This window comes from Canis aureus, chromosome 8, assembly GCF_053574225.1.
Source record: "Canis aureus isolate CA01 chromosome 8, VMU_Caureus_v.1.0, whole genome shotgun sequence".
NCBI lineage: Eukaryota > Metazoa > Chordata > Mammalia > Carnivora > Canidae > Canis > Canis aureus.
The window spans coordinates 27,000,965-27,061,912 of record NC_135618.1 but is presented as its reverse complement, the minus strand read 5'-3'; the positions used below and the strand labels follow the sequence as shown (position 1 = coordinate 27,061,912).

The following is a 60,948-nucleotide window of genomic DNA, read 5'->3' as shown; positions in this document are numbered from 1 at the left end:
ATAAGCACAAAATAGAAATTCTAAATGATGAGGGAACATTATGGCATAGTTTGACAAACTTTTCTTTGTGAGTGTAACACTCTTTCTTCTAAACAATTATGAATATAATCAGTTCTGATTCATTCTTAATTCCTCAGCTGTTTTCCCATAAGCCAAGTTATTATCCATTCACACTCTGTCTAAAGTAAAAAAATCAAAATGTTCCAATTTTGATGAAGAAATCTAATCTTTATTTCTATGATGTTAGCACAATATACTCACACAATAGCTTTAATCTGTACTTAACAAAATACATTATAGCACTTTACAAACTTTATCAGTTTGGAAAACATTGCATAACATTTTATTAAACACGATACTTTATATATATTATATATATTTTTTCATAATTTTATTTACTTTAAAAAGATAATTACTCTCTTTATTCAATACTTGGTTTTCTCAGTAAAGCACAGCCTAACACAGGAAGAAGTGCTCTCATTAGCAAATCAGATAAATAGAACACTAAGAAGAGATACCACCTGTTAGTCTCATTTGTTTTAAATTAAGGTACCAGTGGAATGTAAACAAATATTTTTTTGTAATTTTTTTTTACAAAAGATGTATTATCAAATATACATGCAGAGGTCTGAGTTCTAGCGACTATCATTATATTTCCTTAACAATGTGATACAATTGGTTCAGTCATTAAAAACTGTAGCCTTTGGCACTTTGAGTAGAAAAAGAATATATCAATATTTATGTAAAGAAAAAAAAACCCTTCAATGACTAGAGAAGTACTTTAAAATCTTTTGTTAAGAAATAGGAAAGATTAGGAAACATCTTACTGCACCTGAAATGCTGCAGCTTTTTTTTTTTTTTCTTCAGAGTACTAAAACCAGTCCACCTTTCTCTCTATGCAATGGCAAAAGCCAGTAGGAGTGTGGTGACGGTGGTAGTAGCGAGAAGTGGGGAAGGCAATGTTTTACTCCCACTCCCCTCTCTGAGAAGGAAATTGCCAGAAGGGATATAGTTGAATCATATTTTATTGCCAGAGTTTTCAATTCTGCTGGTTTCAGCTAAATCCCTAATGCTTTAGGAGGTTGGTGACTCTAGAAAGCTTTGCCCTTTTCCTGTAGAAGTTGATAATGATGTGATAGTCTTTATCTCTAAACAACTCCTTCTGTTCTCATTGAAAATGAAACAGATCAAATCAACCAGCTTTGTTGTTACCTTTTATCCCCTTGGCAATCATCGAGTGTATATTAGAATTCCTAAGAAATGGTGTAAAAAAAGGTTTGATACTAAATTCCAAGAACCAAATATTTCTCCATACTTAAATTTTTAAGTTGGAAAAACCTCCAAATGTTTTGGTTTTATCTTCTTCTTATTGATAATATTGGTTTCCTTTGATTTAGGCTGAAGGCTTTATTCAGGATAGGTAGCAAAACTGTTGTTTGCATATTAAGCACTAAAACTGTGCCTACTTAGAGATTTTGAAGAAATACATTCTTAATTTATACTGTGAGATACTTTCAAATATCAATTTGCATTTTTTTTCAGATTCTTCCAGTTGATGTCCAATTAATAAAAATATCTGAAGGAAGAAGGTAAAACCCAACTACTATTGCTCTACTATTTACTGGTTATTAGGATATAAAAATTAATAATCTGGAACAAAATGAAGTTTTTGGATTACTTGTTAAGATAGCAACCGAAGCCAGCTGGTTGGAGACATCCAAGCGTAGACGCAACCAATATTGCTGGCAATGTAACTCACAATGTCAAGTGTTGGTTCAGATTTCTTGTTTATAAATTCACAGCGATGTATTTTGCTCAAGGAATGTCAACTGTTATTCTTGATTTAAAAATAGAAAAACATACCCATAACACCAAAAGAAGTTTTTAATTAATAAATAAAGGAGGAACCATAAAATGCAAAATATGATCACAATTTCAAAAGACTCCAAAACAATGTATTTTTAAAATTATGCAAATTTACTCACTAAGAACCATTAATAGTACCTATACCTAAATAAAAAGTAAGCAGCAAAAAAAAAAAAACCAATGTAGAAATGTATTAGTTATTCCCTCTCACTTAAAATATTTCTACACAATTCTTGTTGTTGAAGAAAGTATAATTTTGAAGAAATGCACAAAACCTTTTCATTTTTTGACTGTGACAGAGCCACTACAGAGAAGCTGCGGGGTGTCCTATTCTAACACAAAGCAGCCAGCATCTTCTTAATACAGTAGCATTTCTTTGACAAGGAATTGCACACCACTATTTCACAGCTAAATAGAATTTGAGAGTTTACATGGTATATGTACTATAATAATCAGCACCACCCTTACTGAGCTTTAGGTGCAGATTCTGCAAAATGAATATATAATACTGCATGGCCTTTGCTGTAGGGAAACATGTGTTCTGGATTCCCACAGCCAATTATAAAGAAAAATCCCTAAAGTTGGCACATTCAGGAAGTAAAATAGTATACACTGAAGGAAACCGCTTTCTTCTGATACTGCCTTCTGCAAACCTTTTGAGTTTGAAGACAGGTCTTAAGATTCTTCACATTATCACATTAATTAGGTTCTTGCATTGTGCTTTTCCCTCCCCTTGATGTGAAATCTACAAGCTTGAATGTAATAGTTCTCAAGAGTCATTGAGTTCCGGGCTGATGGTAGATGACCCAGTTTGATGAGAAGTCTTCTCAATCTGCTGGAACAGAGCACAGATAGAATCAACACGTGGTCTTTTGGGGATCACTCAAGTGATTGAACACCATCATTCAATCTTTGTAAGCCCGTGTTGGGGAGGTTCCCTTGTAGAAGATATTTCTAGTGTTTTCAGGGCTGTTACTTCTTTCAGGGATTAAGATGATGTTGCCCTTTCTCCGCAGGGTAGAGTCGCGGGAGGAAGAGATGGACAGCGTCTCTGAGCCAATTTCGCTGCCCTCTACTGGGGTGACGCGGATGGTGGTGATTCCGTGGTGGTGATGCTCATTGTTATCTATGTTGCTTCTCTTGCGGTCTCCAGAACCAAAACTGTCTTTCAGGGACTCACAGCTTTCTGAGTCCCTGTTGAGATCGTTGAGCTCATAAGTTTGGCGAAGGCTGCCCTTTTCAGGGGCTTTCCATTTCCAGGAGCCACTACCCTCACCTTCAGTGGACGGGATCTGTATGATGGGCCTGTTGTTCTCTGGGTGAGCCTCAACCCTTACGATCCCACTGGGTTCGTGGTCTGTCAAGGTTTTGTAGCGGATGGAGCCAGTGCAGGAGACCGTGCTACCTTCAGTGTTCTTGGGGCTGCTTTGGAGGACGCCCTGCTGCTTGGACATAGCTATTACTTGCATGATTCGGGGCTGGCTGTTGCTTCTGTTACAGGCCACAGTCTTCTCGGCAGCCTTCAGCCACTTGGCTCGAGCAGAGCTGCTTTTGGGAGAGGTGCTTATGTTTTCCTGGGTCTCCTCGGGGATGTGCACTAACTGTGAGGACCCAGGGCGGGACTGAATGGATACTCTTGGTCCTCCAGGCATGCTATTGTTACACCCGGGGACAGTGCCAGGCTGGATCTTGAGGTACTGATTGCTGGGAGCATGGTGGTCGCCATTCACTCCCACTCTGGAGGGCTCTGAGCTTGACCTCATTTCTATGGATCTGGGTGGTGACTGTCCAGGCTCAGTCTCTATAACTTGCAGGGACAACTTCCGACTTTCATTCTTATTCTTCCACTGGGTGAGAAGCTGCTTTGATCGAGCAGAATCCATAGAGGCATGAATGGTGGCATTTCTTCTGACAGGGTCTTCCACAGATGGGGTGTTGGCTCTGGGCAGGGTATTGCTAAAGGTAACCATGTTTTCCTTCCCCATGGGGCTCCGTGGAGTGATGATTTCTACGTCAGCATTTGCCCTTTTGAGGTTTGTCAATGAGCTAGCATCTCTGTGGTTTCGGTTGAGGATGCCTTCTGTGTGAGCAATTCCATCACTGCTGCTACCATTTTTGGCAGATAAAACTCGAGTGGGGTCTTGGTTGAGGTCTGTCAGGGATCTGAGGGCGTCTCTGTGCTGAAACATACTCTCTTCGCTAGGCAGAAAGTTCCCCACAGCATACAGGCCCTAGTGTTTAAGAGAAACAATGAACACCATGCACTAGAAGATGTGATCACTAAACATTTGTCTTAGAGGACCCACTGAAGCATATAAATAAGGTAGGTGCTCTCTCCATACCATTGACTAATACAAATAACAAAAAACCCAAACTACAATTACTCAGGACATAATTTATTTAAGTTATATCATAAATCCTTGAACTAACTGTTCAGAAATAAGGAGCCCATTATTTTTTATTAGTTGGACTTTCTGTCCTTTCTCCATCCCACTGGATGTTTGGGTGAAGCTCATCCTCTGTATATTTTGAGAAAAAAGGACAGACAATGAGAGAAATAAGGACATTCTTCTGCTTTTCAAGGCAATTCATTTTTCTGGATTTAGGAACCTCTTGTCGAGTGACACCCTGAATAGCTTAACTGATTTATTTTACCCTCCATTTTCAATCACACCTTATGATGGAAAGCAGGAGAGGTGTGAAAAATATAAAACAGTGAATCATTCATAAAACATGCCATCATGTTTTGCAGTGAGGTCAGGGACGAATGTTGTTAAAACTCAGATCAAACACAGCCCTGCGTATTCAGCGTTGTACAGAGTGTTCTCAAAAGAGAGGGCAGATATTATGACTAGTTTGGAGAACCTACATTCTTTCCTTTAACTTGGTCTTAAGTTTGGAAGTAATATTTGATTAATTCAGTGCTGATCAATTCAGTGTTTTAGTACCCTAAACTTGAGCTACATTTTATTTAATCTTATCTTCATACTCAACCTACTAATTTTTTATTATTTTAGATTTGGGGGATAAAAATTTGGATATGGCAACATTTGGAGTCAGAATTTTTATACAGAGAAGACTAAATCTCTGTTGGATCTTCAATTTATGAGGTGCTTATTTAGACATGAGCAAGCAGCAGATAGCTATTTGGGTACTAATTTCCATAGATGGTAGACACTTTTCAAATTAAACCTAAGAATCCCAATGATTTAACATTTTATAGAGTGCTGAACAATTTACAATAGCATTGGCTTAGAATTGAAGAATTTCCAATTTCAGGGCATAGGGTACAAACAGAAATGAAATAAGTCAAGCTTCTGCCTCTCCAACTACTTTAATTCTTGGTTCAAATTTTCTTCTAAATAGTATCCATATATGCTCTCACTGCCAGAGTTCTCAGGAAGTGCAGCCCCTACCTAATGCTCTATTAATAATTTTATTTAAAGTTGTAGGTTCAGGAAAATTGTCCACGAGACCGTAAGTAACCTCTGCCCATATTGTTCAACATGCAGTGCCCAGCACTGTGCTTAATATAGTTGCTCCATCCTTGCTATGATATGAAATAACTAGTATTCTTCTCATTTTATAAGTGAAGAAACAGGGTTCTGAGAGATTAGGTAACTCAGCCAAATGTGAGGTATTTGAGATTCAAGCCCAAATCCTTCCGAGTATGGAGCCCAGGCTAATTCCAGGACACGATGAAATCACATCCATGCAAAGGCAATGCATGAACTTGAGAGAGGCAGTTCTCAGTCTTCCTTGCTTATTCTGCGACACACATTGCCAGTCAACACTCCCATGGGAAACCCAAGCTTACGCGCAGTCCCTGGCATGCTAACTTTACTTTGATCACTTTCTCCTCCACTGAAGAAAGCATATGCATAAGTGTGAGATTTGAAGTGACAATCCTGACCATGCTAGTTTAAAAAAATGAAAAATAGTCGCTTGCTTCAGTGTTTTTACTACTTTGGTCATCATTCTGTTTCTCCACTATATTTTTGTCATCATTGTCTATTTCTCCACTACTGATTGCCCTTTTGAGCTCCAGATGCAACTCTTCAACTGCCTATTGATATTTATTTATTTATTTATTTATTTATTGTCTATTGATCTTTAAATTGAGGTAACAAACCCTTTGCCTCCACCAACCTGCTTCCTCCATCATGTTCTTGGTCCACTAATGAAGTCACCATCTGCCCAGTCTTCCGAGCTAGAAACCTGGCCATTACCTCTTACTCCTCCTGTCCCTCACCTTCCACTTATACTTGACTCTCTCCTACATCTTTTTGCATGTGCAGTTTCTTCCGCTTGGATGGCCTTCCTCCTTTCCTTGCTCTAAGAAAAAATTTCTTATTCCTTAAAAACCACATCACTTCTAGGAAGGCTTCTCTAACTTCCTTCTTCAGTTTGCTATTCCCAAAGCATTTTGTTCACTAAATGAACAAAATATATCATTTAGCATATTGCAACTATTTAAATTTATTATCAGTCTTTACACAGAAAACTCCTCAAGGCTATACCTTATTTCTCACTGTTCTGATGCTGAGTATAGTACCTGGCACAGATCAGATATTGAATGAGTGAATGAATGAATGCATGAACAAATGCATGAAATGGGCAATTTCAGTTTTCTTATGCTGAGAATATTTTTTCTGAAGGAAGATCAGGCTTGAAAATAGAGTACTGCTATACTAAGAATTCAGTATTAGTTGGTGCTAACATATCCCGGTGCTACATTTGTGTTCTTGGGCAAGTTATATAAACTTCCACCAAACCTTTAGTTTCACTTATATTTACTTTCCTCATCTATAAAATTATAGTAGCAAAAATAGTCCTTGACCCTTTCAGGTGTGTGTGTGTAAAAATGCAATAATCCTAAAGTTGCAGTTTCTGGTCCATGGTATGGGTTTAAAAAAATTATTTTGCTGAAAGCAGGATATGTGTTTTGGCACAGGATGGAGATGCACTCAGAGATTTTCTCATGACTATAAACTACATTGCAAGAAAATTATTACAGTGCAAAAATGTTCAATGCATGTTTTCCACTTAAACTGTGGTTTATCAAATAAGAATAGTAAATTGTTTACCAAGTACAGAGCAATTCCTCCTCCTATTAGAAAGCCACAGTAGACATCAACTGGGTGGTTCTTATATTGAGTTATCCGTGTGAGCCCACAGATGATCCCGCAGATAATAAAGGTGAAGACCAAGAGAGGTTTGAGAAGCTTAGAGGAATCTGTTAATGTGGAATTGAAGTACATCTGAAAAATGAAAGAAATCTGGTATGTTAGAATGGTCATTTTACTATTAAATTATAATCAAATTAAAAAGTTGACTCAAAGTCTAACTGGTACACTTGACATTAATTTTACTCTTCCATTCCCCTTGCCATGGTTATGTTCTATACCTGAAAAAGAGGAAATATATAGCAAAATTCATCAAATAAAAAACAGATCTCATTTAATTACATGGAAGTTTGAAAGACAAATTGAAGCAGTAGAATTAGCCAGATAACTGTTTAGTTGCTGTGCTATTTTTCACATAATTTCAACCCACTTTTCTTACATAAGATCTGATGGACTATTGTATTAATCAGACGTGATGACAATTCATTGTATATCATTTATCACATTTAGACTGACTTTGAACTCCTTGTTACATAAATACTGAAAGGAAAGCACATATGTATGTGTGTGTATGTGTGTGCTTAACAATTCTTTTGGTTTGGGCATTTATAACATTCATGTAGTTCACAATACCCTGCCATGAGGTATATTACATGGAAGGTATACCAGGCTGAGTAAATACGAAGACTGTGTAGAAAATTTCTTTTACTATAATACCGTGTACAGTATCATCCAATTTCTGCTTTCAATGCAATTGTGTTGAAGGATTGCTGTACTCAAGTTTACTGTTCAGTGATTGCACAGCTATATAATCTAATTAGTCACTTGGAGACAACAGTCCTTTCTGATTTTCCCCAGGACACAGACCAATGAAAAAGAGCCAGTGACTTACCGAAACATACACAGCTGCAAAGGCGGCAAGGGTCGCATGTTGAGAAGGGAATGATTTTCTGCCAAAGGAAGACAGTCAAATTATGCCTCCTATTTCAGATCCACTGCTAACAATCCTCTCAAGAACACTGGATGGTTAAAATGTTCAACTTAAAAGCCTCAAGGCAATAAGTGATAACTTTAATTTCTGTTTAGTTTTCTGGAGAAAGATCTGAGTGATAAAATAAACACTGCTAATCACCATTAGAATTAAATAGTAGAAATGTGCTTTTCAATAGAAAGTGCCAACTTGAAGGGGATCACTTTGTTACACCATTGGAATGATGGTTGGAAGTAGAAGTGGATTGGAAAACATTATCATTGTTCTTTGGTATTCGAATTATATCAGTTTAAAGTAAATCATAAAACCTAGGATTTTAAAGCTCTGAAGCTTTTCCTATGCTCCTAAATATACGGTTTCATTTACATAAGACTTTAAAAGACAACATTGTTTTCTCACAGCAATGGGTCTAAATGTATTTTTTACACTCAAGAAAACACAAGAAGTCCAATTTTAACAAAATGTTTCTTTGTATGTTCTACTTTCACATAATTATCATCTCAAGACTCACAGAGCATCTTATTTAGTTAAATGATTTAAGAAGCAAGGTAGGAGAGGTGGAACACAGGATATGGAAGAGACACTGAAAAGGACAGGCGAAAGAAAAAAACCCAAATATTTCTTTTAATGGTTAAAAAAAAAGGTTAAAAAAGATAAAACTCAGTTATATTAATGTTTTCCTAATTATTTGGTACCCAAGAAAAAGGATTACCACTTAACACAGACAAGATATGTAAAAAGACTGAGAAAGAATAGAGGACATAGGTCTTAAAGGTAGCTTCAAAATTATTGAATGGACCATGAGAACTTGAATGTGTATAATTACATAATATCAGGTCTGCTTCTTCAAGGGTACTTACTTATTTTCGACTCAAAACAATTTTGGGAACTCACTGAATGACAAATGCAATTCTTATAGCAATCACTTATTGCCCTTCGTCCTTCTGTAATTTATTTCTTTTGAACTTCCAAAACATTATCTCTTGCCAAAAAAGTTTAACTTTTACTTTACTGACTGAAAAAAACTTAATGCATTGGTATTTTCTTGAATTTCTCTGTCTTTTATTTTCTAAAATGCAAGGTTAGAAGCTATACTGATCTTCTGGGTTTATGCAAAGAAGATGTATGTAGAAAACTCTACCAGAAAGAAAATTCACATGATTTTTAAAAAATAAAGCACATAGTGGAGATAAGATATTGATGCTTAGTTTTCCACTTAAGGAATGCGTGTTGACTATAAGTCATGACTAATTGTAAACATCCTAAAAGAAACTAATTGTGATATCCTAAAACCATAAGTAGTAGATCAGAAAACGTGAAAGGATCTGATGATATGAAGATTAGTGGCAAGAATATGAGGCTGAAATTTGTGAGACAGAAGGATTTGGAATGAGCCACCAAAGAGTTTCTATGGTATAACTAAGGGAATCACTGAATTAAAAACACAGAAAAGAAAAAAGCAAACCAAAATCATTATGACTGACAAATGTAAGCCTAAAACAATTCGCCACGCTATTCATGTACAATGAAAACACTGACACAGGAAGTTTCAAAATCTCAATTTCTAACCTGCCACTGTTGATAACTGTAAGGTCAGATCCTGAGCAAATATCTTCTACAATATAGGAATTTTCTTTACAAGACACATTCAGAGAGGTGTAGTTCGGCTTGCACACGGTCAGAAAGTATGGTGCCTGATACCCTGTGGAGAGCTGTATGATATCTGTAATGAGAGCCGTAGAGCACAGTCCAAACACATGAACACCTATAAGCAAAAGGAAAAGAAATTGTGATCAAGTTAGTGCTTCATGCTGATGCTGTGCCGTCACCAACCATGTTTATTATACATTTCCGTGGTTACCTGCAAATCTGTTGAGATCATTTTCTCTGAGTTTATTTAGAGAATATTAGTATAGGAGATTTCTAAACCTTTAAACCAGATACTCATTGCCAAAATAAGGGCAGTGAGTGTCTCCAAGGTAGTCATTTGAGGTACTTTCATCACTTTGGTAAAAATAGGACCCATTCTTAATATTATTACCATAGGTCGCTTGTCACACACCTGGGACATGTAAAGGTGACCAATTGTGTGATTTGAGAAGGATTAAATATGGGCAATGAAGGAAAATTCAAAATTACTTAAAATTGCTTAGCATGTCTGAGCTTTCAGGGCTCTTTCCCCAGTACTTCCTGACTCCAGCCTCAGTTGCCAAACCCTGCAGAACTGGTTCCAACTCACTACAAGCTGCAGTCATACCAGGAATACTCATTAAAACAGCGAAGAGGGCAGGTGGGTCCTGTCATGGAAATAATCATCATCTATTGGGTACAGGGCTATGGAAGACTTCCTGCATATTTGGAATTCAGAGATGATGTTCTCGTATCTCCCTGTGCAAATTCTTTCTTTTGTCTCCTGGGGGCCAGTCTCAAAACATAAACCCACAAACTCTGATGCAGGTTGTACACTCAAACTCCATTCCTGCTCCAAGTCCCTTGCGTGGGAGCTAAGTTCTGCTCACATACACATAATCTGAACTTGCCAGCTTCCTTTACATTGTCTTGACACTCTGAATTCACTCTGACTTGACAGTCTGGATTCTGACTCATGATTTGCTCATAGAAATCAATGCAAGAGGCAGCTGAGAAATTCATCAGTAGAATCCTCCAGACCACATTTGCTGGCCTGCCCATTACCCTGGTTTCCACTTTCCTTTTCTGCTTATCCCCACCTAGCAACTACTCTCCCAATTTCTTCTCCATCCTCTCACCTGGGATTCAAGACATAGGACCTTCATTTCTATATTTTGATTCCTAGCAGCATGTAAGGTCTTGGAGAGGAGTATGCTTTAGTGGGGAAACCCATCCATGACAATCTCCAGACCCACGGAGAATGGAGTTGCTGACTCTGGGACACTGTTCTCTAGGGTAGGATGGACCATCCTTACAGGCACGAGGCTTTTCACAGCCTTGGGGAAGTTTTTGTCTGAGATCAGCTATATGTCCTAAAGATTTCTTTCCTTGCCTCAGTTTGTGCTAAGGGGTCTGTTCTTGGATTACCACATCCAAGAACCTTGCTTAGCAGAACAGAGTCTAATGCATAATTTTTAGACCAGACTTTTCCTCTAGCAGGAGAGAAGGTTGCATTTAATTACCTTCTAGATAGTAAATGAAATTACCTATTCTTTTTTTTTTTTTTTTTAATCACCTATTCTTTTGAGCTGAGAGGTTACAGGTGAAGTAGTTTTTTACTGACTTCCTGGGAATGAATGTAAAACATTCATACTGATGTCATATACTGTGTTTTGACTTCTCAATTCAGCTAAAAAAGCCAAAAGGCCTGTGATTCTAACATTAAGATGGTCATATGCTAATCAAGAGATGAGAGTTTAGATAACGGTTAGATTCGGATGCTGATTTTCTATAGATCTCATAAAAAATAGGAGTAAAGTTAGAGGCTATAACTAAGGAAAAATAACCACAATTTGGTTCTCTATGGTGACATTTCCATGTGCAGTAACTTCTGGATGAGCAGTCCAAGAGAATTGAAATGGAATCACTGATGTGGCTAAACTAATTTCTGAAGAGTTATCCATTCCTAATGGCCATTAGGACATTGCTGACATTTATTCTCCACTTTCAAAAATGAACACACATCCAGAGAAACCATTTTAAACTAAATTTATGCTTTAACTACAGCTAAGACCAGAAATATACTGAAATGCATGGCGGGTTAGCTCTCAAAACAAGGACTATAGCTGTAAATAACACATTACAGATACAAAGCCCAAATCTTACTGTTTTAACGTTTTTTTGTATAATGTAAAACTCATCATGTACCCGAAATTATACATTTAAATTATAGCTTTAAAGATTTAAAATCTGTAATTAAATATAACATTTCTATTAAAAAAAACATTTCCTTTCTTTGTGGTTCCCCACACCCACCAACAAATCTGACAGCTCTTCTAAGGAAGGAGTTGAAATTGCAGCCTCCGGCATTGATGTTGGGCTCCAGTCCAACCCCATTTCTTCTTTTGGACAGGCAACAGTAGAGAATTCCTTCCCCTACCATAATCTGCAAAGACAGGATAGTGTTCAGAATGGACTCAATGGGTACAAATGAATTCCAAGTTATCTCTTAACACATCATCAGTTCAACAAGGTACAGATGTCTTTTTCTTAAAAGTGTTAGAGATGTGAGCAATGTCTCCTGAGTAGTTGAGGGAGTAGTGAGAAGAAGCAATCAGAACACTGTAGAGAGCACTGGTTGGATCTTCTGGGTACCTATGTACTGGCCAAGGGTGTGATATTATCCTAGCATTTTCATGCTGTTGCAGCACTCAATCTTTGGCCCTTTGCTCAACAACATGCAGGGATGATGCCTAATTGACTAATTGCACGATGACTGACTCTGCCTAACTCTTAGAGTCTTGGCATTTCATCTCTTAAAGCACAAAAACATGATGGCTGGTGAGATCGAGGAGAAATAAAGTAAGCACCAGGGCTACGATTAGGAAATTTTACTAACATATTGTTTCAATAAACCAGTTCAGAATTGAACAGAAAGTTCGACCCATGGAAGCCATGCATGAAGTTAGAAAGGTGTTATCTAATGCCAAGCTGTCCAATAAAAATTTCTGTGATGGTGAAAATATTTCCATCCTGTCCGATAGGGCTGCTACTACCCACATGTGGCTATGGAGCCTTGAACTTTAGCTACTACAACTGAGGAGGTAAATTGTTAATTTCACTTCACTGCATTTAATTCAGTATTTAAAAATTTAAATCAGTTTAGACAACATGGAAATAGCCACATGTGGCTGGCAGCTATTTTGCTGGAGAATGCAGATTACATGAGCATTTAGGTAAGCAGGTCACTACTTCTTAGGTATAAGATTAGAAAATGTGTTTGCAGGGGTCCCTGGGTGGCTCAGTCGGTGGAGCCTCTGACTCTTGATTTTGGCATCAGGTCATGATCACAGGATTGTGAGGCAGGGCTCCAACGCCAGGCTCTGTGCTGGGCACGGAGATTCTAAGATTCTCTCCCTCCCTCTCCCTCTACTTCTCCCCACCCTGTGCTTTCTCTCTCTTTCTTTCAAAAAAAAGGAAGGAAGGAAGAAAGGAAGGAAGGAAGGAAGGAAGGAAGGAAGGAAGGAAGGAAGGAAGGAAAGAAAAAGAAAGAAAGAAAGAAAGAAAGAAAGAAAGAAAGAAAGAAAGAAAGAAAGAAAAAAGAAAATGTTTACAATGGACAATGTCATACTGTAGTATTAGAAGGATTAACATATCAGGTAAAGATTTTAAGATAAAGAAAAGTGTATTTGCTATTGGATTCTAGGACATAGGACATCAAAGAAGGGACCCAATATAGTTAGGCATTATTTCCTTCAGGAAGTTTTCCTTGAAACATCCTACAGCACCCTAAATTGAATTATGTCCCCTTCCTAGCTTCCCTAGCATCTCATCCCTCCTTTTTAGCATAGCTTGGTTAAAGTGCACTTCAACTGTTCATTTGTTTGTCTCTCACTAGACCAAAACCCCCTGAGGGGAGGGACATTTCTCATTTACCTTTAATTCTCACCATCTGACACAATGCCTGGCATCATAGGACTTGTGTTTGTTACCTTCACTTTGGGATTCTGGTTGGCTAATTATCCTGGGCATTCCGGCTGTTAGTTATGGTATATAAGAATAGCAAGATTTGAAATTATGAGTTTTATTTATTTAAAAGTTCAAATATTTAAGATCATTGTGCCTAAGGGATTATTATGAAATGTGATATTGATTGGTAGAAATGTTTGGAGCTGAGAAAAGTCAAGTTTTGGAGACACTGCAGTCTCTTTCAAGGTCATAGTCAAGATAAGGGGCTCAAACAAATTTCCCTAGATAAACTTCCCAGTTCTCATTACTAGCTTAACTTATATTTTATCAAGTATTTAAGATTACAGTTCTTGTAAACTAATGGCAGGAAGTCTTCTGTTTTGAATGTTCAGTCTGCTATACTTAGTTCTGTTGGTATTGTGGTATGTGTGCAATTATAAAGAATCTTAATTTGTATAAAAATAACTTTATTAATGGAACTCTACCAATAACCACACGTGTGAAAATCATGTGGCAAACGTGATAAACATCCTTAATGGAACTCTACCAATAACCACACGTGTGAAAATCACGTGGCAAACGTGATAAACATCCTTAAGATCCATTGTATAGAAATCATCAAAACATGTTTTTTTTTTTTCAAATCATTGAAGAGTGAATTAGCTCTTTATACTTCTTGAAAAATATCATCCTACATTATCATTTTAAGTTAGACCTGGAAACACAATCCGTCCTATATTCAGCATAGAGAGATGTGACGTACTATACACACTCATAGAGTAAGATAATGTTTATCTCAAATTCATCATTTCAAAGAAAATTAACCGCTCACTTCTGAAATGCATTGCTATATGGTTAAAAGATGATTTCATCTTCACTTCCTCAAAAATAATCCTGAGAATAATTTTCCCCTCTCTTCAATTATGTATGTAATGATGCATACTTTGACCAGGAATGCTAAATTATATAAGATTTTATTTGTGTAGTGCCATTAGGGAAATATGTCTTATCATACAACACAATAGCCATTATCTCAAATGACCTTGAGATTTCAGGAGTTTTATTTTAGTTGTTTAATATGCTTAGAACTCATATGTCAAGAGAGTTCTTTAATACTATTTGGCTTGATTATGGATCAAGGTTTCTTGTCATTATTTTGACATCACCCAACTGTCCTCTCTAGGAAATGCATCAATTTTCTCCTCACAGTTCTATTCACTTAACCTTGATCTATATGTCACTGCATGAATTTTCAAAGTGGTTCAATTTTGTCTAACGAAGGAATTCTCCTTAGGGGGAAGGGAGATGCTTCCTGATGTATTTCTAAATGCTTCTGCTTGTTTCCTCATTCTGAATGGCAAGCTGTTGTGCTCAAATATGGTTTCAGAGTTTAGGCTCTGACAAAATTATTTGTTGCTTTTGTCATTTGCAAATAGAAAACAGTCTGTGACAAGCATCTTTTCACAGTATCCTATTTTATCTGTACACAGGCCAAAAAATATTTTTTTTTCTTGTTGAATATCTTGGGTGGGTTTTTGGAAGAGATTCTGAAGTGAGTCTGCTGTGGGGGAGACATGGTGAGAAATAGATTTCTTTTTATTAATCATATGGACATGGCCCTAGCCACCACAGGGAGAACTCACAATCAAAGAAATCTTTCTTGTGAAACCAACAAAAGAAAATGACAAAAAGTATAATATTTATAGTAGTATCTTCAGTGTTTAAATATGCAGTTGAATATCTTTTTTTTAAAGATTTTATTTACTTATTCATGAGAGACACAGAGAGAGACACAGGGACACAGGCAGAGGGAGAAGAAGCAGGCTCCATGCAGGGAGCCCGATGTGGGACTCGATCCCGGGACTCCAGGATCATGTTCTGGCCCGAAGGCAGGTGCTAACCCGCTGAGCCACCCAGGGATCCCAGTTGAATATCTTTTTGGAAACCCTAATACATTTAATATTGTACATTTTGATTGTCATAAAACTAAGAACTATAATCAAAATCCAATAGAATTCTCCCATCAGGTTAGATATATTTATCTTTTAAAAATTAGAGAGGGAGACAAACCTTGAAAGACTCTTAACTTTGGGAAATGAACAAAGGGTTGCGGAAGGGGAGGTGGGTGGGGGGTTTGGGTAACTGGGTGACTGGTACTGAGGAGGGCACTTGATGGGATGAGCACTGGGTGTTATACTATATGTTGGCAAATCGAACTTCAGTAAAAACAAATGAAAAAAATTTGTAATAAAAATGTACTTCCAGGGATGAGAAAGTGTATGTTTTTTTCTATTCATATAGACTTCATGAAGATTTACGATGTCCTATTTTGTTTTCCTGGAGATACAATCTCCAAAGGACTGAACAAAATACTTATTTCATTATCACTTTAAAGTAAATGAAAAGGGAATATTAAGGATGAAATTTTCCATTTTAAGGGCAATTTCAGAGATATAAGAAAATGTATTTCACAGACACGAAAGGAATTTTTACAGTTTCTGGTACAACATCACGAAGACAAGTTATTTTTAAAATATCTCTCCAAGCATTTTTTAAAAAATCTGAAAAGCAAACACAAAGTGATTTATATTTAAATGCCTGTATCAAAAATCAGTTGATCTTCTTTTGTTCATATAAAGATTCTTTTTTTTTTTAATTTTTATTTTTTTAATTTTATTTATTTATGATAGTCACATAGAGAGAGAGAGAGAGAGAGAGAGAGAGAGGCAGAGACATAGGCAGAGGGAGAAGCAGGCTCCATGCCCCGGGAGCCTGACATGGGATTCGATCCAGGGTTTCCAGGATCGCGCCCTGGGCCAAAGGCAGGTGCCAAACCACTGCGCCACCCAGGGATCCCCATATAAAGATTCTTTTAAAGAGACTATTGCTGACATGAGGTCTTTTGTTTTACATGGTCTTCTCTCCAAGTGAATGGATGAGAGCAGGAAATGCCTCTCCTCATAAAAATGGGCTTTAAAAAAGTTTTTTTTTTTAATTTAAATTCAATTTAGTTAACATATAGTGTATTATTAGTCTCAGGTGTAGGATTTAGTGATTCACCAGTTACATGTAACACCCACTGCTCATCACATCAAGTGCCCTCCTTAATGCCTATCAGAGGTGGGCTTTAAAAATCATTTCAAAATGAAGGACTCCTCTTGCTTTCCCTCCTCCACTCACCACCCCATTTTGCAACAGGTTTATCCTAGAATATAGATAAAAAGAAAGCAGAGTATCCTTGATGGTTGACAATGAGAGTCTACTTGTTATTTTTCACTTTCAGGAAAAGAGGAGGAGATTAGAATAGTAACTATGTAGTAAGATTAGAGACAGAATTATGGGTCCAGGACAAGGAGACTATAGACTCTATAAGACCAATGTTGAGAAAATGAATGTTTTGGGATAAGTCCTTAAAGATAGAGGAGAAAATGGAATTGGAAAGAAGTCTGGAAGAAGTATGATATATATCTGGGAGAAAGGTGTGAAAGCAGTATTAGATGTGAGTAAAGTCAGGATTTGGTTTTCCACTGTGTGTTTACCCCAGAGCTACAAACCCAGTGTGGAAGAAAAGAACCACTGACACCCTGGAGTGTCACAGAGCTTTAAGTGATAGGAGGGAATTTAGGGACCCCAGAGTATAAATAGTTTCCTAGTTTGCCTTTTGTTTCATTAGGAGGCATGCAGCCACTCTGGAGGCCCTGTAGAGATCCCTAGATTCAGTGGGTCCTTTGTGGGGGGATTGGCACTGGATTTCCAGGTTCAGATTTGCCCTGTCATTTCTCAGGGCTCAAGAAAGAAAGCTTTGGCCAGAAGCCCCAGAAAACACCCTTAAATTGCATGTTGAATATTTATTAAGGAAATGAAGGAGTCACAGCGGCAGGAACACAGTGTTGAGGCCAAGGTCATTGTTCCCAAGACATGTAACAGTGTTAGCAAAGGGATCAGTGTGAGATAAACGGTTCCAGCAGCAAGTGCTACAATTAGACTCGCTTTCTTAAAAACGTAATAAAATACCCTAGGGAAGAAAGGCTTCTGGATATATGAAGAGAAAATTATTTAAATGATTAAATATCAAATGGTCTTGTATTTAATATCAACACAGTCATGAACATTTGTACAGAATTTTATTTCAAGTATTCTATTATAATAAATTTGGGGATTACACCCCAACTAGGAGAAATGCTTCCTGGTGTAATAGTTTAAAGCATATATTCTTTTTTGCTCTTGTCAGATGACTGATGATATGGATTTTTTAGTAAGTCATTAGAGAAATGATAGGAAAATGCTATTATTCTGAGCAATACTGCACTTTAAATATGTTTTATTAGTTTGAGTCTCAGCTATTTCCAAGCACATCATTAATAGTTCCAGTCACCCTGGGGTTAACTGGAGTTCAAATAACTCATTAATTTACAAAGTATTTTGAGAACTTTTAAGTCTGATAAAGTTCTATGGAATATTAAGTTCTGATTTTTATCTTCTGAGAATATTTTGTATAATTTATTTGGTGTGTAAACATATGCTATAATTATTTAACACAGGGGAAATTTAAAAAAAACAAATTCATAGATACATAAAAGTATAGAATTTGGAAGGTCTATGCACAGATTTTTCTAAAATTGCTGATGTGCTGAACCAGAATTGGCCAATTCATTAGGGAATCTTGTAAAACTTCCATTCAAATACAGCTTTTCATTTAATAACCACTTCCTCTGACATTCATGAGCATGATAAAAGCAAACTAAGGGCTTTTACTGGTAGAAATAAATATTATTAACCTTGAAACATGTTCCTTGTCCTTTATGTAGGATTTTGGGGGCAGAAGAGATGGTAGAAAGGCTTGTCCGGTCTTATTTATTAATGAATTAATGAAAATGCATTTATTCATAATGTGTAAGTTAGCAAACTAAAAATAACTATGTTTTAAATTTAATTTCAGTAGGTTAGGGCATTTCTTTATAGTATATATTTAAAAATGCAAATACTTGTTTTGCATCTAAAGTATTTTATTTTTGTGTGTGCGTGCCTGTGTGCACCAACATGCCAGGAATGTGAATCATGCCCTTTCTACTTTATAATTGTTGATGTTCAGTGCTCATAATCAATAAAAAGTGCTAATCCAGTAAAAAAAATCTAGCTGTGATATCAACATGCCTTGTGAGAAGAAAGTTCTTGGCTATATAATTATTTGTTTTTCCCCTCCAGCTTTCCAGACTTCAGATACCAAATCAACACATTAATTAGGGAGCATATCAGAAATGTCATACTAGCTATTCAAGGAGAATTATGTAGTTACAAACATTTTTGAGAACGATTTATAAAACTGAACATTAGAGACCCATCAAGTTTGTAATTATATAATCTTAACTTTTATTTATTTATTTTTAAAGATTTTATTTATTTATTCATGAGAGACACAGAGAGACAGAGAGGCAGAGACATAGGCAGAGGGAGAAGCAGGCTCCCTGCGAGGAACCCAAGGTGGGACTCGATTCTGGAACCCAGGATCAGGACCTGAGCCGAAGGCAGACACTCAACCGGTGAGCTATCCAGGCGACCCAATCTTAACTTTTATTGCCAGTGATTTTCAACTATTAAGTCACATGTCGTTTTCACAATATCTCAAAGACATGATCTTTCTGTTTCAAGATTTCAAGTTCTACTTTTTGTTTTTAACGCGTTTATTACACAAACATGGTCATTCTTAGTTTTTGTAGACTGACAAACATCATTGGGGGGCAGTTCTTACCGTAATTGCAGGTCCAGCAAAAGCCAAACTCAGCAACATGAGGAATGGAATTGCCTCCTGGGTTGGTTCAATATACGGCATGCTAAGACTCCGGTCATAGCAGCTAAATCCAGAGTGCACGGGTTTGAAGACATCGGTGAGTTCAAGGAAATACAGGCTAACCACCGATGATGCCAATATAGGCAACTGAGAAGGAAGGATGTAGAAGAGCAATTTATTATTGTGCACATGTCACACATAGGATCAGTGCATCTTTAAGTAGAAACAAATGATGATCTCCCCTTCTCTCACCACTCTTCTCCAATCTCAGAGTTAAAACCTTCATAAGCACTACGGCTTCTGCTTTCAGAACATATCTCTAATTCACCGACCTCTGTTACCAGCCTGCTATGAGCCCATGCCGTTGTCCCTCACCCTTGCTCCCGGATCAACCTCCTAACTGGTGTTGTACTTTCACTTTTCCTCCCCCCCCCCCCCCCCCCACCTATCCACTATCCACTCAGCAAACCAAAGGGTCTTTGGAAAATATTTTCAGTCACATCCTTCCCTATCTTAATCATTCTAGTACCTTCCATTCTACTTGAATAATATTCAAATGTCATATCATGGAATATAAAATTCTGCATGGACTGACTCTTGTTTCATCTTTTTTTCTTTTCTTTCTCTTCTCTTCCATCTTCTTGTAGGATATTTATACAACGCCCCAACCGCCTGCCCACCATATCTAGTTGGTTTCCACACTTTTCCTAAAATTCCACGCTTTTCCTAAATAGTCTAATTCACTTCTACCTTCACATTTGCCATTCCTTTTTTTTGTGCTCTTCCTCTGGCTCTTTGTATGACTGGCTTCTTTTCATCATTTAATGATGACTTCCTGTACTTTCTAATGAAGGAAGACTTGATCCATCCTTCCCTCTCTAACCTTCTACCATCTCGCTTTTTTTTTCTTTGTGGTCATTAACTGAAATTCACCTGTTTATTTTTCATCACTCTGTCTCCATCTCCCACTGAGGTACATGAACCATGAAGTGAGTTTTCCAGGGATATTTATTTTTTGCTGAGTTAGGGCATAGTATTGTTTCTGGCACATGATGGGCATGTAGTACATCATTTAATAATTTAATACTGCAATAAATACTTTCAGAATCTGAAAACTTATATCACACATGTATTAAGAATTGTTTAGCTTAAGACTTTGTTACTTGTAGAGGATACAATATTTATTTGACTAAACAGGGCAGATTTTTGATGAAGACATTCTTGACCATCTGTGGTATCTGGTTGTTCAGTTAAAAAAAAAAAAAAAACACCAAATTTAGAAAACAACATTATGCCTCCTCTTCTCAAGAGTCTTTTTGTAATGAGGTGAGAATTAGGTTTATTAGAAAAACTAATTATATAGAGAGATTAATCTGGCATTGTCCTCCTGTTATTCAGATTGATACTTTCCAATAGAACAAAAAGTACACCAAAACACTCACATTTCTCTCATTAGAACCCACGATCATTTGATCACTCAAACATCTGATCATTTCTCCTCACCATTCCCTTTCCTGTAATACACGCATAGGAGCTTTGAGTGTCGACCAGCTTTGCACTGCATGTGTGTGATGGAGATTTTTCATGTAAATCCACTTAAATATATTTTAGTTTTAATTTAACAAATAATGCATATAGCACTTACTATGTACCAGCCAATTTTCTGTTCCGTCTCCTCTAGTAAGTGGCAGATTTTGAGCCCATGGATTGGAGCTCCAAAGTCTTATTTCTTAACCACTATTCTATGCTTTTCTTTTTTTTCAAAAATGATATTAGTTTTAGGATAATGAAATACAACTAGCATCAATTAATGGCGGGAGGGCTGTTTAGCTTAAAGTTCTAATTAAAGGTCTTACTTGCAAATTTTTAATTAAAAATATGTATCAGTTTTTAAATTTTTTTTAATTTTTATTTATTTATGATAGTCACAGAGAGAGAGAGAGACGCAGAGACACAGGCAGAGGGAGAAGCAGGCTCCATGCACCGGGACCCCGACATAGGATTCGATCCCGGGTCTCCAGGATCACGCCCTGGGCCAAAGGCAGGCGCCAAACTGCTGCGCCACACAGGGATCCCCAAAAATATGTATCAGTTTAACATAAATAGACATTATCTTAAAAGTACTGACTCCATGAAGTCAGTAAAAGTCTTCCCTCCATTAATGTGAATGTTAAGTATTTCACTTTTAAACCAGATTTGATGACCCATCTTCTTTCCTCTTTCCCTGATGCCTTTAGTTCATATTTTAGATCTTACAAAGATATTTTGTAAATGGGAATCAGATCTGAGACCCCTAATGCCCACCTAAAAGACGTTTGATCATCTCAGTTTAAGATACTACTGCTCCAGTGAAGTGTTTGATGTCTTCTGCAGAAAAGTGAACAAGACTTAGTCAACATGTCTAATCTGAAAATTAAGCAAATCTTCTCTAGGAAAGACATTATTTGGCATTGAATTTTGTGGATGATTACTTTAGAATTTGCTTAACTGTACCAATGAAGATATAGCCATGAAATGAGAGTTCTAATCCTATAGTGTGCATGTGTCTGTGTGTGTACATGTGAATGTATAAACAGGAAGGGACACTCTGAATTCCACATACTGTAGTCAAACCAATGGGGTCATATGGTTTTCAAGGCAACCAGGGGGTTCTAATATCAGCTCTTCTACTCACTACCACCAATGTGAACTTGGAAATGTTTTCCTTAAGTCTCAGTCTTCTTATCCATGAAATCAGTACATTGACAGTATGTACCCATCATCACAGGTAGTTGAAAGTATGAAAGGAGCCACTACAAGTAATTTCAACAATACTTGGGATGAAGAATAGCTTATAAATGTTAGTATTATTATTGCTATTGCTATAACTATTAGTAATATACTTGTCAAGTGTCCCCTTTTTCATAATTCTTTACATGGTAATTCTTTTTGAGAGTAATTTCCTCATTCTTAATTCCCTAGTTCTTCTTTTCAGGAAATTTTTATATGCTGTTCTTTATAATAGTTATCTGCTATAGGTTAGTTGGAGTCTTTGCTCTGCTTCTCAATGAAAATTTCCTTAAAGTGGGGGCCTAATCTTACTCATTTCTATATTTCCACTAATATACATCAGAGTGACTTCCAAGTACATATGCATGTATGTAAATATAGTAAATTAATTTTTTGAGTGAAAATAATTTCCTTCAGTAATGTGATGCACCTTAGTCATTGCAGACAGCAGTCTTCCTGAAACTGCCCATTTTTCCAGCTACACCATTTTTCTACCCATGTATTAATAGCCTTTACAGTTCTATAGAAACATATTTTAAGACCCTCATCTGTTTTCAGAATAATGGTCATATTTTTCTTCTTTTTGGTACTTCTCTGGCTTTTTTTTAAAAAAAACTTTTATTCTTTGTATTCTACTTCATTTTTTAAATTTTATTTGTTAGACAGGGATATATATATATATTAGATTTTATTTATTTATTCATAGAGATGCAGAGAGAGAGAGAGAGAGAGAGAGGCAGAGACACAGGCAGAGGGAGAAGCAGGCTTCATGCAGAGAGCCTGACGTGGGACTCGATCCAGGGTCTCCAGGATCACACCCTGGGCTGCAGGCAGCGGTAAACCGCTATATATACATATACATATATACATATACATATAAATAAATATATATATATATATATAGAGAGAGAGAGAGAGAGAACACAAGCAGAGGGAGTGTCAGGAAGAGGGAGAAGCAGATTTGCCGCTGAGCAGAGAGCCTGATGTGGGGTTCAGTCCCAAGACCCTGAGATCAGGACCCGAGCTGAAGGTAGCTCGTTAATCTGACTGTGCCACCCAGAACCCTTCAATTTGTTCTTAAGAATGATCTGAGCAAAATATTTATAGTATTTGTGGAAAAAGTAGTTTTATACACTGTTGTCCTATACTATATTTTACTACCAGACAATGTAATGAATTAAATTACAATGCTTCCGAATATTACTCAGCCACCAGAAAGGATGAAGACCTACCATTTACATCAACATGGATGGAACTGGAAGGGTATTATGCTGAGTGAAATTAGTCAGTTGGAGAAAGACAATTATCATATGGGTTCATTAATTTGTGGAATATAAGAAATAGTGAAAGGGACCATAAGGGAAGCAGAGGGAACTGAGTGGGAAAAATTAGAGAGGAAGACAAACTATGAGAGGCTCCTGACTCTGGGAAACAAAGGGCTGCAGAAGGGGAGGTAGTGAGGGGGATGGGGTGACTGGGTGATGGGCACTAAGGAGGGCACGTGATATGATGAGCACTGGTGTTATACTATATGCTGGTAAATTGGATTTAAATTAAAAAAAATTACAATGGTTCCTTCTAACACACTTATCTTCAGAAGTATCATCTTTTGAAATACTCATCAACGAAACTTCCTTTTGAATGGAAGAACTTTAACAGATGGTATGCACTAATTTGGGCACAGATATAGAATTGATATATATACATAATAAAATCACAGACATCTTTCGTTTGCATTTAAAATGAGATTTAAAAAGATATTTTTAAAAATCCATATAGGCAGGCATTAAGAATTTTATTCTCTAGTTATGTTGTAGCCAAGAAAAAAGTGTGAATTTCCTATTTTTATGTAGCAATATAGAGGATGGAAAGAAATTACCTGAAGATTAGGAAAATGGTTTTCAAAAAAAATGAGATTGATTCGTCTAATTATCATCTGCTAAGGAACTTGTGAGTAAAAATAGTAGAAGCAATTCTTGAGAGAAAATTACAACAGTTTTAGAGGACAAGGCAAACAAAAGAAATGTGTTTCAAAAGATTATATTTGCCAGATAATATTGATTTTTTGAGGCCTATTTAAAAAATACAAATCGACAATAGATATCAATTTTAGCAAAACATTTTATGGAATCTATCATGACATTTTATCTAGGTCAGATAACTTAATTTGCTTCTAGCATGTTGATAATAAGAACAAACTCTCCTTCTCATTTGGGAGAGTTTACCTTGCTCTTGGCCTAGAGTAATTACAGGTCAATTCCATTCTTTTCCTTTCTTATGGCCATCGGGAATGTAGAGTCTTATGAAATCCTCCTATACTGGTGGGATCATAGTCGCAAAGGGCCAATTAACATATATAATATTAAATGCTCCTTTGTTTATTTATTTATTCAACAAATATCTACTGAGAGCCTGCAAGCACTAGGCCTTGCTCTGTGTCCTGGGAACACAGATAGGATCAAACAAAGTCTTTCTTCTCATAAAGATCTCGTTCTAGCTAAGGAAGGCAGATAAAAATTTAAAAAATATGGTACAAGAAGGAGTGTATACTCTAAAGAAGATAAAAAAAGATGGCTATGGTAATTGAGTGCCTGGATTGCTACCTTAGATCAGAGAAGACCTACCTAAGTAAGGTTTCATTTAAGCAGAGACTTGATGTGGCAAGAAAGAACATATAAAAACCAGGTAAAAGGCAGAGTCAAAAGGGAGAAGTGATGTAAGAAGTCAAAGGTGGAGCCTCTTGGGGCCAAGCTTTGCAAAGAATTGAAGGCTGTGGCCGGAGTTAATCGTTTATTCACAGTACATTTGGAAATGCTTTGGAGAATTTAAGCAGAGGTGTAATATGACTTGAAATCTGTTTTACAAACATCACTCTGGCTGTTGGGTTGAGGATGGATTGTAGTGGGTCAAAGTAGAAGCAGGGTGAAAATTTAGAAGACTCATCAAAACTCAGCAAATGCTTCTTGAATATACTGTACGCACTAGACACTGCTCTGCGAGTGAGAAAGACAGCAGTAAACAAAAGAGCAAACTCTCTGCACCCACTGAGCATCCATGCTAGTGGCTGCATGGCACTTGCAGTAAGCCAGGCAAGACGTGATGGCAGCTTTTACGCAGGTGTAGTGTGGAGAAGTTGCCCGACCTGGATATGATTTAGGAGACAGAAGTGACAGGACTTGTTGTTGATGGTCTGGTCACTGAAGGAAAAAGACTAAAGGCTGATTTGAAGGATGCAAGGCTTGAGCAATCAGGTCAGTGGCATCATTTATGGAAAGAGGGAAGGCTGGGAGAAGATTGAGTAAGAGAAATCCGAGGTTCTGTTCTGGAAATATAAAAGTAAAGATGCCTCTTAGGTATCAAAGAATTTAGCTGTCAGAAAAGAGTAAGATGCCAATCTGGGCCAAGGCTGCTGGTGGAAAATTGTGCATTATTGCTACAAGATAATTTAAACAACACTTGCACAAGAAATTTCAGAGCGAAATTTCTTTGCTTTTCATAAGAATAATTGGCACAAGAATCAAAGAACATAATTGTGTATATTCATACTACTCATGTGCAAGAGGTAATCTACAAGAAAAAGAACATGTTTAAAAGTGAATAAAAAATTTCATTTTATTTATTTTTTTATGAATAATGAATTTTATTTTATTTTTTAAAGATTTTATTTATTTATTCATGAGAGACACACAAAGAGAGAGGCAGAGACACGGCAGAGGAAGAAGCAGGCTCCCTGCAGGGAGCCTGATGTGGGACTCAATGCCGGACTCCAGGATCACGGACTCAACCACTGAGTCACCCAGGTGTCCCTGAATAAGAAATTTTAAATGAGAGGCTGGGAATCAATTCTGATGAAGTATCCCCAAATTGTATAAAATGTGAAATTTAAAACGTTTACACAATATATTGAAATCAAGTTCAAAACAGAAGAAATATCAGCAGATCAAAGGAATTTTACTAAATTTGTGCCACAAAGGAGATTGTCATAGGTCAGCACAGCGATGATAGAATTTTCCACTTCCTACGATGCAATATTTAATGACATTCCTCAGTAATTTTTGCCTTGTAGTTAATAGAGATAATGTTTCCTTAAAATATTGGCAATGATAATTACCAATAATATATACTTCAATATGGTATAGGGCTTTATAGTTTATAAGGCTATCTGAATTGCAGCATATTTAGATGAACTACAATGAATCTCAAAAATATGGGTTATAAAAAACAACACACTAACGTGTAGTATTGTTAAGGGAAGGAACAGGTCAAGAATGAGTCTATAACATCATTCAAGGTTTCTAAACTAGTTTTCAGAAATAAACTGGCTGTGGTTTCAATAGCATGCATAGGTACAAATTCAAACAGGGCAGTGTGATAGAAGGAAACCAATGCCAACCTTAGAGCCAGGAGAAGCCAGTTTCTCCCCTCATTTATTCCACTAGCTTCTGGAATTTGAGGCAAGTCATTTAACCTTTCTGGGCCTCATCTGTTGTCAGTGAAATGAGGGGTTGCTTACATTGCCATTTAGTTCTAGAATTCTCCATATGCTGGCATGATTTCAGAAACATTCTATTCCATTTCTTTTACATGGTCACTACCCTCTGTAATGTATTACCTCTGTCCTCTGCGTGATTCATTTCATCCTCTACAATGCTTCTAGGCTGATTTTTCTAGAGTTCACATCTGATCATGCCTTTAAGAGTGTCCCACCAATAACCAAAATAAGTGCCAATTTTTTAGAATGGTACTTATGACCTTTAACATTATATAGCCTAGTCTGCCTTTCTCATTTAATTTTGCTCCATACCTACTTTCCACTGTCTCAACCCACAAACAGCTTATGTTCCCATCACACTGATGTCTCAAAAGGCATGTTGTTGTCTCTGCTTCACATTACATTTTCACATTCGTGTCCCATAAAAATTGTCCTCATAAAGGTCAAGATCACATGATTTTTTTCTCCTTGAAACCTTCTCCATGCTCTTCATTCAGAACTGAAGACTCTTGACTCCTGTACTCCATATATATTTTATTGAAGGACCTGTTTGTCGGCCTTGTATTATAGTTTTCTGTATATTTCAGCCCTGGTCCTAAGATTATATACTTAAAAGTGAGAACTGTGTATCTCACAGTGCTTTGGAAGTTTTAGGTGGTCAGTAAATGTCCACCAAATTCAATCAAAAGAAGTCAGGACATTACTATTACACAGAAAACATGAACAATATCTTAACACTCACATAGCATTTGTGTTGGGCATGTGGGTGCCAGATACTGTGGTAAATTCAATAAAAGACTGCTGCATTCAGTCCACACCTTCTAAAGGATATTCCCAATTTACAGATGAGAAACTGAGGCAGATGTAGGTTACATGAATTGTCCAGGGGTCACGAAGCTGGTGAGTGGGAGCACTCAGATTCCTACCCAGGCGTCTACCTCCAGGACACATGCTGTAAACTTCTTTGCTCACGGCTGTCAACCTGCTTTCCCCTCAACATTGCTACAATGGCTGGGATTGCCAAAGGGGAAGAGGGTGTTTCAGGGAATATGTGCCCTTTGGGGGAAAAAAAAAACTGCTTCTTTACTATTACATAGTTTCTCTACCAACTTCTTCAGCATCCAAACATGAAAATTGCTTCTTGTGCTCAAATCTACTACCTATCTTTTCTACAGCTGAGTTCCCTTTTAGTTACTGAAGGTAGGATTTATTGAGCAGTAACTCAGGTCTAAGAAGAAAAGAATTTTTATTGGGTTGTTATTTAGGCATTTCCCCATAAATTATCTAATTTAATACTCATGACCCCTTTGGGAATTTTAAGATAAATCTTGAGAAGAGACCCTGCTACCGACCCTGCTACCACCAGAGAAGCTAAATGGCATGCTCAGCTTCTGAGTAGCAAGTCAGAGTGGGGAACCCTATCTGTTAAATTCCCTGGAAGCACAAGCCCCGCTACACCCTGCTGCCACTCTGGCACATGTCGCCAGCTGGCATTAGTCTGGTGCTTTTCAGGAAAGAATAGCCCCAGGCTTCAGTGGAAATGCCACTTAAGGACAGAGGCAAGAGCTGGCCATGCATGCGAGGGGTTTAAACAGAGGCATCAAGGGTGAAAAGTACTTGGTACTTTTAAATCACGCTCTTAATCATCTGATTTCCAAGGTCTTAAATTTCTTCCCTGTGTAGTTTCTCCAATGCAATTTTAATTTTTTTTTTTGGTAATATCTTAAGAACCCTTCATTATATGTTGGGTGTTTTCTGCTTTTATTTTCACTTTTGTTTTCCCTCGTAAAGAACTTCTGGTATAAAATACCAGGGATTGGGCATCCTTAAAGCTCCAGATGCTTTCTGTCCTTGATGTTTCCTTTGGATCACTTTCTCTAACTGCACAGAGATGGCCAGATGAAGGCCTCTGTCATAGTGATTGTCATATGGTATGGCAGTTGCTCCTTCACTTTTCTCTTCTCTTCAGTGATAAAACCCTCGAGAACAGAGAAATGGTCTTATTTATTAATTCTCTATCCCCAGGGCCTAGTAAAGCAAAGGACATACTCAGTAGCTTCAATGTAGAATAAAAACATACATGGATGGGTAGCTTGAACATATATGTTAAGTGTTTACACAATTCTTGTTGTGTGGTAATACGATAAAAGAAAAATCCCCATGTTAAAAGATCCTTGCCTTCTTCTATCACAGAACATGTTCCTATTATAAATTTCTAGAATTCTAATAATGTTTTTTTTAAGCATTGAAGAACACAAGAAACTCAAACTAAATCCTTCAAAAAGCAATAGTAGTTAATAGGGATGAGCAACCAGACCTAATATATATGTTAAGTTTGATGGGAAAACCCTGTTCTATGTTTTTATATCCAGATATCAATTACATCTTTGCAGCTCCAAAAACACTAATTACAATCAGTCAATGATCAAAGAGTAAAGTTTAAAATAATAATATATTTCTGTTTTATCACCCAAATATTGATACAGCATTAGACTGGCATAGTAAGCTTTGTAATCACCAGTTTTAACCTCAGGTTTTGAAGATTGGCTCCTCTTACATAATTAGACAATGAAGTATGTGCATTGTCTGGGAAAGCATTTTGTTCTTTAAACTAAATTAGACATTAAGACCTGAGGCTGGGGACCTGTACCTCAATTGTTGAAAGTAATTACTTTTAAATCTTTCCAGGTTCGTAATTTCTTTCTCCCTGGAACATATACCTGACTTTTAAAGACATGGGTACAAGTATCAATTTAATGCTACTAATATTTTCCAGATGCCATTTAAAGTAGTTTACATTTCTGATTCATGCAATCTTTGCAAAACCTCTTACTATTAACAGGTACTATCATCATCCCCACAGTACAGTTGAGAGAACTGAGGCATAGACAGATTAGATGATTCCCGCAAAACTATACAACTGGTTAGCTAGATTATAAACTCCAAGAAATCTACCACCTGAGTTCATGTTCATGATCATATACTTACTGCCTTTTTCTAAAAGATTCCACCTCTGAGCTTTGCCTTCACAAAGACATTGAGAAATAAACTAATATTAAGTACATTTTATCTTTATATACCTTGAATGCCACCCTACAATTTCTGCTGGGATTGGTATTGTGCATGTATTTTTTGATGTCTCTTAAAAATTAAAATTTTAACATACTTAGATTAAAAGGCATTTTCACTATTACTTGAATTATTTCATTCATATAGAGAAAGCATACATATTTTTACCTGAATGGTCTTACAAAGGAAATGTACACAGCACAGTACTTTTGGGGTCCAATACATATTTCCTAATATGAAACAACATAGGAGTAAAAGAAAAAAAATATTGTCATGCAATAATGTCAGGGAAATGAAATGTAACTAAAAATTACTAAAATTTTGAGATAGCACAATAAAAAAATTCTGATTTTGAGATCTAAAGTGACATATAATTTTACATTATAAACAGAAATTATTGAATTAGAGACATTTTGGAAACATTTTCTGAGTTGTTTACTAAATTCAGGCACGAAATTTGGCATTAAATCATTTAATTTAAGCACTATAAAAGTTTATATATTTTATTATATAATAAGTAATTGATTGATTTAACATTTATTGAGTGTATATTATGTGCCTGATATATTTTATTTGACCTATCAATTATCCAGCAAAGGAATTTCTTTTTCTTTTTTTTTTAATTTTTATTTATTTATGATAGTCACAGAGAGAGAGAGAGAGAGAGGCAGAGACATAGGCAGAGGGAGAAGCAGGCTCCATGCACCGGGAGCCCGATGTGGGATTCGATCCTGGGTCTCCAGAATCGTGCCCTGGGCCAAAGGCAGGCGCCAAACCACTGCGCCACCCAGGGATCCCCAGCAAAGGAATTTCTAATCAACTTTTTTAGATAAGAACTTAACAATGTCTCATGAGCCACTCTCCTATTACCCATCTCTCCTCTCTGTTGTGTTAACCTCTGCAATCTTAAAATGAAAGGGCAGTATGGAGGAAGGGACAGGGCCTATTGAAGCAGGTGGGATGGGAACTTTGGAATGAGCAGTCTGTAAAATCTTTCATAGCCCCCCCTCCCCCCCCCCATAGAGAGGGCGTCTTTTGGGTGGTGCTGCACCTGGCCCTTCTTACATGTTGGAATACTTATCTGGGTGATGAAGTATTAGCAATTTCTTCGCTCGTTTCTTAACTGGACTAGAAGGATCAGTAAGTAGGCTTTGGACTCAGCCAGAGAAGACTGAGGCCAAAACTAAGACCAAAGCTGAGGCTCAGTATAGTTTCTATCTCCCTATCTCTGTTAACTGACAAATTTCTTGACCAACATGACATTAATGCAACACAAATTTGTTGAGAACTTATTATATTCTCCCTGCTATTTCTATTGCTCTAGAGGTTGGAGTTTTAAAATGTGGAAAAAGGGGATCCCCTGGGTGGCTCAGTAGTTTGGAGCCTGCCTTCAGCCCAGGGTGTGATCCTGGAGTTCTGGGATTGAGTCCCACATTGGGCTTCCTGCATGGAGCCTGTTTCTCCCTCTGCCTGTCTCTGCCTCTCTCTCTCTCTCTGTCTCTCATAAATAAATAAAATCTTTAAAAAAAATAAGTAAAATGTGGAAAAAATAATTATATCCTGTCTAACTCATTTCAAAAGTTCATTTCTTTCTAGTATACAATTGCCTATCTTTTTATGTTTTCCCATGGAGAAGACTTATGATCTAAACCTAAATCTTGGGGTACCTGGGTGGCTCAGTTGGTTATAAGTCTGTCTTCAGCTCTGGCCTGCTTCTCCCTCTCCCTCTGTAACTCCTCTTGCTTGTGCTCTCTTCCTTTCTCTCTCTCTCTATCAAATAAATAAATAAACAAAATCTTTAATAAATAAATAAAATATACCCAAATCTTTAAAACTGGAAGCTCTCTATGTTTTAATCACTCAAATCTCAGTTGCTATGATACAAGCATCTCCAGATCATCACACAGGAGGCAAAAACTTGTTAATTCTTTAGGGTATACCCAACTGTCTCAAAAGACAAATTTCAATGAATTTCACCCTAATAGCCTTAATGAGGTCATTCATTCTCAGAGATTGGATTATCCTTTGATTCATCTTTTCTTGCAGGACATATTTTTTTTTAATTTCATAGATGGCCAAACTGAAACATGAGAAGATAAGTAATTTGCACTGGATAGCTGCTGCCGAGTTCATATATGGTAGCACAGAATTCTAAAAAGATAAGAATGGCAAGGTCTCACAGAATGTGCGCCTGCCAACATCCTTGGGTGAAGACTTGCAGTAGAGGGTTACACCAGTATATAGAAGGTGTTCAGTAAATGTGAATTTTCTCCCACTGACAAGGTCAAGTAAGGATATTCAAAGCAAGTGGCTTCCATTTTATTTTGTGTGTTTCTATCAATAAAAAATGAGCATGCAATCCAATAAGCATTTGTTTGTATGCATTTATATATTGAAACAAATTACTTTATCAGTGTATGCACATTATAAAACATACCAAAATGTGTGATACAAAAAAGTCAGGAAAACAACCTTCTTTCTGGAGAATTTACTAAAGTCTGAAGCCACATAAAAAGTTTATTTCAGACAAGATAAGGAGTGGCTGGGTGTTGGCAAATGAGAAACAGAAAACTCATTTACTAAGCACTGAGTTAGTTACTCAGTTGCTAAGCATTAGAAATTGCTAGCCATATTATATAATTTGTACACAATCAAAGAGTCACAAAACGAATGTGCCCACAGTATTTTCACTATTTTACAAATGTGGAAATTGAGATGAAGAGGGAGTGAGTGACTTGTCCAGAGTTCACTAGAATGTGTGTCTTATGTAACTAAAAGAGTTATCTATGAAAATTAGAATGATGAGTGTTTTTTGTTTAAATGATACCGCTCCTTGAAGTCTCAAATCTCAAAAAATCCCTAAGTATGCCTTAGAAAATAAAATGAGTATGAGTATAATTAAGAAATGAGGACTCATATAGACCCTTGGAGATTGATTTAATCTTCCATTGTTCAATAATTCATGAGACAGAGCAACATATTTTATGGGACATTCATCAGCACTTACTTTATAAATAAAAACATCTCCATTAGCTGAAAAAAAGAAAGTTAAGAACAAATTTATGTTCACGTTAGTGTTGTTTTATTCCATCCATTCAGTGAAAATTTATTGAAACTCTACTATGGACTAGGAAGTATGCCAGTAATGGTTCCATATTATTTCCACTAATTTAACTAAAAGGCACATAATAAGCAATCAACAAATATTTATTCAATGAATAAATGAACTGTCATGAAGGTACAAACAGATTACACTCTGGTACTTCATTTTAGAGCCCCCCTTTTGGAGACTACTTAATATACAATTGGTATCTTTTAGGCTCTGTCCACATGGGCTCAGTTTCTGAAGCATGATTAAGACTTTATAAAAAGGCAGTTTTACCACTAAGGCAATTGCACAGCCCAGGCTTTTGGTGAGGACATTAAACTGTAAAATAACACATTCACAGTAGTTCCATGGTTCCCACTCTCAAACAACAGTCTGCTAAACAAACTAATACCTCATTTACTTTTTCCTCTAAATTCATTGATTTTAATTACCTACATTTCTCCCTTTCTTTCATTTATACCTATTTCTAAGGCCACTTCTAGAAAAATATACAGAAGCCATCTTGTTACAGCAAATAAGAAAGCTGTATCCTCCTTTATATTACATTATCCTCCTTTATATTACATTAACATAAATGTTTTGTGATTTCAAAACAACTGAAGAATAATGGAACTACAGGACAATTGATTCAGGGTCTAATTACTGACAGGAAAAAACACCTCCACATTAATTGTCAAAATTAGTATTTCCGTTCTTGGCTTTCATAGTCCAAAATCCACTTGACCATGAGAAAATTATTGAAAGTACATTTCTCAGCTAATTAATTCCAGAAGAAACCATAGAAGCTAAGGTGCTCATAAATAGACATTTCACAGTCTAAATACAAACTTCTTTTCTTTTTTTCTTGTGCCCAACATAGGAGAATAGTACTTCTTGGATCTCTTTGAGTCTGTTACTTAATTTGTAGAACAGAGTTAATATCTACTGCTAAGTTGTATTTAAAGGATCACAAAAGACAATATACGTGAAAAATGACATCACATTATAATAGTTATTTTGTTACTGATGTTGTAAATTATATTCTTACTCCTTCCATGTTTCCTCTTTCCTTTACCCTCTGTCAGCGACCTCATGTCAAAGGAAGCAATTGTGAAATTGTAGGTGGGCAGTTAGGCAATAAGAAAGAAAAATATCACTTCCAAACTTAGAATCTTTAGCTGTAACCATGCTTTTCAAAAAGCCTAGCAATTTGGGAAAGTAGAAGATCCATTCACAATTGCTTTAACATGTTGATTAACACAGTGTAATGTCATGAAATAGGCAACCTAGGTCTTGAGATACAACTTTCAAACAACTAGCACAATTTGTTCACAGGTACAGTTAGAATTAGAATGACCTGTATTTTAAGTGTTTAATCCAGGGGGAAATTTTCTAAGATGAGGAATTCTAGAAATAGTAATAATTAGGACTAAGCACCAGAACAGGAGTCGGGAGACTCAGGTTCTATTCCTGATCTGATGTTAACCAGAGTGTTTCTTTAGGTAACTCAGTTAACCTTTTCAAGCCACAGTTTTCTCATCTGTGATAGAGGAACCAGGCCAGATGTTCTTGGAGTGCATGATTTTATTAGAATTAATTCTGTAATACAATATTTCTTCACTTTTTTTTTTTTTTAAGAGAGGTTGCCTGAAAAATAGCCTGGGCTGTACACATATGCGGAAGGGAAATCTGCTGTGCATAATATTTGTAATACACTCTTGACATAAACACAGACAATTGTGCCTTAAGTGCTTTTTATTTAACAAGCCAGCTTAGACAACCCAAGTGCTGAAAGGAATCTCCATGGTTTGCCCACAGACTGGATCCCCATTACCCTCACTTGGACTTCGCTCTTACCTTCTAGGTTCTCATGCATTTTCTCCTAATTCCCCCATGGCCTGGCCTCCCTCTGGTTCTGTTATGTCTTTGGGATTCATCCTTCTGAAGACCTGCAGATTCTCCTTTTCCAAGCTTTATTTCAGTTCCAACAACCCCTCATTCCTTACCTAGGTGCTCAGTCTCCACAGGAGGCTCTTGGGTGCCCTGCGCCATCCCAAAGGAAACACATTATTTAGGTGGACAGATACTGTGTCATCTATACCTCCATGTCAGGATTAAATCACTTTCTGTGAGTAGGAGACAGTGCTAACAGAGCCAAGTTCAGTAGCTGAATAAAGGAGAAAAACTTGACTGTACATCTTAGAAGAAGCCCCAACCAGATATCTTTCAAGGACATGCCTTTAGATACCATGATACCCAGGCATGGTAGAGGTCATTATCCCCATTCCCACTTTGTTACATTTACCTTTATTATTAGAGCATGGGAGAGGGGGAGCAGTGTGATGGCAATGCAAGAGTGAGATGGACCAGCACTCAGATCCCGGCTGCTTCACTTCATTGCCATCTGTTGCCAGAAACATTTAGCTCTCTCAGCTACGGTTTGCTGATTTAAAAAATAGGGATAATAATATCTTCTTGTTAATACTTTAATGCAATATTAATGCTACCTTCTAGGGTAGTCCTCAGGATGAAAAATAAAGTATGGGCAGCGTCTGTCAAGCAGAGGAGGACTGAAATTGATTACTCTGTTTTATTACTACTACTATTATTCTTAATCTCCTTTGAGGTTGGTAGAAGCCAAATGTTTTCTCTTTTTCCTATTAGAGAAAAGTGGGCCAAAGGACATTACGAGCGACTTGGCCATGGAGACACAGTAGGATGGTGATGGTGCCTAGGAAGAGCACAGAATTCCCTAATAGCAGGTTCTGCATATTTATCAATACTTTGTATTTGTGGAAATGTCCTCATTTAGTCTCTCTAAAACTTAGGCATCTAATCTCTATTTCCTTCTTGTTTTTCATCAAAGAACTTTGTGCATTGTGACTCTAAAAGAGGAGGAAAAATTTGTCAGCTCATCTCTGTTGGCAGGGTTTGCAGGACTTCTTTGAGCAGACTATTTCTCTATGCCACCCAGAAAAGGGAAAAGCCTACAGTTACTATTTTGGTATGTGCAATGCAGAAATGTGATTTTGTACTTCTTACTGATGCCAAAGTTTATGTAGAAGGAAATAAGCTAGCTATATTTCCCAGCAAGAAGATCAAATGAGTTATATAATTTTCATATAGATCATGAGCTAGAACAGAAGTCTTGTGAATTAAGGTTTGCTACAATTAAGAATCTGCGGACACTTCCCAGCAGGAAAAAAAAAATCAGATTAACATTTTATCAGGACACCAGAATGTCTGGGCATGGTGTTTAGACTGACCTAACTAGGGTATCTGTGCTCAAACAAAGGCTGTTGGAACTTCTCCAGGTAGAACGGCAACTGAGAAACAATGGCTTTTACTCCTTAACACACTGTCTGGTTTCCAACCCCATAATAATTAGCCTGAATTAACAAAATCCTGAAATACAACCATTGTTAAGTACAACATTCACACTAGTGAAAACTTCCTGTATGATTTCAAGTTTGTTGTGTTTAAAATATTCTGATTCTGTACTGCTTCTGATACTGCTATTTTATGCTTAATGGAGATAGATGTACTCTCACTTGACCTCTGTTTGTGCCTGCCTATATGTGGAGGGGGAGTGTGTGTGTGCGCGCGCGCGCAAAAAACAAAAATTTCAAACTATCTGTCTCTGTGATCCTATAAAAGTATCCTTGCATATTGGCCAAATACAGCTCTTCTACTTCCATTTTAAAAATCCATTAAATTAGTAATAAAAATGTATGTCATAAAATAGAACATTTAAATGAAAAGAATCTCTTTCCTATTTATTTATTAAGAGTCTTTTTGGCTTCAAAGGTATTTGTCATTTGTTTATATTACATACTGGATTGATGTGAACTCATATCCTTGAGCAGGATGACTAATGAGAACCAAATGGTGAGTCTGAGCACAGGTACAACCATTATGATGCCTTGTATGAAGGAAATGCATTAGGTACCCAGAAAATCAGCCTTATCAAATGTAATATTGGGTGATTAAGCTTGAAAGACCTTTTACTAATCTATGGGTGCTGCTGGTTGCAATTGCCACTGTAAGTGATACAACCAACAGTTGGAGAGTGCTTTGCAACTTTAAAGGCAAAAGAAACCTTTTCTTCAGTGGAACATTCCTTTTTAACCTGCTTTTCTGTTCAACTTGATAAGGCCTTGGATATGCTTTTTTGAGAGCTCCTTTCAAGTTGAACAATGCAAAACCAAATTAACAAACTTGTTCAAAAAGCAAGGTACTGTGCTGGAAATCATCATGGTAAATTTAAATCACCATGTAATATTAATATATTTAATTACTGTCACCCATCAGCCTTCATCAGCAGACAGTTGGCAGCATAAACCAAAGATGTAAGAAAAATTAATTCTATCTATTAATTTAATGTTTGCTTAACATTGGTGAACTGTGACAAGATTAGTTGGTTTTAGTGGCTGAGCAATTCAAGCCAGTGTCCCCAGGGATGTAATTAATCTCCATACTCTTGACATTCTGCACAAGATGCTGGGGTCTCCACTCTTTTTCTGTACCTGGCCATGGGGACTTACTGGGGGGGGGGACTCTGGCCCCTAACTAGTGAATCAGTCAGTATGGGGAGTGGACACTCTTCAGCAACCTTTTGTGCCTAGCATCATCCTGTGAAAGAAGAACTCAGCTGAGGAAGATGGTCTGTTATCAGGCAAAACTGTTACCTTGGTCCATGTACCCTTACTTCAAACTACAGTCCCCTGTGTTTACCTGTGGGATACCAAAGGCAGTAACTTTGTCTGTGTGAATATTCTTTCAGCGTGTCGAGAGAGACAGTTGGGGGCAGTGGTTAGGAGCACATGCTCTGAATCAACAGCCAGCTCTACCTCTGACCTTGCTTTGTAAACCTGGGCAAGTTGTTCAACTTACCTGAGTTTCTGTTTCTTGTTCTCTAAAACATAGATAATAATAGCATCTTTCTTAATGAGAACCTCTGAAAACTGAATGCGATGGTGCAGGTAGAGCACTTGGCTTCCTTTATTCTTAGTACCTAGTAAGTGCTTCATAAATGGTCACCATTATGACTGTACAAACTGTTACTAGCTCTCAGTTGGTTACTCTCTCCATTCCTGTCCACTAAAATAGGTCAATTTCAGGAATGCTCTGGAACCCAAAACACCTCTGGAAATTGGGGAGAGGTGGCTTAATTATTATCTGAAGTAACAGAGAAAGGCTTGAGATAGGTGCTTTGGACTGATCTGTGATGAAGGATTCACTCATGTTTCACTTTTCCATTTAGTTACTAAGGTCTTGGGAAACGATGTTGTAAAACGACGTGTCATTATTCTAGAGCATTTTAGTGACATGTTAATTCCTATGTATTCATCCTCCAAAGGAGATATAAAGTTCATTCTCACTAGCTTCAAAATGAGTCATTCCAAAGAAGCTTGGTAGTGCATCCTGTCAACTCCTTAAATAATTGGTATACTAATTGTCTCCCCCAATTGTCTAGAGGCTCTTTAGTTGTTCATCACACATTGAAGTTTCAGGGAGATAATTTGCAACCCAATTTTTGTGACTCTCACTTTGAAATCTGTTACTCCCAAGATATAATGTCATTAATGCTCAAACTCCACACATAGTCTTCAAGTAATTATTTGAGAGCTTGCCCTGCTAAGGAATTTGTAAAGGGTCTCTGAATAGGTCAGTGGGAATGTAATGATTTGGGGCTATTTCCACTCATGGAAAAGAAGTGACATTTGTGAAATGCTTGTTCCTAGAGATATGTTTCAAATGCATTATGAGGTATTTTAACTTATAAAATTTTAGATTAAGGGACATGTACCCTGTGGAAGGTACTTCAAAAGACTCCTTAAAGGCAAGTCCTTAATTCCCTGGTTTGCATCCTTTTTCATAAGAGTATTTTCCTTGAAGCCATACAACTGCAGTGCATATGTGGTCAGCTTCTAGCTGACCTCAGGTGTGCTCCATCCTGAAGGTGGAACCCAGAAATGAACTGATTTCTCCTAGTACACATAAGGGGTCCAGAGATGGATGAAAGTGCTTTAGTATAAAACCACAGTGGCTTAGCACAATGCGACAAGTGGCCTGACATGATGTAGCTTAAAGTCAGGTATTCCATTTTCTTTCTATTTATTTTCCCTTTTCATCACAGAATCTTCTGCTGCCCACATCTTTCTGGAGACAACTCTCTATTATCTTTCAACAAAATTATCTAAACCATGACCTCAAAATCCCTTGTGAAAAAGGGCAAAAATAAATGAATCCATTAATTACTTTAAATAAACAGCATATCTCTATTTTTTTTCTTTTTTCCCCCCTATGGGTCATGGATGAAGGAGTCACTCATCATTTTTCTGAGACTTATGCAAGTCACATACATCTTTCTTAAGCTGAAACCATTTTTCAAATCTCGGACACCTAAGAGAAATTTGCAAATATACTATTCTCTATCAGAACAATCTGACAACGTCCCTTCCCCTAAGTTTCAAGGCAGTGGCTATCCCTCAATATAGATAAGCCTCACAATCATCAAATACACAATCTAGTATATGTACTTGGAAGTGCTAAACCTCCATATTTGTCTGAAAAGACAACCAATGAAGGACGTTTATAATTCAGCAACAGTCCTATATTCCTTATTGCAATCCGGACTTTAAATACAGAACATAATTTTATGACTAAAATCATCTAATTTCCCAAAACCTATTCAATGCATCTCTTTTCTACCTATGACTTAATAAACCTCTTGCTTAAAAAAATGTCTTCCTAATGCAATGGACCACAGTGCATGGAATCACTGTACCTGTCAATCTTTATAACCCTCCCATAAATCGTTCCTTTCTTCAACACTGCATTTTGGTAAGTTAGAGGGTCATTATGACTACATCTGCCTGTTAGTTGCTTATCAGTAAGACTGCTCAGCCCCAAATAAAAGCACATGTACAGATCATGCAAAAGCAGATGAGGGTCACATATTTTTAAAAATATTATACGTCCATATATACATCCCTACATATATAGAAGTTCCCGTGTATATGTACAATTTTTGTTAGCCATGGAAAAGGGCCAATAGACTAGAGATGCAGACCCAGTATTAGGAGTAGATGGGAGCACCCCAGTCATTATAATCGGGGGGATGTGTTGCTGTTTTTAAACAGAGCCATCAGTAATTCCAGGGCTCTCTAGACGTCCCCAGACCTCGTACACCCCGAGCACGGCCGGGTGCAGTTGAATTCTCACCGAAAGCTCAGAGTTCTCCATCCGGGAGGCTGCAAGCGCAAGCCCCGAGCGCGGGCATCCTGGCCGCTGCGGGCCGCGGCGCACGCTCACTCACACAGGTACCTCCGCCCGCAGGCCGCCCCTGGGGCACCCGCCCTGGGACACCCGCCCTGGGACACCCGGCCTGGGACACCCGCCCGGGGGCACCCGCCCCTGGGACACCCGCCCTGGGGCACCCACCCGCCCTGGGGCACCCGCCCTGGGACACCCGCCCTGGGACACTCGCCCCTGGGACACCCGCCCTGGGGCACCCACCCGCCCTGGGACACCCGCCCTGGGGCACCCGCCCTGGGGACACCCGCCCTGGGGACCGCCGCTCGCGGGCGCGCTTGGGGAGGGGGGGGGGCTCCGGAGCAACCAGCGACCGCCCCCGGCCGCGCAGGACCCGCGTAGCCGTGGCGCCCCGGAGCCGGCCCAACTCACCTCCACGAAGTAGAAGCAGGGCAGGAGGGTCACGCTGTCCTTGATCACTTTGCCCTTTGGCCTCTCCTTCGCCGACATCCCGGCCGCGGCGCGAGCGGCGAGCTCCCGGCAGGTGCGCAGCGCGGCGAGCCGCCTCCTCCAGCCGCAGGCGCCCGGCGCCGCTGATGTCACGGGCCCCGCGGGCGCCGCCCGCCCGCCCCGCCCCGCCCCGCGCCGCGCCCCCGCGCCGCCCCCCGCGCCCCGCCCCTCCTTGCGGCAGCCCCGCGCCTCCCCGCGCCCGCAGGTGCCCCCCGCTCTGCCCCAGCGAGCGCCGCTGCGGCCCCGGCGCCCCTCCCGCCCCTCCCGCCCCGCCCGCCCGCGCCGCGGAGAGCCTGACGTCAGGCGAGACCCGGGAAGGGGGGGCGCAGCCCTGGATGCTGCAGCGGCGAGGCTGGGGAGCGCCCCCCGCCCCCCCCCGGGCCTCCGGGGGCTCCGGGCCTCGGGAGGCGCTCACCTACCGCCTGCCGGGAGCAGACCCGGCCCCCGCGGCAGCCCGAGCCCGGCGACCCCGCGGCGGAGTGGCATCCGAGCCCGGAGCAGGCCGCGGAGGGAGCGTGCGGCGGGCGGGGGCTCCCCAAGGAGGGCTCCCCCGGGCCCCTGCGGACACCTTCCTGCACCCGCCTGGGGAGGCCGAGGGCTCCCCGCCTCGAGGGAGGCCCAGTGCACCCCTTCCCACCGAGCCCCAAGGCCAGGGCATGTTCCGACCCCCTTGTGTCACCTCCACAGCAAAGCCAGCATCGCCGCCTTAACTAACAGGAGGCACCTCTGCAGACAGCAACCATCTAAAATGAGTCCTTCACCTCATTGGCAGTGAGCTTGGCTGGTCTCCACTTTGGGACCCTTGTGACAACCCAGAAGGGCCCGGTGACACAGAGAGGAAAACACCCAGCAAATATAAAACACTGCATTGTACTAATAAAGATTCCCACTTCCACGATGGCCTGCCCCCGCCACCCCCAAATCTTTAAAGTCTCTTTTAAGCATCTGACCACCAATGCCAACATTCCCACTCCAATTTCAATCCCCTGGTGACCTCATCTAAACAAGTCACCTCTCAAATGCCCCCACCTCCAAACACCGTGACACGGGGGGTTAGGGTTTCAGCATAAGAATTTCGAGGGGACACAGAGATGCAGTCCACAGTACACTCCAGTAGGTCTTTGGCAGCACGGAGACAATCTGATCTGCCAATGTCCACATTTCACTGGCACTACCACCTTCTGCCCTCATTTTCTTGGGTTCCAGAGCCCAGCTATACAAACCTTCATTTCCACCTCCCCACGCACCGCACTAAGCAGGCAAAAGCCCAGCCCCAGTTAAAGCCAATTCTCTGCCCTCTCCAGAACAATAGAAGGTGGGCAGAGAAAAACACAGCCCTGTGGTGTTGTCTCACATTACACTGATGACCACAAACTTCAAACAGGCCCCACTACCCCACGGCCCTAGTATTTTTCCACAGTCTGTTCACTTTCTCACTCTGGGCACCAACTCACGCTTTCTTTTCCTTCAGATCTTGTCATTCTCAGCTAATGACATCAACTCATTTCACTCAGACAGTGGAAGTAATCAGAAGAGAACTGGGTTACCTTCCACAGCCCACTACTTGCTCCCATCCCTCATTTTCCACAACCGCCATCGCCTCTTTCCGGGATTGGCACAATAGCCTCCTCTGGACTCTTCTACCAGTTTCCACTCAAGCAAGGCCCCTAACCTACAAACCATTTCCAGGAGCCAGAATGAACTTGTAAAATGTAAATCCAACTGTGTTACTTCTCTTCCTGAAACCTCCAAGAGCTCCCTGTCACATTCAAGAGAAAATCTAACCTCCCCACGTTTTCCTTAAGCCCTCCCCCAAGGCTCTCCCCGAGTCATGGGCTTCATGTATGTTGCTCTGTTCCTTAATGATCTGGAAATCCCAGTCTAGCTTTGTACTGCCTCGGGGACTTTGCACTTACCGTTTCTTTGCCCAGGAATGCTCTTCCATCAACACTGCATGGCTTAATCTCTTACTTAATTCATACCTTTGCCCAAATTTAAACTCTTCAGGACCATTCGCTCCACCTAAATAGCAATAATCACTTCAGGCCTCCATTACTCTTTATCCTTCTGTATTATTTTCTTTTTCTTCATAGAACTTGCCACTATCTGATAGTTTATCAAGTATTTATTGGCTAATTTTTCATTGACTCTTATTGACTTTATCTCCCACTAGAATATAAGCTCTAAAAGGTCAGCAAGTCTTATGTAGTAACTGGAATTGTGCCTGGCAAATAGGCATTCAGTAAATATTTGTTGAAGAAGTGAATGAATCAATTAAATTAAATGATGGAGGTATAGGTGGAAAGAAATAAACAATGCATATAAAACCACGGAATGTATTTTCTTCCACATACCAAATGTTCAATAATTGTTAGTTGATTCTGTTTATCAATCATCATGCTATTAATCTGCAAATATCCTTCTCACTACTGCCAAAGTTCTTTTGTGTGCATTTCTTTTTTTCAACTTTCTTAGTACCTCAACAGAATTTTCAATTTCGGGGAGCAGTAAAAAAAATAAGTTAGGAGATTTCTGAATTTATCATCTCAGCTTTTCTATATAAAGGGGAGAAGGCTAAAACTGTAGCACCTTAATGTCATTAGCCAAGAGCTGAAAACATGTGGTAAAGTATCAAAGATGCATGCTGACCACCTTCAATAATTCAAGAAATCATTGAAGCCTTAGAAAGGTACTTTCCTTTTCTCTCTAGGTAGTTTGACCAGCGTGACCTGACCACATGGTCCGGGATCAAGAAATGCTTAAGAATTCGAATCCGATGTCTATTGTGAATCCTTTATGCTTCCCTTAACCAGATTCTCTTTTCTTTTCTATTTGTTTTAAAATATTTTCTTTCTCCTCTAACATCACTTCACAAAACAATCCAGCTACCTTTTGCAATCTTCCAAATACTAAACACAATACTTTTACATTGGCGTAATAGTGTGATATATATTTTACCTACTTTAACTTTTGATGTTCAAAAGAATGCAATGAACAGGGGCAAATTACTTCCCTCTTTTATAGAATAATCTTGTAGATGAGATTCAGAGGTGGAAGACATTAAGAAATAAAAGATTGAATCAGAAGAAAATGAGATTTGGAGTCAGAGATCAGAGTTCAAGCTCAGGATTTATATTTGAAATCTGCTCTCAAGCAAGTCACTCCTGAAAGCAAGTTTCAGTTCCTTAACACATAAAATGAGAAATGTATTGGTGCCATCTGACAGCAGCCCTTGGGAACTCAAATGTGACAGTATATGTGAAAGCACTTGGGATGTTATCAAATTGGTCCATCTATTCATCTGTCCATCCATTCAATCTACAAATATTGATTGCCCCCCCCCACTATGTGGGAGACACATTTCTTACAGTATACCCATTGAATAAAATAATAGATATGGTTCCTACTCTCACAGAAATCAGAGTCAATGCAGGTGGACGGGGGAGATGCAGGACAATAAATCAATCATAACAATAGAAAGCAGTTACGTGATACTCACTACAGACAAGTCATAGTTAAAAATGCTTTGCACCCATTACCTCATTTAAATCTTACAACATCTTTAAGAACTGCACACTATTGGGTTACATTTTTTGGTTACAAGACCTGAGTTATTGTACACGAGGGCAACAACTGCAATTAGCTGAGATTTTGAACCTAGTAGATTACTCCAAGCTCTGTGAGTTACTTATTTTTTTAGTAGGCTCATGCCCAAGGTGGAGCCTAATAAGCTTGAACTCATGACCACAAGATCAATACATGAGTGGAAATCAAGAGTCAGATACCCAACCGACTGAGCCACCCAGGTGCCCCTCAAAGCTCTGTGACCTTAAGGGCTACACACACTGTCTCTTGTAACAAAGATATAATTACCTCTTGTGATGTACGCTAATAGGCAAACAATTAGGCTGAAGTTATAATTACTATGGAGAAACTTCTTAAGTGTGGTGGTCAAGGAAAGCTTTGGGAAGGGTTGACCTCTGAGCCACTTCCAGCATTGAGGCTACTAGAGGACATTCCTGAAATTAAAAATGCTCCATCCCACACTCATCATGCACATCCACGTTTGGGCCAAGGGCAGAACTTAGACATTGAATGTTGCTTCAGGTTTGCTAGTTGCAGCTTCTCATGATAATAGCGGCATTAAAAACAATTTACTGTGCCTCCCAGAACTTGAATATTTTCCAGTGGAAATCCTGTTCCAGTGCATTCAAATGAAAACCAGCACCCACGGAAACAGCACCCACACCACGGAAAACACAGCATCTGACATTTCCCAAGACAGAGTACTTCACAACACAAATAACCTGGAAAAAATATGCCTGAAAATGCATTTGACGTGATCGTTAAAACTGTCAGACTCCTGAGATAAGGAAGAAGTGGTTTTCCTGTGTGTTGGTTTTAGGTGCTCACAGCCAAATACAAACTCTTTTTCAGCTTCCTGGCAACTACACATCCTTGGAATACTGGTCTGACATTTATCTTTAAGGTTGAAAAAAGTATATTTAATTTAGTAATCTATATCTCAGACATCAGCCCACTTCCCAGCAGTTTGAGGAGGCAATGTAAGATTTTATTTCATTTTTCTGGAAGAGAGAGGTTTAAGAGAACTGAATGTGTGAAGGAGAAAGAATAGTGAAATGAGCAAAGTCCTAGCAGATGGAAAAGCAATGTTCTAATTCTAGCCTCGTCATTGACCGAGGAGAACATTTTACCTCAGGAACTCAGTTTCTTCACCTAAAAATGGAGTTAGATTGATAAAATGAATATCTGTTGTTTTTGTGTGTCTAAGACCCATTGTTCCTTCTTGTGAGGGTGACTTGAATTTTCATTGATGAACTGTCCACTCCTATAGTCAAAGCTGTAGCGAAGGTTTTCAGTCCTCTCCAGGCCAACTGAGGGAGTGAGGACGGCAAGCCAAGCAAAAATGAATGGAATCAGTTCCCCAGGAATTTGAATTTTGAAGGGAGTGATATGGAGATGGAAAACTCCTCGTATCTATTCATGGCAGGTGCAGAGAGAACACCGACGAATATTGGTCCTTCGGTTCTCAGAATTGACCTGTTCCTTTCCCTTCAGAAGTCTGATTTTCCTCTTTTTTTGTTTCTTTGCAAATTCCCATATCCTTTCAAATAAATTCTCGTCTCCATCTCTCTTTGTCTCTCTCTCCCTCTTCCGCTGTCCCTTTATCTCATAAATTTAGCCAGAATCCACTTTTGATGGCTGCAACCAAAAACCCCCAAATGAATACAAAAGGATCACAGGACACTTACCCTCTAAAGGATGAACTTAAGACCTTAAAAAAAAATCTGACACCTAACAGTATTCTCTGGCAGAAGATAATTTTAAATTGAGTTTTACATTTTCCTACTATCACTGACTTTTGCCTACCATGGTCCCCCGTGATTCCCTATGAGGCCAAGGTAAAAGTTGACTTGCACGCTTCTACTGAGCCCCATTCCACAGGAATATGCCTTTTCTGTGAGAGTAGCAGCTCTCCTGAGAAATCCCATAGCAGCGACAGAAGGAACCAAAAAAAAGTTGCATTGCAGAGTTTTGCTGTGGGTATGCAGTGACATACTAATGTGTTAAGAATGGGTTACAACTGCCCTACCAAATATTTACCTCTTCAGGGTTGTGGCAGGGTCTGTGCAAGACCTTTAGTGCAGTTGCTTGAGTACTAAAGAATTCTGCTTGGGTAGAACATCATATGATAGCAAGTCCAAAGGGCTACAAGTCCAAGGAACAGAGGAGCAGCCCCAGAAACTGCTGCTCCACCCCAGTGCACTGAACATAGCCAAGAAGGAGCCCCGCCATCTGGAAACCCATTGGACATACCATCCAAACAGCTGCAGAACATGTTACTGCCCAAGGGGCATGGGGCACAGCCCCAGGTGTGTTGGAGGGTAAGACGGTGCAGCTTCCTTGTGGGTACAGATAAAAGCAGTGACTAATATGTGTCTGTCTTATAACTATTTTGTCCATAGGTGAGTAATGTCTCTTTTATGGGGTGCAAGTGCCCTAAAAACACATGCACATTTTGGAAATAAGAGCAAGGTTTTTGTTTCAAAACTTCTGACATGAAAATTTTAATTGGATTTAAAAACATCCAATTATCATGAGAAATTTAAACATTGCTTTGGTCAATGAAAGCAGAGCTGTTGGATTCTTTCAGTGTAATTTCAAGGGTTGTTGTATTTTCAGTGATTGCAAAGCAATGATTTTAGATTTTTATCAGCTACTTGTGCAAAGATTTTTTTCCAATGGTAGCTATCACAAAGTTAGAGAGATCAAAATTTTTAATTTTAATTGTATGTACAAAATCATATTTATGAGGGTAAGCTCGAGTTTTCCATTAAAAAAATAGAATAGATTTTATCTGGAAGTTTTATATTTAAGGTGCTCCCCTAAAATTTGATTTGTCTTCATACTTACATACTGTAAAAACATAATTAATTTTTTCCAAGTTTCATGTAGTTGCCCTTAATTTTCTTTTACTTTACCTTAGTGTGCTGTATTAATACACTATTTTATGTGTGAAAAGGTTGAGAAATACATGAATATAAGTTGACTCTTGTTTTTCTTTCGGTGTCACACTGAGCAATTGATTCTCTCCTATCTTATTGGTAACTAACATGCAGCAACTCATTGAAGTCTAAGTGACCCAACCACTCATTCTAAAACTCTTGTCATCATTTTGGACTTACTCTTGCATTTCATCCCTTGTATTTGGTCTCCAAGTCCTTTTGTTCTTTCATATTTATGTCTCCCCTATTTCCATTGGCATCAATTAATACCTGGTTTCCTACAAAAGTTTGCTGTGTCCTCCAAGCTCTTTTTTGCATACGACACCCCTCTAAATAAGGGCTCCATTGGACACTCCTTCTGTCTTCGTTAAACAGCCTTGTTTTCCTCTCTACAGATTGTGTCCTCTCCTGTGATGAGCTTGTTTGAGCCATACTTAGACCATGCTCATTCTGCCTCTGAGGCCACTCACATGCTATTCTCCTATCCTGGAACACATGCACATCTCACATATCTGAGGTTTTTTTCAGATATTTATTTATTTATTTATTCATGAGAGACACACAGAAAGAGGCAGAGACACAGGCAGAGGGAGAAGCAGGCTCCCTGCAGGGAGCCTGATGCAGAGCTTAATCCCAGGACCCTAGAATCACGACTTGAGCCACAGGCAGATGCTCAATCCCTGAGGCACTCAGGTGCCCCACATTTCTGAGTTTTTTATTCATGCTACTCCATGCTCTCAGTGACCTCCATCTCAACAGCAGTAGACTTTATTTTACACTGCTCAATGTAGCACTTGATTATGACCTTGATTATTTTGTGTTATTTAGTATATTCTAATCTTATATTCCCACCTGTAGGAGTAAACTGAGGGAATGACACACGTCATTTCATTTCTATCCATCCCTTCCATTACATTTCTGCTCTTACCATTTTGTTCAAGTCTTCCTTGTCTCTGTGACGTTATAGTAGCCTCTGGGTCAATTTCCCTGGTTTTATATCTTCATTTTATTTTTTCCTTCTTTCTTTTTTTCCCTAAATATTGTGAGAGAGCGAGCATGAGCAGGGTGGAGTAGTAGAGGAAGAGGGAGGAGAAGACTCCTGGCTGAGCAGGAAGCCCAGTGGGGGCGGGGTCTCCATCCCAGGACCCCGGGATCATGATCTGAGCCAGAGGTAGATGCTTAACTGACTGAGCCACCAGGCACCTCATGTCTTTATTTTATGGTCAATTCTTTAATTTTGCACCAAGATAATTCCCCAAAAGCACAATTTTGATCATGTCACTTATTTGCTAAAAAACACTCCATAGTTCTCCAGGCTCTCACCTGGCATTTAAGGGCATCCTTGGTCTGGTCTCCACCAATCTTGGTCTCATCTCGACTGTCCCCTGTGTGGACCCTACACACAACCTTTAGCAAAGTATTTCATGCATTTCAAGAGTTCAGTGAATACTTATTGAATATGAATTATAAGCCTGGAACAATAAAGACTCTGAGTAAATACTTCGATTAATTAATTTAGGGTTTCATGATTTGTGATCCTGCTGGGATCAACATTCTCTTCTTTTTTCAACACTTTGAGCATATTGGCAATTTCGACAAGTGTGAAGGCATCCAACACACAAACAAGAACCTATTTTAATTAGTCCAGAGTGACTCCTGTTTTTCAATCCTTCTGCAATTACCCGCTGATTGCATAACTTTTTTATAATAATTAGTCCAACATGAGAATTTTGAGCCTCTCTCTGGAGCTGCAGAGAAATGTTCTTCAATAAAGCAGCTCTGCATCCTCTTCTCTTTCCTTCCCAGTGAGTGGCTAACCATGCACTCTCAAATACTAGATCTCAAATTGTCCTAATTTCTACTGAAGACTCACTTCCAGTATGAAGTTTTCTGGCCTTATCTTCAGGCTCTAAAGCTCCAGATGTTTTCTAGAGTCCAAATGTTAGTTGTCCTCTTTTTCCTCTGAGCACCTGTGCACTTAGATGCCTCTTGTATATATATATATTTTCACCCACTCTGGTCTCCTTGGCTGTTGAACTCGTCTGTGGACTGGGAATTACATCTTATTTGTCATACTAAACTAAAATTTCTCTATGTCCACTCTTGAATTTGAATGTCGTGATGATAAACATTATGTTTTTTTATTGAGGTATAATTGACATATAATATTATCTTAATTTTGGGTACACAAAGTAATGATTCTATATTTGTATATATTGCAAAACAATCACCATAATGTCTAATTAACATCCATCCCTATCCATAGTTAAATTTTTGTGTGTGTGTGATGAGGACTTTTAAGGTCTACTTTCTTACCATGCTTATGTTTTATAACCAATTATAAGATAAATTAGGATAGGAGTCCAAAAGATTTTAGAAGGAATTATTAAGAGACATGGAAAGCAATGTAAGATGATGTGAAGCAGTGGTTTTTCACCTTTACTGCCACTCACGCCACTTTTGTTCTTGCAGTATGTTCTGGAAGCATCTATTTTTTTTTTTCAAAATACTTTATTTGAGACAGAGAGAGAGACAGAAACAGAGACAGAGATAGTGAGAGAGTGCACAAGCAAGGGGGAGAGGGAGAAATAGGCTCACTTCTGAGCAGGGACCCTGACTCGGGGCTCGATCCCAGTACTCTGGGATCATGACCTGAGCTGAAGGCAGATGCTTAACTGACTGAGCCCCCAGGCACCTCTGCAAACACTTATGAAAAGGGCTAAAGCAAGACAGTTCTTAAAATTAAGATATCACATAACTTTAAAATAAAACAAATAAAATTATAGCTTAATTTCACAGTAATACATAAACTATATGAAAATTATACACTTTAAAATTTTTTTTCCTGTTTAGTTACACCTTTGATAAAAATTTGTTCATTGGTATTTGGAAAAAAAGCATATTAATGCTGGACTTTATTTTGGTGAACAAAATTAATAGAAAGTTGATCTCACACAGGTATAGAGCCACAAATGACAGATCTTTGCAAATGTGGAGATGGTGCTCATTTAAACCCTTAGAATTCTTAGATTCATTGGTTCACCCTTTACATTGAATTATATGTCATTGATTTGTAATTTAGCAGACTATTATTTCATCATTTGTTTGTCTTTTGTAGATTCCCGGCATTGGAAATATCTGGTGCTTTGGTTTACATCCATGCCTTCTTCTGCTGTAGGACCTGTTCTCCAAATACAAGCCAATATGTGGTCTCAAGGCATGGGGATATTTACTGTCCCAGAGTTCACCATATTGGTCATAGAGTGAGTACATGACAGAACTGAGACCCATCATATATGGTATCTTATCTTCCGGCAATGGAGATTTGTCCAGAGATATTCATGAAACCAATAGGAACCTATCAGAATACTCTCGCAGGGGCTTCCTGACTAGTGTCAGAGGGAAATATGCCCTTTCTTCCCTTTTAGGTAGCAAGGCTATGCCAGTGTAAGTTCCAAGCTGTCATGGTCCTGTTTCTTCTGTCAAATGAGGAAAGTCATATAGTAGTAGAAGAGAATAAAGCTGACATTAAGGGAGAAGAATATATAAAAGATACAGATGTCCTGAGAGTTTTATGTTCTTGAATTCAGTTTCCACAAAGCCAGCTGCAACACAGCCTTCTCTGGGATTCAGCTGCATGAGTCTGTAATCACCTCCTTTCCAAGCCACTTTTGCCCAAGTTACTTTTCTTTGAGTTCCTATCACTTAAAAACCAAAAATTTCTGTGTAATACACACTCTATAAGATTGATACTAACAATATTGTAAGCATTTTCCTCTGGGAAGAAAGTATGAGGCGTTAATAGTATATAATTGATTTCAAGTTACAATCCTACTATGCTATGCCATCATCTTGAAATGTATGCCAATGACTACAAATTAAACCTCAACACAAGTTGTCTACCATTGCATAATTTGCCTCCACCTACAATTTTCAGGAAGGGGTGATGACAAAGGTGTCCATGAACTTCTCATATGCAGTGGTTCTGGAGCTTCACTACTTGTAGGCATACACATCTTGTCCATGTATGGAACTCACTGGGGTTAACTGAGGTTGACAAATTTTGATTGGTGGACTGTGCAGATTATGTGATGGGCCAGCACATGTGAGATGATGCCAGAATAAAGATAAGCGGTGTACTGGCAATTTAAAAGAATCAAGATATGCAGTGTTGGTCTAATTTGTGTTTTAGATAATTTAGCTTCCATTCAATTTAGAAAATCTAGCTCTTCCAGAAAGAGCTGCTTGCATCCCAAGAAAATGACCTCACACCTGAATAAGAGCTTCTTTTAGACAGGCAAAATTTTCTTTTTATAAAGACAAACTGCACATTCATTGTATAGGCAAAGAAAGAAGTCACCTTGGATCAGATTTCTGCTTTGAAAAGGGTTGACATAGGCAAATGTAAATTGAATAGGACCCACTGTTTTTAAAGAAGGGTATCGTGCAACTACTGCTGCCAGAGGACTACTTTTCTATTTTCTTTGGTGTGCTTTATAAAAAGCTAGGGTCTTTGTGGAAGACAAAGACCCAGACTCTGACTCCAATTTAAAAATTAAGGGCAACTCTCAAGGTGACCTATGGTGTCCCTAAGCAAAAGGTCTTCTGGTGGGAGGAGACAGAAAGACTCCTAAGAGGAACTCACCAGAAGGAGAAGTAATTCTGGTTTTAGATCCGAATCTAAAATAAAAGGACCCAAGAGTTGTGAAGGAAGAGCTAGTTCTGGAGGAATATGTAACTAAGTTTAGAAGCCCCTCTGGACTTGGCCCTGGCATGGTGCTGTGCTTTGAGAACAATGAACAAGTGGGCAATGTTGCAGACTGTGCAGGAAGTCACTGAGTGAATCTCAGTAGCCTTGGGCTAGCTTCCATTGGATTACAGCCTTGGGCTAGCTTCCATTGGATTTGTCTGGCAGCAAACGGAGCCAAGATGCCATAGGAAAAGTAAGGCCTTGATTCTGTCTTTTGGTGTTGAAAGTGGACTGAATCCTTCCAGCAAAAAGTTGGCTCCTGGGGTCTTAGAACCCTCTTCAGCAAGGAGCAGTGAGCCGCTAGCTCACAGGCCAAATCCAGCCTGCTTTTATAAATAGTAAATAGTGTTACAGAAACATAACCACACACATCCTTTCTGTGTTGTCTATGCCTGCTTTGACACCACAGTGTCAAAGATTATGTAGATCACAAAATGTAAGATAGTTACTCTTAGGTGTGTAATAGAAAACTGTGCTGACCGCTGATATTCAACAGCCTTCAGAATTTCCTTTCACCCCATCTGTCCTAATTTTCACTAACTCCCAATTTTAGTCTCTGAGATTAATTTGAACCCCATGTGATTGATCTTACCATCTCCAAGATTGACCCTGACTTTTTCTGCATATACCATCTCTCACCAATCACTCTCACAGCAGAGTTTATAAATGATCTTCTACCTCACTGCAATATCTGGTCTTGACTATTTTTTCTTAAAGATTTTATTTATCCATGAGAGACAGAGAGAGAGAAAAAAAGAGAGAGAGGCAGGGGCAGAGAGAAAAGCAGACTCCCTGTGGAGCCCTGACGCAGGACTCAATGCCAGGACCCTGTGATTAGACCAGAGAGACAAAGGCAGATGCTAAACTCATGGAGCCACCCAAGCGCCCTAGTCTTGACTCTTTAATGACATATCTACAGAAGTGAATTCACGGAGTATAGCAAACTTGCAACATGACTTTAGATACACAGGAATAACACATGCAAGAATAGTCTATAGTTTATTTTTCACAAAAGATTTTATAGAAATGAAAAATATTCCCTACTATGCCATAAAATACATTAGAGAAAATTTTAATATTATATTTAAATTTCAGACATCCACATGCCTTTGTAAATATTATTCAGAGGGAATTTTAAACCTTAAAATGTCATAAAATGGCAAAAACCACATTACACAAATATCTTTAATTTGTTCAATCTGTGCTGAGTTCTTTCAAGGTTACTTAAAATGGCATGCAAATTAGAGTAAATTAACCAATATTGCAGAAAAAGCAGATGGAACCTTGGTCTTAATATCATTTGAATACTGAAACCAACTGTTGTATTGATTAGAAAGGAAAATGACTAGAGTTAATGGAAATAATTTTGTTTTCCATCGCTGATCAGTTACTCAGTGATATCATACACAACACAATTTTAAAACTTGGGGGAAAAAATAAAAATTTAATAACTCAAGAAATATGTATCGAGGGACTATTCTATGCAAGGTCCTGCACCAGACAGTAAAGTGTAGAGATTAATGAGCACAGCTCAGCTCTGTTCTAAACAAGTTTACACTATCCTAAGGAAGTTTTGTGAATCAAATGCTGAGAAAATAGACACAGCCTTCAAAATTTTTCTCACGAGCCTCTTAACATAATATGAAAAAGAGCTTTTCCTTGTCCTTTTTATGTTAGTATCTTGCATCTTAAGATAAGTTTAAGTTAGTGAAAATGATATAATGTTAGCATGTTGTAAATACTGGTAATGTTAGATAAATATGGTAGATAACTTTAGAATGTATATTGTTCAATGGAATCTAAATGCCATTATGATTTGATATACAGAAAATATCTTCCTATTAACATTGAACACTCGACAAGTCAGTGAAACATAACCAATCTTGGACTCCGGAGGGTGAACACCACAGAGAGGTGAACTAGAGTTGCTGACACCAGAGGCATTTGCCCAGGGAAGGAGGCAACTCACCACTTCAGTGAAGAGGACCAGAGTGACTGAGTAGGAACACCCCATAAACAGCTGGCAGGCAAGCTGTGCTTTGGGGCAGATTTCCAAAGGCCGGGAACTGAGCCTGAGCTCAGCAACTGCCTAAGTTGGCAATAACCCATCCCTGTTATGAGCAAACATCCCTGTTAGTGAGCTGAATTCTGGAGGCAAGATGTGAAGATTACTCTGGGGATTCCCCAGGCAGCTCAGAGATTCCTCAAACATTGATCCTGTACTGCAAGTGTCCACAGGTAATTGAAAGCCGGAGATAAAGATCCTTTCGGAAGAAGATAATATCACACAAAGTGACAGATGTTATCTAAAAGAGATTTTTTTTCAAATAAAATTGACCATCAAATCATTTAATATTACAAGGTAATATTAAATATTAATAAGATAAGTTTGCATGAGCCAGAATCAGCAGAAGCAATAAATAGACCCAAAAGAACTCCAGAGACTGGATTTATCAGACACATATTGGGGTAAAACACTTAATTCATTTTAGAGATAAAAGTCAAACAAAGTTTTTTCAAAGGGTTTAAATATACAGACTTGAAGACGACCCATCTAAAAATTATATAATTGAAACACTAAACCAATAGGTTTGACAGCAGATTAGACCCGTATGAAAGTATAAGGATGGAAAAAGAAACATGAGCAAAATAATACAAAAATTAGGAAAGAGTCAAATAGGTCTATAGTGTTCTAAGGTTCTTTCATTGTATCAAAGGAGGAAGAAGAGAGGAAAGGAAAATGTATCAGGTGAACAAGAGTATATGAGGTGGAACAAATAAAAAGAACATAGGAAAATGGAAGACATAAGTACATAATACATAATGCATAATGTATATATACATCATTATGTATAATTGCAGGTCTTCAAGTTGACTGTTATTTTAGTTAATATATGAGGACTAGTATGTCAGATTTTAAAATTAATTATGTTCTATTTACAGAAGATATTGAAAATTTGGAAATGTAAAGAAAAGAAATAATACACCATATCAAAATTTGCCTGAAGAAACTGATGTAGTTGTATTAATTTACAATGGAATAAGAATTTATCAAGTTCTTATAGGAATTAATCTAAAGTTTTGTAATCTAAAGTTAATCTATGGTAAAAGCTAAAACACTTTATTAGAGAAATAAAATGCCTAAATAAATGGAGAGCTATCCATGTTTTTGGAGGGTGACACTCAATATTACAGAATTGTTGATTCTCTCTGAAGCCACCTATAAATTTAAGGTAGTCCCAATAAAAAATTCTATTTCTTAGAAGAATTTGACAGTTTGATTTTAAAATTTATATGAAAAGAATTTTGCTTATCTTGAAAATGATTTGTTAAAGAGACATTATATTTATTTGTTTTCTCAATTTCCAATGAGTATTTGAAAATGTATTACCAAGACATACCAAATTACCAAACTGTACCTTATTCATTCAATTAGAAGCACTTTGTCTATCAAGTGAAATTTATATGACATTAGAGTAAGAACTTTATAAAATTAGAAATCATTTATTTTTGGAAGTTTTTCCATTAACTTAAAATAAAAACTTATGTTTGTGCCATATCAATTTCAAATACCATTCAGGGAACTTTTGTTTTGTTTTGTTTAGGGAACTTTTTTTAAAATAAGATTTTATTTGTTTGTTTATTTGAGAGAGAGAGAGAAAGCACACACATGCAAGAGCGGGAGAAGGAGCAGAAGGAGAGGGACAAGTAGACTCTGCCCTGAGCTGAGAGCCCCACCCAGAGCTCAATCTCAATCCCAAAACCCTGAGATCAGAACCGGAGCCTTGGATACTTAACCGTCTGGGCCTCTCAAGGGCCGAGCCACTCAGAGTACTTTAAAATTTAAAACAAATAAAAAAATAAATAAATAAAAATAAATTAAAAAAAATAAAATTTAAAACAAATGAACAGAGAAATGGACATAAAAATTGTTACACAAAAACAGGTTAGTAGCTTTTATAGTTAAAAGTGATCACATTTACAATTATAAATTTGAACAGCTCATCTGCACCCTATGAGGATAAAATGATCCTAATTAATTGAAGCCAGTTGTTTAAATTCATCATATTAAATTCTACTTTGCATTGTGGGATCTGATACACCATGAGAGTAAAGGTGGGTGAAAATTATATCCGTCTTTTGTAAGGTCGACAGAATGGCACACTTCTCATTCTCTGGAACCCTGTTGAGAAGCTATGTAGATGAGCCTGGGCTAGCCTTCTGGTTGATGAGAATCACATAGACCTATTGTGTCAGCCCATACCCAGCCAAACATCAGAATCAGAGCCACCTCATTCATTGGCACCTGATCACAAACCCGTGAAAGAACCCAATTTAAATTGTTGAACCACAAAATTGCAAGCTAAACAAGTGGTTGTCACTAAATTTTGGAATGATTCATTATACAGCAAAAGCTATTTCAGTTGGAATGATTTTGCCTGGGATTCTGGCTACAAATTCTTTTTTTCCCCAAGCCTGGTTTTCAGCTTCTTAAGTAAGTTCCTTTTCTGCATAAATCAGCTAGAAATGGTTTCTGTTGCTCGCACCTGAGAACTCTGACCAACACGCTTGGAATAAGATGGGATTTTGATCTTGTAATACATTTTTTAATTTTCAGTAATTTATATAATCTCATGACTCTTTCTTTCTTTCTTTCTTTCTTTCTTTCTTTCTTTCTTTCTTTCTTTCTTTCTTTCTTTCTTTTTCTTTCTTTCTTTCTCTTTCTTTCTTTCTCTTTCTTTCTTTCTTTCTTTCTTCTTTCTTTTTTCTTTCTTCTTTCTTCCTTCCTTCCTTCCTTCCTTCCTTCCTTCCTTCCTTCCTTCCTTCCTTTTTTCTTTCTCTTTCTTTCTTTCTTTCTTTCTTTCTTTCTTTCTTTCTTTCTTTCTTTCTTTCTTCTTTCTTTCTTTTTTCTTTCTTTCTTTCTTTCTTTTCTTTCTTTCTTTCTTTCTTTCTTTCTTTCTTTCTTTCTTTCTTTCTTCCTTCCTTCCTTCCTTCCTTCCTTCCTTCCTTCCTTCCTTTCTTTCTTTCTTTCTTTCTTTCTTTCTTTCTTTCTTTCTTTTTCACAGAGACACACACAGAGAGAAAGGCAGAGACACAGGCAGAGGGAAAAGCAGGCTCCACGCAGGGAGCCCGACGTGGGACTCAATCCCGGGTCTCCAGGATCACACCCCGGGCTGCAGGCGGCGCTAAATTGCTGCATCACCGGGGCTGCCCATGACCCTTTCTTTTATTCAGATAGCTAATATATTATATCCAACTTATTTGGAGAACAGATGAGATACATTGCAGTGAACCAAAAAGGTAGTTCTTATATAGAAAATAAATTCAGAATGAGTAAGAAAAAGCTTAGCATTTTTCTTGTCTTCTCTACTGCCTTGGGCATGCTTACCAAGTCCAGAGAGGGAGGTTGAGAAAAAATTGGAAAAGAGTAAGCCAGTCTCAAGAGGTCTCATATCATTATATAATAACCACTGTGGCTTCTCCATCCAAGAATAGGGCAAAAGGCCTAACTATGTGGGGAGCTGGATAATGTAGTTTTTAAGCTGGGCACATTGCCTTTCCCAACAAAATCACAATTCCTATATTTGAGTGAACGATTAGCAGTTTCCATCAAGTGTTTGTGCAGGTAATTTGTGCAATCCAAGGAAGAATTAAACGTAAGACAGTGTTTTTACATTTGTAAAACATGTTTTCTTTAAATCAATTTCAGATGTATTTACTGTCAACAGGATATAAAGTTGGAAGAAAATTTAAATATTACCTAATTCAATTTAGGAATTAGATGAAGTTTTTTTTTTATTTTTTTTATTTATTTATTTTTTTTTTTAGCATCACTGACAGATGTTTAATAGCCTCTACTTGATAATTCCTGACATTAGGGCTAAAAAAGCATCTGGTTAATGAATTATAACACAGCTTAGAATATTTTTCAGAAAACATATCTTTGAGAACTGAAAAATAAATGATGAAATAGTGAAAACATGCATTGAAAGTGTTAGCAATTTTTTGTTAGAACCAGGATGAAATTTCCATTAATTGAGAAATGTAATCAATAGTTTACTTTCGCTTTATCTCAGGAAGTCAATCAAGTAATTCTTCCCATTTGAAAGAGGATAGAAACTAAATTCTTCTTCAACTGTGTGGCTCCTGGCTAAAGCAATAGTTTTTGTTTATTTGTTTGTTTTATAAACCAGGAAACTAAGGGGCTATTTTTTCTTCTTTTTTTGGAATGGCTAATTTTTATATAACTATCTTGATATTTTTATATTCATTCAGAGACTACAACTCCCAAAATGCAGAGAGATTTGCAATGGTGCACTGCATCTGGGAAATCTGCATAGTAAAATACTGTGAACAGAAGCAGAAAAAGTTCAAAAACTAGATTAAAGTGCATGCTGAGGACTGCAGTTTTTCCTGGATCCAACTACCTTATTATGGGAGAGAATCAGACAGCAGGAGTTTAAAAGTCCCACTTCAGTAGAGCAGAACTGCCCCAAAGTGCATGCCTCGGACACGAGGATAGCAGTATGGAAGCCATGCACTTGCACTAGCTACTAGCCCTCCACTCACTCATTCATTGAGCAAATATTTGCTGAACATCTATCACATGCAAGAACAGTCTAGGCATAAGGAATACAGCAGTAAACAGAGACTAAACCCCTGCGCTTCAAAGGAGCCACATTCTATTGGAGGGAAATAGACAAATACAAAAAGAAATACATGTCAGGCAGGGCTGCATGAGGGATGCTCACTTTTTTCTATATGGAGGTCAGTGAAGGTGAATTGAGAAAGGGCCTCTGAGAAGGTAGTTGGCAGGAAGGAGGAAGTCCAGCATCCCAGGTTGGTTTGTCTGCAGAGAGGAAGCTGGAACACTTTGCACTTGCCAATTCTCTCTACCTGGCACGCTCATGTCTAAATCATCTGCGTGCTTTCTCCCTCACCTTCTTCAGCTCTTCAGGAAGAAAAAAGCAGATCATCTCTACACAAACAAGAACCCGAGCATTGATAATAGGCTTCTTTAGATTTTGGAATTTGAGATAATGATATATTTGTTTCATAAATCATAGACTTAAGTTTCTGCAACCAAAAGCATTACAAACTGATAAGTCTAGGAAGCAGTGGATTCAAAGCCACCACCTGCAAGTCTTTGTAATCCTCTGAAGGCCTTAAGGATTTCCTTTTCTAGAGCTGCAGCGCTGCATAACCCCAGGGAGCACTACTGAGAGTGTATTCCATATTCTGGCCAGAACTGTGCAGCAGGGTAGCTCTCTGCCCACTGCGTTATTACCCAGTGACACCAACAAAGACAGGGCAAGCCATACACAGTTTGTCCTACATTTACAACTTGTCACTCTCTCACTTCTCCTCCCATAGCTCTTGGTATCTATTTTCATAATTCTTTCCAACACCTGTGCTACAATTCTTTATATACATATTGGTACTGCTCATTAGGTTGAAGGTTACTTGAGGACATGCATAGACCACTAGTCATCTCCGCTTCCTCAGTCTTGTATAAATAATTGACAAGTGACTCAATAAATTTTTTTGAAATTAGAAATTTTGTTAAGCCTCCATTTCCTTTTGTTGGGGTCCCTATATTCTTCTTCTCACATATTTCTGAGTCTAAAACATGTGAGAGAACACTATGGAGTATCAATTGCCGAAAGAGCTTCAAAACAGTGGTGTCCACTTATTTAGGGCCTGCTTGTGAATGGCCTTTCATGTGGGTTAAGTAGCCATTCTTTTAAAAGAAGATGACATTGTAATTGTTAACCATGCATCTGGGCAGGCACAGACAGTCCGTTGTTTTCCTAAGGCCAAGTAAAGAGCTTTTCAAGCTGTTTGTCAGAACCATTGGAAGCAGAGCGCTTAAACTTAGTTTTGGCTACAAGAGGTATGTGACCAAAAAAATACGCCCAAAATTTTAGTGATTGCTTTTCTAGGCATCTCATATTCTTTATCCCAAAAGCACATGTTCAATTAATAATAAGTGTTTAGTACACAAAATTGAGTAAATCTAGGAAAACAGAAAAATGCATTACACTATGATAATTATTAACGCATTAGTATATATGCTCTTTTTATTTTGTTAGACATTTGAGTTGTTATCAAATTTTCTTTATAATAAAAATCTAGAATTATTTCTTTAGCATTCATTATTGGAATAGGGAGGAATTAGATTATCTAGTACATTGAAAACGTTATATAGTTCTTAGAAAGTTTGACATGCCTACAAGATTTGTGAACAAATGCCACATGAAGTTATCTACGTCCCACTGTGGTGGCCAGAGTCTGTAAAGCAATGGCTGTTTTTAACAAGCCAAGACCTTGTGGATCTCAGTAAGTACAGTCCATTCATTCTACTTTAGCAAAAAATGATGCAATGGGCCCAGCGGGCTATATAGCTCCTATGGTGAGGCCAGCTGAGACGAGGGTTTGAACATCAGGAATTATATCATTTATGCAGGGTTTTTTTATCTGTCTTTTTGGCACTGGTGGATGGAATCAATTTTGCTGTCTTTATTTTGATTCTTATCTAGAACTTCAGGCCAAAGCTTTATAATATAAAGACAGATAAGATTCACATGGCTTTCAGAGCGCTGGTGCATGAGATTCTAACTTAAATGTGGAGGGCCAAGCATAGGTAACTGGCGCTTGGGTTGAGAGTCCAAATTCTGTTCTTCTTTATCCTGTTTTGGACTTTATCAAGGTCAAGAAGGGAACCTTCTGGTGGAAAGGCTAACCCTTTAAGGTCTTATTCTGAGGCTTTTAAATACATCAGTTGTGGGCTCATGCTGGCTGTGGGTTGGATTTTAATTTCATATGTTCTCTTTATATTTTGTATGTCAGGGACCCAGAGTTTAGTGTTTTAGTCAGTTTGGGCTGCCACAGCAAAATAGCAGAGACTGCTTGGCTTAACCAGCAGAAATTAATTTTCTCACAATTCAGGAGTTTAGAAGTCCAAGATCATGGTCCAGCAGATTCAATTCTGGTGACAAGCTGCTTCCTGGGTTATAGACAGGCCACCTTATTTCTGTGCCCTTTGAGGGTGGAAAGAGAGAGAAGGGGGGAGGGAGGAGAGAGAACTCTCTGATGTCTCTCTGTCTCTTTTCTATG

At 38.3% G+C, this 60,948-nt stretch overlaps 1 protein-coding gene across 2 annotated transcripts; it reads right to left on the bottom strand.

Moving 5' to 3' along the window:
• Positions 1-207: 207 nt before the first annotated feature.
• PLPPR4 (phospholipid phosphatase related 4) lies at positions 208-40,642 on the bottom strand. 2 transcript variants are annotated; one of them, XM_077905559.1, is made up of 9 exons: positions 40,477-40,602; positions 31,367-31,469; positions 29,868-29,929; positions 19,331-19,516; positions 11,929-12,058; positions 9,553-9,748; positions 7,885-7,942; positions 6,954-7,127; positions 208-4,097 (listed from the first exon to the last, which is right to left on the bottom strand). In XM_077905559.1, the coding sequence occupies exons 3-9, from the start codon at positions 29,922-29,924 to the stop codon at positions 2,772-2,774; spliced, it is 2,127 nt and encodes a 708-aa protein (XP_077761685.1). In that variant the 5' UTR covers positions 29,925-29,929; positions 31,367-31,469; positions 40,477-40,602; the 3' UTR covers positions 208-2,771. The 2 variants fall into 2 exon arrangements, with proteins under 2 accessions (XP_077761685.1, XP_077761684.1); XM_077905558.1 differs by lacking the exons at positions 29,868-29,929; positions 31,367-31,469 and having other exon boundaries at positions 40,477-40,642.
• Positions 40,643-60,948: the final 20,306 nt, after the last annotated feature.

Coding starts and splice junctions, on each gene's coding strand:
- PLPPR4 (XM_077905558.1), bottom strand. CDS start 40,554: ATGTCGGCGAAGGAGAGGCCAAAGGGCAAAGTGATCAAGGACAGCGTG. Junction 7,943..9,552: donor ACAGTTATCAACAGTGGCAG/GTTAGAAATTGA, acceptor TTCCTTTGGCAG/AAAATCATTCCCTTCTCAAC. Junction 4,098..6,953: donor GAGGAATTGCTCTGTACTTG/GTAAACAATTTA, acceptor CTTAAACACTAG/GGCCTGTATGCTGTGGGGAA.